Source organism: Cavia porcellus, unplaced genomic scaffold (genome assembly GCF_034190915.1).
Source record: "Cavia porcellus strain 051 isolate PalLab524CR breed Dunkin Hartley unplaced genomic scaffold, mCavPor4.1 scaffold_1, whole genome shotgun sequence".
In the NCBI taxonomy this organism is placed as follows: Eukaryota; Metazoa; Chordata; class Mammalia; order Rodentia; family Caviidae; genus Cavia; species Cavia porcellus.
The window spans coordinates 223,027,305-223,099,393 of record NW_026947484.1 but is presented as its reverse complement, the minus strand read 5'-3'; positions in this window follow the sequence as shown (position 1 = coordinate 223,099,393).

Genomic DNA, 72,089 nt, shown 5'->3' with positions numbered 1-72,089 from the left:
TGTACTTACAGTGATAACATTGGTGGTATTTACACCTTCTTATATACCACCACCCTAAGCAGAAATGAAGGCACTGACCTCTTCCAAGGCAGCAATGTGCAATCATGTTTAGTGTGACTTGTAGCTATTCAAAATGAAAACAAAGGGTCTTATATGTCTAATTCTTAGAATCATTCTGAGATACTGTCTTTCCTTACATTCACATTTGATTATATTTGAGTAGATTTTAGCAAGGAGCCTCTTTGCTTTGATTCACCATAAAATTACAATTGGTAATAAATTTGCTTGATTCCGTATTTATTATCTGTTGAATTTATTTTTCTATGAAGCTTAAAATATAGCAAGGGCAAATTTACTCCAAACCATATATAGGTTTAGATCTAAAATACCCTCCCCAAGTCTCTTATGTTTAAAGGCAGGACTCTTTGAAGCTGATTATATCATAGGGGATTAATTAATTCATAATTTTATGGCTTAATGTGCTGTTAGAGCCTGATTGGCACAGGTGGGTCTTTGGGGGTGTGACGAGGAAGGCTGCTAATCTTGCCCAAGACTTCTTTCTTCTCTTTCTACTTCTTGGCTACCCTGGGTGAGCAGCTTTCTTATGCCACACCCTCTCCCATTTTCCTTTGGTCATGAAATTAGCTAACCCTGGACTCAGCCCTCAGAAATCTAATCTTCCACTCATCAATCCAGAAAGGTCAATAGTGATACACAGCTCAGTGGAAGAGTGGCCAACCTAGCATTAGGTTTCATGAGCATGCACACTACACACACACACACACACACACACACACACACACACACACACACACACATATACACACACATGAATATATATATATATATATATATATATATATATATATATATATGGACTTCCTCTCATCATCGTCAAGAGCCATGAGATAAACTGTGACTGTCTTTCAGGTGCAACCCAGGATGGCACCGGTGTCACTCCCTTGGGTAAAGTCTCAGCTCTAGTGTGCTCTTCCAGGTCTTTCCCAGAATTTCTGCCTGCAAATTTACAAACAAACTTGGATACTTCCTTTCTCTATTCTAACCTGTTTTATCAAAGATAATGCTCCTGATTTAATCCTCCCAAACAGTTTCTAGAATTCAGTGGGACCAGAGCCAAAATCTTTAATGGCAATCAGAAATGCCTAGACACGTTGTTCTGTTTTTCTCTGCCCTTTCGTGAAATACTAGGGCTCTCACTACTAGATTTCATAGATGTATAATCTGTGAATTTCATAGATGTGACATTTTATATGTCTTTGATATTTCATAAAATTAAAGAGGCTATATGCAATTTGTAGTTAAATTTTGCACTGTAGAGTACTGTATGCATTTTGTTCATTTCTCCATTGCAACCTGTCACATTTCTGCCATGGGATATTTGCGGAGAAGCATGGAACAGAACGGTACAGCAACTGTGGAAAGAAGCCGCTTTTGTTTAGATAGATATTTGAATGTAAGAGGTAACAATTTAAAGTGGATGCTACAATTTAAAGTGGATAAAGGTTTGGAAAAGAGAAAATTTGTGTAATATTTAAATTCTCTTGTGTCACATCTTTAATAATTTGTTTAATTTGCTCATTTCTTGATAACAGCTCATTGATACAAGTATAACATATTTATCTGGACTTTACAATACAGAATACAAATCTCATTGATTAGAATTATGTGCTGATTTTGTTTTACTATATTAGTTTTATTAGTACCTAATTCATCATAATTAAACCATGTTCTCTATGGATCATAATGGATGAGTTATGCAGTATGTATTTTATTATAGACATAAATATATTATAACTGTGCAAATATGGTAATATTTAGAGGGTCGATACTTGAAAAAAACTAATAGAATCTTCCCCAGTGCATAAATCTCATGTGAAATGTCCCACCTCTTAGAGAAAATTTTATCCTAGACCTATTCTCCCATTAGTTAATGGTTCATCTATTTACATGTCACTTAATTTGAGGACCATATATTAATTCATGAATTATAATTTCTTCATTTTTTTATTTTATATGTTAACCTCCAACATTCAAACCATATAAACATAATCCATTAATGGAATATTTCTTTAGCTTTCTAATTGATCTTTATAGCATATTGCTGTATAATAATATTACTAAGAATTTTTTAACTCTTTGGAAATTAAAATGTACCTACATAGATAGATTCCAGAGTTCTATTCTTTAAAAACTCAATAAATGAAAATAAAATGTGTACACTTTAATGGGACACCATGTAATGATTCAATACATTTATACTTTGTGTACCATGTATGTCAGATTAAACATTCCTATCCCCTCAAGCATTTTTCAGTTGTTTGTAGTGAAAACATTCAACATTTTTTCTGTATTTTGAAATGCTCAACGCAATATTGTTTTTAATGCTACTCACGCTGTACTTTGCACAGAATAATAAATATTGGATGATTAATAGTATGTAAAGAACGTTTAAACTCAAAATAATGAAGAAGTACAAATAAATGTTGAAATAAATGGTCTTATGTCCCAGGTGTATATTTAGTAAAAAACTACAATGTCCAAGATTGGCAAGTGTGGAGTAAAAATGAGCTGACTAACTCATTGATGGATGGTTGTACTTGTTTGTGTTTGTTTTCTATGTATGAATGTTTTAAATTTCTACAACTGTTCTGAGAAACCCTCTTTTAGAAAATTGTTGTGATTTTCAAATGTTATGTTTCTAAAAATTTTCCATTAAAATGAAATAAGAGGTATATGTTGAATTTGTTTTATAATTATTTTAAAATATTGAAAAAAATGAAACTAATAAATATATACCAGTTGGAGTTTTGTTAATTGTATTGTGCTTATAAAAATATAACACATAACCATTAAAATTATTCTGTAGGAAAGAAAAATCACAGTAACTACCTTAACTACCACAAAAAGACATTAAGGAAGATAAAGGCCACCATGATAAAACTTATTTTTTAAAATATGGGAATGTAGAAATGCACAAGTGTGAAGATGAGGCAAGAGAATTTTACATTTCTCAGGAATTGGAGGCCAAGAGGGAAGTAATGGAGGTATAGGATAGAAAATAAATAAGAAATAGAAAAGTCCAATGAGGATCAGAGATATAGGCCAACAGGGTAAGCACTTGCCTAGCAAGTGCAAGGTTGTGAGTATGATCCCGGGTACAAAAGAAAATGTAGAGAAAAGTCCAATGAATAGATTTAGTAAAAAGTGTAATAAATGCAGATAATAAAAATGAAGTTGTGTGTAACACAATCTGAGACATACTGTCTTATAACTGAATGCAATGGATGGAATGAATTTCAGATACATCATTTAGAATATTTAAGTGCATCAAAGTTGTTTTTAATGTATTAACTTCTTTATTTCCTTAAGGTAAGTGGTCATATGACACCATCATAAAACTAAGTGAGAAAAGGATATTCCAATGAACACATAATGCTATTGGCTATTTACTCAGCATAAAATATGCTCAAAAATGTTCCACAATAACATTCTATGTAAAAGTTTATGGGAACAGTTAATAGAATGAGATTGATGTAACATTTCATGTATGAATGCATTTTACATATTCTAAGAAAATGTAAAGGCACTGATACACAGACCTAACTGACATTTTACAATGAAAATAATTGCTAAAGTTCCCCATGTTACCTTAAAACATGAGCAAAACAAATTACCTTTAATTGGCCATTCTATCATAATCATTAAAATTATTTAGGATTAATAAAATATTTTATTTTGGTATGCTTATGTAGTTATTAGAGTACTGCTATCATAAGGGGAAAAAAAACACCTGTTTCTTCTATTGACTATAAAATCTCTTAGCTCAGCAATTTGAAATGAGCTGATATTGCTTTTTCAGTAGCATTTGCAATTTTCTGGGTGACTTCTCAACAAATGCCCAAACTATGTCCTATATGGGAGTTGTACAAATTGAAAAGCAGGTTCTTTGGCTTTATTTTTTTGTCCATATGGGAAAATAAATCTGAATGTTAAATTTTTTGCTTCCAAAATTAGTAGTTTTCTCATTGTTATTGGTGTGGTTCATGTATATACCTAAAAAGCATTAAAAATAATTAAAATTTCCTGTAGAGTTTCAGTCTATTTACTTAATACTTATTAATAATATAAGAAAATTGATATCTTATAGAAGAATTTCTTATTTCTTCTCTGGTGTATTTACTATAAAAATATTTATTGCTTCTTGTTTTTGGTTATGTGTATCTACAGTTTCTTGTACTGCATGTCAAATTGAATTTAAATTATGCATCCCTATAGGACCAACAGTATCATTCCCACTATCACAAATTACAAATTTATGTGACCAATCCATATGAAATATTTTATACCAATGGACCTCTAGTGCTTATAAGTAATTTAATAGTATTATTTTGTTAAATATATATCCTTGATTAGAAAAATCAATTATTTATGTCTTGCAAAACGTAGTGAAAATAAGTGCCAAGGGCTAAGAAAATAACTGGTAAAGATAAGGTAATACACCAAAAGTTACACAATTAGTAAATAATAGCACACAAATTTCAATTTATATCATTTAGCATAGAGTTTAAAATTTTCCCTTATTTAATTTATATCTTTTTCCATTATTTTGTAGTTACATAAATATAGTAAAAAAGACATGTATTTTCTTTTATAACATGTAAAATATCCAATTTATTTACTCATGTAGACAACTAAGTATAATTTTCCATATCATAAAACTTTTAAAAAGATAAAACCTCTATGGAAATTGCTGAAAATTTTAAAGCCACAGTATAGCATCCAGTGTTGGTGGCGAAGCAGAAAAACTGATAATTCTCATGCTTTATCAGATATGCCCACTCTTGGGAACAGTTTAGGAATTTTTTATGAAACTAGCCACATACCATTTGATCTATCTGAATATCTTCTAAACATGAATGGTTCAGGAAATTTGGTATATCCATATTGTACAATATTATGAATGGCCAGTAGAAGTGAACTATTGCCACACACAACAACCCAATGCACTCACAAAAGAATAATGCTAAGTGAAATAAAACTAATCCTAAAATACTGGGAATGGATGGGCATGGGGGTGAACAAGAAGCATGAGGAAATCTCGGAGTAATAATGTACTCTGTATCTTGGTTGTGGTGTTGGTTACACAAATTTATTCTGGCTATATAACTGAATAGCTCACATCACACACATGTAATTTAGTGTGTGCAAAACTGGTGAGATTTAATTAAAAACTGTAGATTATTCTAATTTTAATTTCTTGGTTTTGATGTTATACTATAGGTATAAATCATATTTCTGTTGAGGAAAACTAGCCGAAGGATATTCAGGGCTTCTTCATGATGATTTTTAATCTTTTGTGAGTCCATAAATATTTAAAAGTAGCCAGCCATGGTACTGCATGCTTTTCCTTTCAACTCTTAGGAGGATCACAAATTTCAGCCAAGGGTGTAATACTATCTCCTTGAGGATACCCTATATTAAAATAAAAGTTAAAATTTAAAAAGAGCTGGATAAGTAGCTCAGTGTAAAGCCCTTGGGTTCACTCCCAGCATGAAAAGGGCAAAGTACAGTTTTTTAAACAGGTTTAGTAAAATTACAAAACTATTACACCCCCATGTGTGAGAAATGGTGGCGACTGTGGGGGTAGAAAAAGTACCTGATTGGTAACAACACTAGCTCCAAGAAGCCGTTATCTGTCATAGCTTCCTCACAATGAAAAGGTTGCTGTTCCATCCCTTAGTCATTCATTTTCCATACGACTGTACAGAGGTTTACTTTGATCTCCCTTCTTCAGTACTCACTTGTTCTCTAGGCATGAACTGTGGTATATATGGCAGCCACTAGTGAAACAATGACAGCTAGGAAGTTGAATTTCAGTTTCTTAACAATTTATTTGCTGTGGGTCATTCCTTAAACACCATAACCCACATTCTGTGCCCTCTTTCAAGCCAGGTTGGAAAGCATATATCACTATACTTTTCTCAAAAGTAATTATCAAGCAATTCTGAAATGTAATCTCAGGGAATATTGTAGGTGAGTGGAGAAATGTGACAGCAAATGAACAGGTCTATTTTCAGTGTGTTTTCATGAGCTAACCAGTGCTCTAGGAATCTGGGTCTCCATTGAATTCAGAGTTGTTAGAAGAGGACATTAAGCATTACTCAGATGTTTCCTTCTGAAGGTCAAAGAAGTGGAGGAATTTATCCACTAGGATCCATCATTGTTCACGAAGGCTGCTAATGAAGGTATTAGCCCTGACGCTGCCTTGCACATGATCTTCAATCAGTATCTTTGGGCAAATCCATATACACACTGGCAGAAGCAAGCCATAAATAGCTAAGTAAATGTAATAGCATGAGCACATAGATGCCACTGATAGTATCTGCTACACATGGCATTATAAAGTTTACATTTTTGTAGTCAGGGATTGTACACAGAGAACAACTAGGATTAGGACATGGAGTTTATAATATTTTTATAATGGTCACCAGAAGTTAACACAAGAAAATGTAGGAAATCTATCAGCAACATGAAAGAGATTATTTATTCAAGAGCCTAAACCCCACAGCAATGTCCCACATGAGTCCAAATAAAAACCCAGAGCTCAGGACAAGGCCTCCACAAGTCCAACTGGAAGTCCAGAGCCCACAAGAAGGACTCACGCCAGTCTCTTTTATGGATACGTGCCAGGAAGACCCAAGGGTCAGCGGTGGAGCCAGAAAGTCTATGCCAGCAGGATGAAGGAGCTGTGCTAGTGGGATGAGGGTTCTATGCTAGAGCCGAAAAGTCACACTCCACAACAAAGACCAGGGCTATCCTGAAAGACACCACAGCTGTCCTCAGCGACCCAGAGGCCCCAAGCTCCTCTGATGACAAGCACAGTTGGATGCGTGCCAGGAAGCAGCATGATGAGTTCATCCTAGAGACCGAGCAGCACATGTCTTCCCCTCCAGTGCTGGGAAGCAATGCTCAATGTGAGAACCAAAGCTTCTCCAGGAAAATCAACAGCTCAGACGGCAACTCGTAGGAGAACCCACAATGCCTCTTTAATGCCTCAACCCTCTCAATACCTCCCTTCTTCTCCACCTATTTATCCTGGCAACCCTCCTCAGGTGGAGCATCTCCACTCAATGCATGTTGATGTAATCCAGCTGGTGTTAAGTTGACCACCAGTTCTCAACCCATAACAAGAAGTGTGACAGCAAATGAACAGGTCTCTTCCAGGATGTTTGCATGAGCCAATTAGTGCCCTAGGAATCTGGATCTCCATTGAATTCAGAGTTATTAGAAGAGGACATTAAGCATTACTCAGAAGTTTCCTTCTGAAGGTCAAAGAAGTGGAGGAATTTATCCACTGGGATCCACCATTGTTCATGAAGGCTGCTAATGAAGGCATTAGCCCTGACGCTGCCTTGCACAAGATCTTCGACCAGTATATTTTGGCAGATCAGTATACACACTGGCAGCAGCAAGCCATAAATAGCTAAGGAAAGGTAATAGCATGGGGCACATAGATGCCACTGATAGTATCTGCTACACATGGCATTATCAAGTTTACATTTTTTTCCACTTTGAAAAACAAAGATAGAAACCATCTCTTTGTTGTAGTGATAAGATATAAATAGGAATCTGTGGCTCATTGTGAGGGAAGGATGTCATAGCTACACAAGGGTGCAGTGTGGCTTGTCTTAGTCTGAGCAGTCTCAAATTTGTAGAGTAAGAAGGTAAGAAATTTCAGTGAATGAATTTCGGCCAAAAATCCACTTTGCTTTCTTCTGTGAGCTATTTTTTTTTCTATTTTCTACTGTTCTCATCCTTTTACAGATAGAAATATCTTGCAAAACCCATGACGGCCCAGGTAAGTCACTTTTTGAGACACCTGGCATTTTAAAAAATGAATGACAAACCAAGGGTAAAAGAAACTGATATATTCATTACTGTCATACATTTTTAATATTAAGTTTCCTAGAATTGTATACATAGTATTTATGTATTTATTATTTGGTTCATTGTTTATGGATCCTGAAAACAATTGTAAAATTTCAGGCTCTTTCCTAGAACATTTAGAAGAGTAGATTATAAAATCAAATCATGTTTGGAGTTAGTAGATAGCTATGACAATGGCATTAGGATAATATTCTACAGAAGATAGAATCTTTCAGAAGTGAGCTGATTTCCCACTGTTGCTTTTATCTCAAGAGGTAAGAAGGTTACAACTACTGGTGAATAAATTAACTTTCCCCAAATATGACCAAAAAACTAACTTTATTTTGTCATTCCATAATTCTGTGCCATATCATTAGTATTAGGTCAAATATGTATGCATCACATCGAACTTATTTGTATCAAAATAGAGAAATAAAAACCATGATAGAATTCAAGGAGCTGTCTTTGGTGATGGGCTTACTACTCTCTCTTTTCTTACCCAAGGCAATATTCTAACTCATAGATTAGCATTTTTGTTTGAAGACACCACTAACCTATTATATTTTTCAATCAAAACTTTATACTGCTAGTTAGTATTCACTTCATTTTTGTGTAGTAATCTTCATTACATTTAGTTAACAGAAAGACTTGTAGTCAAGGCAACTTTGGGTGATACTTGCATGTTTCAGTCTTAATCTAATTCTCTGCTCCATTTCATTGAACTTTAATTGTACTCATAGTTTTTCTTAGGCTGGAGGCAGCCAGCACACCAAGCTCTTCAGTATTAACTTGCTTAATATGCCAAGTTTCTTTAAACACCTGTCCTTTTATAGAATTGGCATTATTCTATATCTACTAATTAAAATGAATACATTTGTCTTGCTAAATGCAATTTACTTTATGATCAATATTCTTCATGGTCAACATTAAAGGTGTAGTATCCACATCTATAAAAGCAAGATTTTAAGAGGTATAATTCCTTCTGATTCCTGTGATTTTTCTAATCATAGGAATTACCTAACATACAGACAACTTGGCTATGACCTGAATTTTTCTTCAGCTTATGACAAAAGGCTTGAGTTATGACCTGAATGCTGATCACTTGTCCTTACAGATGGTCTCAGATACAGATTTATTCCTTAAAGAGTTGTAGAAGGAACATTACAATTCCTTTTCTTGCATGAGGTTAAATGAAAAAACCTGGATGAGTCTTTCTAAGAACACTGAGATCTGCCTGTGTAGAGAAGAGTGGGTTTAGAGACTGTGTGGAGGACCCTGAGACTTCAGCCAACAATTGGAATTACCAAGAAACCTAATTCTTTCCAGCCTTCAGGAATGAATTGAGTTCACAGAAGTAGAAAAAAAAAACCAGAAATAAACAAACATACAGAAACAGAAGCATACTTAGAATTTTATAATTTAGTCATCTCAGAACTTGACTAAATACACTGGAGAAATTGAACTTGAAAACTGAGAAACAGGTCAATCTTAAAGCTGTGACTTTTGAGGGCTACACTTTTAACTTTATAAATATTGGGAGATACAATTCAGCACTGCTCTACATCATCATAATTAATGATTTTTAGGTACAAACAATCCAATATTTACCTTATTTGCTATTTGAAAGTGAGCTTCTGTTTTTAATATCTAGAGTGTTATTTTAGTTTTTTGTTAAATATGCTTATTCTGGATTTCATCATGTGATTCTTTTTCAGGGTGTGATTTTGATTGAAAATTCTCCACATATAGAAGTCTTGTGTGAGTTATTGGTGTAGATTCTTCTTAGCTTCTAATTATGCCCCCTTAGTTTCACTAGCAGAGTGTCAGTGTTTCTTTCTCAGTTTGAAATTCTCTGTAACAAGCATACAGTAAATTCACATGTCACATGTTTAAAGAGGTGCGTTTAAATCTGTCAGAAAACTATTTTATCCCATTTGTAAATGCCTAAGTAAGGCAAATCTTTCTTGCTGTCTTTCGTGGCTCCAGAGAAAAAGCTTTTCCAGCAATTTAAATGAACAACATGCTCTTACTGACATAAGGGAATAAAATTCCTGACCTACTGTATGTCCGGTCCCAGTTCATGTTCTCTAAAACCAAAGAATGAATTTTAGGAACAATGGAGGTTAAGAGCAGAAGTATTTATTGAGACAAAGAAACATTCCATCTGAGAGAAGCACAGCAGTCCCAAGTGGGTTGCCAAAGATTTTGTATTTCCAGGGGTTTTTCTACCATGATGTGAGGCAGGACTAAAGTATGGAAAATGGGAACTTGCAGGGTCGGTGGGCATATGCTGGGACACAGCTGTGCTCAACCAGTAAGTTTAATTGTCCAGGTAAAATTGACCAAATCAGACACAAATAGGGAAGCCAGTCATACAGCAAGCAAGTATCCTTATGGATTAGCGACTCATAGGGGGTTGGTGTGGTGACTGCTGGCTTCCTAGAGGTGCTCCATACCTATTTAGAACATCAATCCCTGACAGTTATGCCTAGGGTGTGGTTAAATTTGTTTTGCCTTTTTTCTTGAGATATCAACCACAGCAAGAGATGTATGTCCCCCCACCCCAGGTCACAAGAGATTTGGTCCTCTCTGTCTGACTGCCTATAATATTTCTAACTATCTCAGCTGCCTATAACATTATGAGCAGATGTGCATTCCAATTTCCTGGGAAGATAGTTCAGTATCTCTTACACTCTGCCCTAAGTACAGGAAATAATGCGAAGAGCATACAAAGTTAATTGGCCAAAATTGCATGAGGTTAATTTCTTTCAATATGCAACACACTTTGTGAAATATATTGCAATATATTTTTGTTATTTTGTTAGGCCTCATAAAACAAAACATTTTGAAAAACCTTAATGATGCCCTTTCTGCTCCATTAAAATACTTAGATATTCAAATCTTATTATGCTATTGATTTTTTATTAATAATGATGATGTTATAGAACCAGTGTTAGAAAATACATCAAATAAAAAATCAGTTCATTTCATGAAGTGATATAAACAAATAACTGTGTGATAGAGAATCCAGTGTGATATTCAATAGAAGAAATATTATTAAATAATACTTTTTTTTTCTTTAATTTTTCCCCAGTATTGCAATCTTGTTCTTTCAGTGAACTTTTATTTAGATACAGCTCATGAATTTCTCATATAATGCCCCATTTTCATTGAAACATCATGGTTAGTCATAGCTCAAGCGTTTGGGGAAATATTGTACATATGTATATCATAGAATGTTGAAATTGAAATCCAAACTCTAGGTTGTCACTCACTATTACCAGTGACCTTGACACAAATTGCTGAAACACCTTCATTTGGCCCATTTACAGGCATGGGATTTAATTAATGCTGAGAACCCTAAAAAGTACCAGACTGTGTGACAATTGTATTCAAAACATAAATTTAATTAAATGTCACAGTATCACAATTGAGTTTTAACCATATTGTGGCAGAGTTGTTGATTCAAATGTTTATTTTGTATGAAACTCATGTGTTTGTTTCTCAAGTACACTCTATTTGCAAAAACAATGTTAATGATTCCAATATAACAACAATTGAATTTGTTTATATAATATCTGTACAAAAGAAAAGGCTAAAATTTTTATTTTCCATATTGAAAAATAAACAATGAAAGACAATGGATTTCAATTTTTAAAGTGTGCATACATATAATACTAGTTTTAAAAAGATTCTTTGTATGAAAACTTGAATAGTATAATTCATATGTAGTAGAAACAGCTAATATGCTGATAAAGTTTGGTTCATTAAGGGCTGATTTATATATAGCAAAATTCACCTACTTTGTGTGCAGTGTATAAGTTATGAGAATGAATTCAAAACCAGCCTGGGCTATAAATTGAGCTCAAGTCCAGTCTAACTGCACAGTGAGACCCTGTTTCAAAATATTTCCCAACTTGTAACAACTTCCTTAAATCCTTTGGTAGCAGAATTTTAACAACTTACTGATGTGCATCCTATTTCAGAAGCTGTACATTTTCTAGAATGTTATTTATGTGAAATTGTATAGTATCTATTATTCAGCACCTGGATTTCACCTTAGTCTAATACTTTTGTGAATTGTTCATGTAGTGCATAAGCATTCCTTTATTATTACAGGACACTCTCCTATAATTCATACGTAAAACCTTTTCCCATTTCATGAGTTGAAACATATTTAGAGTGTTTTCAGTTTGGAGAAATAATGAATAAAACAAGTACAATCAGATGTGTATGCAGTATTTATAATATTAATCTCTTTTCAGACTCAGTTTTCATTCAGTATTCAGGAAGGATCTGTGAATACTAAAATCTGCCAATGCTCAAGTTTCTTATAAATGACGTAGAACATACATGTAAAGTGTGCATATGTGTACTTTAAGCTACCTCTTGATTAATTAAAATACTTGTTCCAATGTAAAACCTGTGGAAATAATTTTTTGCAATGTATCATTGAGAAATAATGGCAAGAAGAATCATACATGTTCAGCAGAGTATTTTTAAAAAGATATTTTCAATCTGTGCCTAGTTGAGTCCAGAAAAGTGGTACTCCGGATATCAGTGACTCTTTGTGGTTTGCAAATAATTTCTATCAACTGATGTTTTATATTTTAATTCTTCTATTTCCTTTGCCATGAAAAAGCTTTTTAATCTGATATAGCCCAACTTTTCTATTGTTTTTTTTTTTTTTTGTTTTTTTGTTTTTTTTTTTTTTTTTGCTTTTGTCATTTGTTCTTCTGGTGTCATACCACGATTCATTAACCTTATACATCTTTCCCATTTTTTTCATGTTTTATAGTTTCAAATATTACATTTAAGTCTTTAAACCACCCTGAGTGAATTTTTGTGTATAAGTTAAGATGGGAAAAACTAGATGAAGTGGAACCAGGTTGATTCATTTATCTGTTAAGTAGTCACCTATTTAACATCTATCTTTTCTTTATTATGTATTCTGAGCAACTTCATCAGGGGTCATTAGTTTGTTTGGATGATGATTTATTTTTGCGTTCTCCTTTCCATAGGTCTAAGTATAAGATTGTATGCCAGTTTCATACCATTTGGATTGCAGTAACTTTAGTATGCATTTTGATTCCAAGAAATATATCCTTTTAACTATGTTATTTCTTAAGTTTCTATTCAGGCTCCTTCCTGATTCTATATTTTTTTTATCTTTTTTTTCTATTTCTATAAAAACATGCTGTTGGATGTTGATTGATATTGTACAATGTCTGCAGATGTTTTGGGTATCTGATATTTTACAATAAAGTCTACCAGTCCAGTAAAATCAGAATGTTTTTCCCATTTATTTGTCTTTCATTTATTTTAACAAGAATTTATATTTTTATACATTTCACTTCCTTGGTTAAATTTATTGTGATATTCTGTTATTTTTAATATTTTAATATTGTTTGTAAAATTTTTAAAAATGTTTCTTGTAATTGTTTTTAGCATAGAAACATTCAATTCTTTTTGTATATTGAATTTTTATCTGCAACGCAACTGATCTTTTTATTGGCTACAACACATTTTCATGTGAATGAATGAAGGTTGTGTGTGTGTGTGTCTGTGTGTCTCTGTGTGTTTGGGTTTGATGTTCTTAGGTTTACTGCATATAAGATAATGATATCTATAACTAGAAATACTTTTACTTAATGCTTTCTCATTTAGATCCCTTTGTCTAATTGCTGTCTAGTTGCTTTGGCCAACGCTTCCAGTGTATGCAAAATGCATACAATAACAGTAAATGACCTTGCTTTGTTTTAGTGTATAGAGCGAAAAAATTCAGCTTTTCAAAATTGAGTACAATGTAAAGTGAGGATTATATATCACTTTTATTATGTTTAATTTCACTTGCACTTTTCTAAGAGTTTATATCATGAATAGGTTTTGAATTTTTCAATTGCCTTTTATGTATCCATTGAGATAATCGATTTTATTTTCTCAGTGCTAAGGATCCGAGTACACTGAACACAGTCGTACTTTACAACTGAAGTGTATCTCAAACTAAATGATATGATTTTTTTTTGGCAGATGAATGATAGATATAAAATTGAAACAATAACAAATGAGGAAATTGAAGCAATAATGGAAAATTTCCAATAAAAAGTGATTGGACTGGAATGCATCACTAGTGAATTTTACCAAACATTTTAAAATGAGCTAATACTAATCTGACTCAAATGCCTTCAAAAATTAAAGAATATAAAATATTTCCAATCATATCATTCCAAGAGATCAATTCTGACAATGAGACCAACCAATGACACTGTAAAAAATCTACTGGCCAGTAGCACTGAGAAACAGAAGGAAGAAATTCTCACAAAATAACAACAATCTGAATGCAACAGTACATTATAAGGTTTATATAGGATGGTCAAATGAGATTTATTCTGAGGATGTGAGAATTACCCAATACATGTAAAGTTACATGATATACCACATTAACAGAAGTTTAAATTTTGATGAAATCTAATGATTATGTTTTCTCTCTTGATGTTACAATTAAGAATGCTTTGCTTAATCCATTCACAAAAATTTGTGCTATACCATTTCATTTAATAAATTTTAATTTTATTTCTGGATTTACAATTTGAGTTAACTTTCAGATGTATTATAATGTACTTATCCCTATAGAAGGGTATCCAAATAGAGCAGAGGGATGGCCCAACGCAGTTAATAAGATGGGGTGGAGGGGATGCTGGTGTGTTAGCAGACAGTGCAGGATCATTATTGCTGCCCTCCTGGAATGTGTGGCCATACAGAGAGGCATCGCAGTCCTGTGGTACAACACTTTCCTGTCCAGCCCTCCAAGGCAAGCATTCCTGAGTGTGACTCTAGAGAAAAACCCAGCACTTTGAGAATTGAGATCCACATAGGTTACAAAATCCAGACATGGGGACAAGCAAAGAAGACAATTCAGGAGGCTCTCCTACTGGATTTGACAAGGCCTCCCACAAGTTCCTGAGAATGTTTTTGCTGCTACGATAGACATCATAGCCCGTCCACTGTTTTAAATGTTGCAGTTACAAAGACAAAAAGGGAAATTTGTTGGGGACCACAAATTCATGATGGCTAGTTTTACATATTTCCCTAAGGGATGAGCAGAGGCTTAGGATTCCTGGTATCACTCTTTTGCGATTTCCTACTATCCCATTAGGGGTACAACACCCTCTCCCACTTACTAAGACTAAGACTAAGATTACAATCCCTAAAACTGAGATTAAGACTACAACTACTAAAACTAAAGACTTTCCAGGGGAAGATCCTCATTAGTTTAAAATCACCACTGCTTTCTGATTCATCCAATAATCCTCTGGTCAATCAACAAATTCTGAGGCTCTGCTACCTAGTTGCCTTTTGTTCCCATGAACAACTGACCATCCTGGATCCCCACTGAGCCACCATTTTGTTTCTTTCCCCTTTTTTGTTTCTTTCCTCTGTAAGTTCTAACACCTGGTAGGAGATAGGAGCTCACCACAGGCGATTCCAATATATATGCTTAATTAATTTATTTAACTGATGGATTCATTTATTCACTTATTATGCATATTTAAATTGTCCCACAGAAATTAGGGCAAAGGCTATCATTATCTTTGCAATTTTAGTTAAAGGCAATTGCCCCTATACATGGACCATATAAGGATTTCTGTTTGCTCCATTGATTTGAGTGTTTATTGTTTCATCCATTTGCATGTTTGTTTGGCATATTTGCTTGTGATAGACATTTCTTTAATATTGTCAAGATATTACTAGCCCTACCATATATATTAGACAAGATTGTTTCCTACTGCCTTTACTAGCAGCTTGACTTTTGGAAGGAGCTGATACCTATCAAATGGGTGCTGATCAGGTAGGATGCCATGTGCCTGTATTCCCAGAAGTGTGGGAGGTAGAGGCAGGTAGATTGCAAATTTGAATCTAATCTAATTTGAGTCTCATTAACTTAGTGAGTTAATGAGATTTTAATGATATAAAAAAAAAAAAAAAAACTGAGCATATAGCCTTGTGTGAAAGCCCTGGGTGCAATCCGGGGTGAAAAAAAGAATAGAACATTGTGGTGGTTAATTAATTTATGATCAGCTTGAGTGGGAATGTCCTGCTGGGCTGAGTTAGCATGTTTCTGGGAAGAAGTATAAAAGGAGGAGAGGAGGGGTAGGATTTTAAGCTGATTTGCCTTGGGAAACCTTCTTTAGCTGTCCACTTTGTCTGAGCTCCAGTATTCCCTGAGGATGGCTACCGTTCTCTTGGGAGGAGCTCTGGTCCTTGCTTTACCTAGAGCCCGGACACTTAGGCCGGAAGCTCCCATCATGGCTTTTGCCTTGGGGATGGGGTCTTCTGGCTCTGGCTTTTCAGGCTTCAGGCAGCACAGACTTTCTGTCTGCTGGCACAAGCCCTTGGACTTTTCTACACAGACCCTTTGGTCTTCCAAGGTGGATTCCTTGACATCCTGATACAGACTTGCTTGGGGCATTGCTATGGGTTCTAGTCCTTTGACTGGACTCATGAGAAACATTACCAGTGGGACCCAGGCTCTGGACTGCTTTCTTCAGGTCTCTAAAAAGCACAAATCTCTTACACTCTTCTACACCTGGTATTGTGGGCAAATATTATAAGCCAGTCTTGTAAATTTCTGTGTCCTACATTGAATCTGTTCTCTTGAAACCACCGACTAAAATGAACATCAAAGAGGAAATAGTTTCAAGTCAATTGTTACTTCTACCATAAGTTTATGACCATAAAATTTATATTGATTCAAAAACAAGTCAAAAATTATTAATATTTTCTATTAAATGCTTTAAAATTCTCTTATTAATATACTATATTTTCTTTGAAAAATATAAAAGAGTGAGAGATAGGCAAAACTGATACATACTTGTCAATTGATGGTGGTGGTGATGGTGATGGTAGGAGGAATTTCCTTAGTTTAGAAATATAAATTTCAGCAAAAATAATGCAACTCCCAAAGGATAATTTTGAAATGAAATCATTGGGAAATTTATTTTAATTTAAATTGCTTAAAAATAATATAGGACTATGATATAACACCTCCAAATCATCCTAATAATATAAGGAAAAATATAATTCCCATTGATACACTGAATTGATGTTCTCTAAAATCAATAAATGAATTCTAGGAGCAACAGACATTAAAAGTAAGAAGTATGTATTGAGAGAAAGAAAGCTTCTGTCTAAGAAAGACAGAAGGGGGTCCCAAGTGGGTGGCCCCAGAGATCCTGCTTCTCCAGAAAGTTTTATAGAACAAAACCATAAGGTGAGGCAGGTATAAGGTGACACAAAACGATAAGCAAGTAGTAATATTACAAGTATAGTTGCTTAGGTAACATTGATCCAGTGGGAAATCACAAGGTGGGTATGAGGTGAGACAAAACTATGGTCAACCAATAAGATTATGAGTATAATCACCTAGGTAGTATTGATTAAATGGGGATCAAAGGGGGAAGCAAGTCACATAACAGGTTCACATGGGAGATAGACAAGAGCTTTCCTGGAAGGAATGGGCTAGGGAGGTTTCAGTCACCCGTGCAAAGTGATTGATGAATGTTAGAATATTCTTCCTCAGGGGAAGTATGTGGTATAATCATATCTCTGTCTGACTCCTGGCCTCCAACAAATGTGGCTCCAGACACAGTTGTCTTTTGCACTGACTTTTGAGGGCTTAGCTCTGTGTAACTAACTATAATATTGTAAGTATCTCAGATGTCCCTAATAATATCATCTACTATTCTTTTATTTTTTCTTCTTGCTTCCATTTTTTTTTTTTTTTTGAGATGAGGTCTTACATGATAGTGCAGTCTGACTCTGAACTCTGTGTAGTCCAGGCTAGCCTCCAACTCATAGCAATCCTTCTGCCTCAGCCTCCTGAGTGCTGGGATTATAGACGTGTGCTACCATGCTCAGCATTAATTCTTAATAGTGTATTATTTTTACATTTAGCACTGTAACTCTGAAATCATTAAGCCATTCTTTTCATAACATTTTGCAGCACCTTTTTGCCTATTACATTCTTAAACAATAACAGTAATAAATTTATTAGTGTTTGACTTATGCATGAGTTTTATATAAACCACTTAGCACAGTACGTTTCATATATTAAGTACTCACTGTTTTGTTATTTGCATTTGCTAATGTTTCAAATATGTTTCAGAATCTAGACTGTTTCTTACAGCAATCTTTGGATGTAGGAAATGCAACATTATTGTAATTTGTAGATAAAGTTACATACTACTTACATATTCTGATAAATGATAAATGACGGGTATTTGACGGGTATGAATATAAAGTATTTAAACTTTCACATGCAGTACATTCCAGACGCCTCTTACCTATTTCCTGTTCCTCCAAGGGGCTGCTGATTTCACACAGATTATAAGCCTCTGTTTTAGACATCAAAAGTAGTTTAAATTTAACAATTATATCAAACTGCCGGTTTCATTACTGTTGTTAACTGTAAAATTAGTAACAATGAAATTATTTGATTTCCATTTTGCATAAACTTTTCTTAAGTATTTTGAACTGGAGCTTTTCACAAAGAATTATATTTAGTAAAAATATGTAATAGATTTTCTTCCTTCAAAGATGGCTATTGTTTTGAAAGCCTGAAAAGTGTATAGAATAATAAACCCTGACGTAAAGGATTATAATTTCTTAAAATCATCTTTTAAAAAACTATTTATATGTAAAAAATTAGCTTCATTTTCATTATAAAAAGTTCTCATTTTTGAACACAAAATTGACCAACTTAATGCAAAGAAGTAAATTTTTATTTCTCGAGATAATGAATGCTTAATAAGCCAATGAATTTGATTAGGAATTGACTACTTGAGATAAGCTATCATATTTTAGGCAGCATTATATATATACACTTATATTTATAGATCTATGGAAAACTTAGGGTATATATTTATACATACATCCACGCACATGTATGTATGTGCTTGTGTATTGTTGTGGATTATGTATTGATTCACATAGATTTTTAAAAAATAAAAACAGAAATATAATTTAATATGGCATTTGTGGGCCTAAATGGTTATTGGGGATTGTTAACATGGAAATCGAAGATGATCTTTCAAAATTTGTAGGGAATATGCAATGTCTATGTGGATAAAACAGGCCATTGGACCTAACTCAAAAATCAGAATATCTCACAAGCCATACATCACAAACTATGATGGACTTTTGTAGTTTTATAGGCTTGAAGATGGTGCTGTCTTCTTGAGAATCACCTTTCTTTCTCATCTAGGTGACTACATAGATGTGCTGATGACAGACTGGGCATAAGGTGGTCCTAAAAGCACCTTAGCATCCTCTTTTCCTTACAGGCCCCCCAGTTGTTTGAATCAGCTCTTCCTGAGCACGTAATTCCCTAGTCCCATGTTTCAGAGGAGAGTAGCACAAGGGCTGCACTCAATCAAACCCCAGCTCACACCCATCTATCATGTAAGCTGTCTCTAGCAACTGCTGCCCCTCCTTAGCAGCGGCAGAAAATGCCCCCATGAGAAATGCAGCCTCTGTTCCTGATCTGAGTAGTTACTTCAGTTATAGATTTCTATACTTTCAGCTTTAAAGGAGAAACTAAAATTTTATACAGGTATTTTCACTTGATTATTGTCTGGAAATATGTCAATTATACTTTAAAATGTAGGTCAAATGTTGAAAACCTTCAAAATATATCATATTTTGTTTTCATCTCACTTATTGTATAGTTTTCTGATAGCTAACTTCCTTAAGAACTATTTTAAGCTTACTTAATAGTAAGGTTAGTAATAGTAAGAGTAATAGAAATAGAATAGTAATAGTAATAGAATGTTTAATTGTGTTGTTAATGTCTGAAATTATTTTATACATGTTTAAATAATACCTGTGAAATGTCTTCTGATCTACTGTACACTTAAGCTTCAACTCCAATAAAAAATAGAACAGTATACAAAATCTCAAACTAGATTATATCTCAGCCTTTATACTTTAGAATTAAATTCTTGACATTTAAGATAAAAATCATTTCCACCATTACTAGATATGTCTGAGAGCAACTTTCTTTAGAATTTTATTTTAAAGGGAAACAATATAAGTGAAGATATATCTCAAAACAAGATGATAGTATAACAATGGTTAATACATTGTATAATGTTATCTTCAAAGTTATTGCTCAGATTAGAAGATATGGGCATGAAAATTGATCAAACAGTATAAGAATAAACTTTTTAATAAGCTAAGAGAAATTTGTAGTATAACTACAAATTTGTAGTAATATATATATATATATATATATGTATATTACATATATATACATATATACATATATATATATATATATATATATATATATATATACACACACACACACATTTCCTTTTCCCTCCTTTTCATCCTTCCTCATTCCAGATTCTCTTTCATTTTCAAAAGTTTCTTTCCAGTGCACGATATGCATTGTACATTTTGAATCTTATATACACACTCAGCTTCTCACACTAGTAAGTCAATTTGATGTTTACACGTGGGAGTCTGATTAATTTCAATTATGAGTGTGGTCTCAAGTTGCAATCATTTACCTCTATTAGTGTCAAGTTTTCCATTTTTATTTCTGAGTAGCACTATATCGTATAAAAATGCCACATCTTTTTATCCGTTCTTCAGTTGATGGGCAACCGTGTTGTTTCTAAGATTTAGGTATTACAAAATATGTTGCTATAAACATGGGTGCACATTTATCACTGATGTACGTTTCTAATTCTTCTGGGAAGATACCCAGAAGAGGTAAAGCTGGGTCAAATGGTACTTCCAAGTCTAGTTTTTTGAGAAATCATCACACTGATTTCCACACTGATTCTCAGATCCATTTTTTTCCTAATACAATATTAATTTTATCACAGTGCTTTCGTAGTATAATTTCAACTCAGGAATTGTGATGCTCCCTGATTTGTCATTTTTGACCAAAATTCTTTTGCTATTCTAGGCCTCTTTTGGGACCACATAAATTTTAGAATAGTTTTTCTAATTCTGTGAGGTATTTCAATGTATTTTGCTTGTAATGGCATTATATCTGTATAGTGATTTGGGGAGAAAAACCATTTTCAGTACTTTGGCTCTTTATATCCATGAATAAGGGATACCTTTTTATTTTCAGATATTCTCTTTGATCTCTTTTTACAAGTTAGTGTTATTTTCAATGTATACTCTTTTACTTCCTTTGTTAGATTGATTCTTAAGTATTTCACTTTTTTGGATGCTATTGTGAAGGGTGTAGCTTCCTTAAACTGTCTCTGTAGTTTGCTTCATATGTACAGGAATGCTATTGATTTTTTAGTGCTGTCTTTGTATCCAGCCATGCTACTGAATCTGCTAATTAAAACTGATGTCTTTTGGTGGAGTTCTTAGGACTTCTGTAGAGAGAATCATGTCATCTACAAATAACAATAATTTAAATTTTATCTTTCCTATTCCTATTCCATTTGTTTCTCTTTTATAGTTGTTATAGCTAATCTCTTTAGAAACTATTGAATATGAGTAGTGATAATGGTCATCTTTGTCTTGTTCCTGATTTTATAGTGAAATCATTCCATTTTTTATCACATAGCATGATGTTAGCTACATGGGAGGTTTGTCATAGACGGCTTTAATCAGATTGACATAAAGACCATCTATCCCAATTTTTCATAGTTTTTTTTTTTCTAAAGTCACGAATGGGTGCAAGACTTTGCCAAATACTTTTTATATATCTATTAAGATGAACATGTGATGATTTTTATCTTTGTCTCTCTTAATATAGTGTATTGCATTTATTGATTTGCATATGTTGCATATTCCTGCATCTTTGGGATGAATACTGCTTGGTCATGGTGTATAATCTTTGTGATGATTTTGCATTTTGTTTGCCAATATCTTTTGGAGGATTTTGCATCTGTGCTCTTTAGGGAGATTGGTCTGTAGTTTTCTTTTCTGGTTGAGAACTCTAGTTTAGGTGTCAGAAAAATAATTGCTTCTAGGAATGATGTCTATAGTATTGCTTCCCTTCCAATTTCAATAAAGTTTTCACATTAGTCTCATTAGGCTTTTGTAAATTTCTTGTAGAATTCAACATTAAATCCATCTGGCACTATATTTTTGTTCGTATGGTAGGTTTTTTATTACATTTCACTTTCACTGATTGGTATAGGGTTATTTAGGATATTTATATTTTCTTGCTTTAGTTTTGGTAATTTGTTTTGTTCAGGAATTTGTCCAATTCCTGTTTCCCATCTTCTTACAGTATAGGTTCTTGAAATAAATGTTGATTATCTTCTAGATTACTACTTTTCATGCTTCATTGATTGAATGTGAGTCTTCTCTCTCTTCACTTTGATAAGGTTTGCTAAAAGTTTGTCTATTTAATTTAATATTTCAAAGAACCAGCTGTTTAATTCATTAATTCTTTGTTTTAATTTCTGCTCTGATCTTTACAATGTCCTCTCTCATTTGAGTTTGAGTTTCATATTATTCCTTTTCTAGGAGTTTGAGGTTCAATATCCATTTTTTTTTTATTGGAGCTCACTATATTTTCCTAAAGTGAATCTACAGCTATAAATTTCCCTCATCTGACTGCTTTCATTGAGTCACTTATATTCTAGGATGTTGTATCAACATTTGCATTTAACTGTAGACACTGTTTAATTTCTCTTTTAATTTTGTGCATTAATTGGGACCCATTAGTTATTCAAGGGGTCATTGATTAATATTAATGCATTTATGTAGTTTTTAGATTTATTTTGCCATTCATTTCCCATTTCACTACACTGTGATTAATAATATGTATGATACAAATTCAATTTCTTTGCATTAACTTAATCAAGTTCTTTGGGCTAATATGTGATTTGTTTTTGGAGATTGTCCAATGTGCAGCTGAGAAAAATGTATATTCTCATGCCATGGGATGGAATATCTTGTAGACACACACTAGGTCCATTTGTTCACAGCCTTGTTTTAACTCTGCTCTTTCTTTTTTGATTTTTTTGTCTGATTAATCTATCTAACCATGTGAGTTGGGTGTTAAGGTCTCCCATTATAACTGTTTTAGTGCTTATTTGATTTTTCATGTCCATTAGTATTTGTTTAAAGTTTGTTTTATGGCCATTAATATTTGTTTTACGTAGTTTGGTGTCCTAGAGTTTGGTGCATATAGATTTATGATTATTTCTTCTCCTTGCAGTTTCCCCTTAACAAGTATGTAGTGACCCTCTTTATGTCTTTGAATTAGTCATGGTTGGAAGCTCACATTGTCTGCAAATAGAAGAGCTACTCTGCTTTTTTATGGAATTCCATCCCTTGGAGTATTGGTTTCCATCCTTTGCCTGTCAGTCTGTGATTTTAAAGTTTTGTGCTAAAGGTGCTTCTTGAATGCAACATAGTGTTGAACCTTGCTTCTTGTTCATTCTGCCACTCTGTTTCTTTTGATTGATGAGTTGAGTCTGTTCACCTTGCTGATTAAAATGATATGTATTTACTTAATTTTTCCATGCTATTTTCCTGTTACTGGTTTCATATTTACCCCTGTTTGATCACTTAACCTGCTTGGTGACTTTTTTCTATTGGTGTTATTGTGGTTTTATTCTTCATTTTTTTCTTTCTAATATACGCTGCAGAGAATTCGAAGAGTTGGTTTGGTGATCATGAATTTCTTTAATTATTGTTTTTCATGGAAGCATCTTGTTTTTTCCATTAATATTGAAAGATGGTTTTGCAGAGTACATATTCTAGATTGAAAGATGTTTTATTTTTGGATTTGAAATACCTTATTACAAGTTATTGAATGGAGATTTCATTTTGAGAAGTCTGTTGGTGATTCTGATGGACTTTCTTTTATCCATGCTTTGTTCATTTTTTTCTAACTGCTTGTGGTATTTTATTCTCTTGCTAAATTTCTGGAGTCTTGATTATTATATGTCTTGAGGTAGTTTTATTTTGGTCATGGCTGTTTTGAGTTCTGTATGTTTCCTTTGTTTGTACATCAAATCCTTATACATGTTTAAAAATTTTTCTGCCATTATTACCATGAAGAATTTCATTATGGCATTTGTGCTGTCTCTATCTTTCTTATTTGACCCCATTTAATCTTATATTACTCTTCTTTGCTTCATCTGGTAACTTTTGGATTGATTTATTTCATGTTCTCTTGCTGTTTTTAAGATTCCTGGTTTCCTGATTACTAGTCAAAATTTAGTCTTAAAGATCTGACCCTCTCCATTGTTCAGTCTGTTTCATATACTTTCAATTGAGATTTCAATTTGTTGGATTTCTATTTGGATGATTCATAGATATTATTTCTTTCCTATTTTGAACAATTTTGGTTTCCATCATTTACCTAAGCTCATGTATTCTTTTATCTTTGCCTACAATAATATCTTTGCTTTTAAGCATTATTTCTTTTTGTACTTGAGAGATTATTTTCTCTATAGTCATCACTGCTTGTTTCTTCATTTCTTTTGCTAACATTTCAGAAATTTCCAGTGCTTGACTTCCTTTTACTCCATCTCATTGTGCTCTGAGCTTGCCCTGGGTGGGCTGGGGTATGGGGTTATATTTTACTTCTCAATCTTGTCTTTTTCTATTTTCTATTTTTTGTTTTATTTTCTACGTTGATTCTTGCTGATTTCTTATGGTAAGTATGGTAGCTTTATCACTAGTATGAAGGCTTTCCTAGGAGATATCTGTTTTTCAGGGAAGTTTTTTAGAAATAAATGGGTTTTTTTATAGCTATCCCAAAACCTACCTCCCCAGTGTGTAAAGGATACAAAATTAATATTTGGTTCATCCCCCAATCCTTTGGTCCTGGACTGTGGTGCTGATTTTGTCCCCATGTAATCAGAGTGTTATAATGCAAGGAAGAAAAAATTGATTATAACATTTATAACATCCTAGTTGAAGTAGTACAGTTAAGTAATGACAGTAATTGTAAATAGAAGTTAGTTACTCGCAAAGTATGGTAACTTATACCTTTAACCACAGGAGACATTGTTATATAATGAAATAAAACATATAGCAAGTACTTGTATGCAGTGATTCTTTCCCTTAGTGGAGTGATTTTATCCTGTTTGTGGTTGGAGGGGTTCAAGATAGGTAGATGGCAAGATAAAGTGCTGAATGAGATAAAATATAATGAATCAAGGCTCGAGGTCAAAGGATGATAACCCAAGTTTTGGGAAACTGGATATACAGGAGGGGGAGAATGAAACAAATCAAAGGAGTAATCAAAAATGGAAGAGACAATGTTTACTGGATTGAAAGTATAAATTAAACAACTAGTTGAGAAAAGAGAGAAAAAAATCAGTAGATGAAGACATGAATGTAAGGAACTTGTAAAGTATTTAGAAATAAAGAACAAGTTAAAATGAAAACCTTATTAAAAGAAGGTGCTAGCTTGACATACTGAATATCATCAAGAAAAGAAAAAATATAACAGGAAGTTTTATATTTTTATAGTAAATACAATTTAAAATATTTCCCAGAATAAAATTGCATATATCTTTCTAATAATTTTAATAATACTTGTTCATCTGGCAGCCATTGTCGAAGATCCCTGCCAGTAACTATCGGGGATCTGGCCTAGATCCCCAATCTCCCAAATGAGGCTTAAATAAATGAGAGAAGTGTTATGACTTTAGGGCTCCAGAGGATAGAAATCTTCTGCCATGTTTGAGATGCTGAAGGTAGGGAGTGTCTCTAGTAGCCTGTAATTTTTTTTCAAATAATACGGGAAATTGAACGGAACTTGGGAGTGGATCAAAGACTTTGGCTAGTATCAAATCATGTTTAATTTAGAAGAACTATTTTATGTTAATTTCAGAGAAGTATCTTAAGAGAAGATCATCATGTTGCATCCCACTGCAGGAGTGAAATGATTGTAGACACAGTGTTTAGTTAATCACAGTGAGAGCCAAGTTTCCTTATCTTGCCCTCTGAGACATCTCTTTTCTCAAGGAACCCATGCCCTGGCAATGCCACAGGCCTGCACATGTGTTCAATTTCCAGTTTCAATGTCTCCTAACAAATAACCAGCTAGGTATCTACCGACAGTCCTGCCCCCATGTGCATGTCACCAGCCATTTGTGAGACAAGCAAGCTGTAGTAGCAGCAGATAGCCTTGCACCAAGATACTCAATGGCCGCCATCAGATACCTAGAGCCAATACTGACTAGAAGAACCAAATGGCTTTGCTTTAGAGAAATCATAGGCAATGCAGGAAGTGCCTGGGACTCCAATACTCACTTGTTCAGAAGAACCAGGAATATGTCAATACAAAGAAGCAAAAGATAGACTTTGACCTCCAACCAAAGCAGAGGTGGTCCAGGAGATATAAACACAGAAAAGATCAGGAGTCAAACAACTGAAATTTCTGAGGTGATGGCAATTGAAATAAAAAAAAATTCATGAAGTTATAAAAGAAAATAGAATAGAAATACTATCTCAAGTAAAAAAAGAAATGAAAAACAATTAAAAATTGCTAAATATCTCCAAAGAAAGCACAGATGGAAGAATAGATGTGCATACAAAAATGAGGGAAACCTTGAATTAACAATATAAAAAAAGATTTGCAATACATAGAACAGATTCAAATAGATATCCAGAAAATTAAAGTCTCAAGCAAAAAATAGCAAAGTCACTTGAAAGAAAGTGAAGATAGACTTTCAAACCTTAAAGACAGGTTTGCAGCTTGTGATCATGAAAGGAAAGATATCTTCAAAATAACAAGGAACCAAGAAATAACAATTCAACAGCTACAAGAAAACCCACAGAAACATAATTTAAGACTAATAAGTGTGAGTGAAAAGCAGGGGTCAAAACACAGGACATTAAATGTCTTTTACAGAAATAATGTCAGAAAACTTCCTAAGCATGGGCAAAGGAAGTGACATTCATATAAGTGAGGCATGTAGAACTCCAGTTAGCCATAACCAAAACAAATCTAATCCAGGGATATAATAATCAACATCCCAGAAATTGAACACAAGAACAGAATATTAAAAGCTTAAACAGATTATCTATAAAGGAAAACACATTGGAATCATGACACACTTCTCAGCACAAACCATCAAATCAAGAAGAGTTTTGAATGAAGTATTTCAAACCCTGAAAGTAAACAACTTCCAACCGAGATTGATGTACCTGCAAAATTATCTTTCAAAATTAGTGTAGAAACAAGATACTTCCTTGACAAAGAACAACTGAAGGAATTCGTGAACATGAAGCCAACCCTACAAAGAATACTGAAGGACATCTTAGAGAGAGATTAAAAAAAAAGACCATGGTTCTAGAAACAGCTGCAAAGGGGGATCACTGAAAAAAGCTGAAAATGTAATGAAGGGGAAAATTAGACAATCAATGGCTGGAACATAGCATAGCGGAAATGAGGCAGAATGTGTTGGCCATAACCACTAACATACATGGCCTCAATTTAGCAATAAAAAGAAACACAGATCAGGAGACAGGATCCATCAATATGCTTTATACAAGACACACATTTAACCTGAAAGGGGGCTCATAGACTGAAAGTAAAAAGAGGGAACAATGCGCTACGTGATAGAGAACTAGAAAGAAGTGGAGGTAGCTTGTCCATCAGCTGCAGAGTAGATAAGGAAGGCATGGCACCTTTATACAATGCAGAGCTACTCAGTCATAAAGAAAGATAACCTTGAGGTTCTTGTAAGTAAATGGATACAACTTGAGATCATGCTCATGGGTGAAATGGTTCAGGGTCACGTGGGTGAATATTGTGCTGGACATCACATAAAAACTAAAGGAATTAGTTGGATACAAAATGCACAATACATACTGTGAAAGTAAAAAGGGAGGAAGTGTGAAAAGCTAAGGCCTTTGTTAATCTATATTATTAACCCATATTGTTTTCATGGTTCAGTTTGGTTTTATTCTGTTTCAATGTGTCTAATTTGATGGTATGCACAAGCTCTTCAAAGATATACAAAATATGTTATGGTAGCCCTTATTTATTTCCTATTATCTTGTTTTGAAGCCCTGCATTGCTTTCATTGTTTTGTTTTGATTGATGTTATTATATTTTGTTTTGTTTGATTATATTATGTCTGATGGTGAAGGCAATTACTTTGAAGATAACAAGAGGCATTATGGTAGCCACTCTTGTACAATTTTCTTGTTTTGAAGCCTGTACTACTTCCATTGTTTTGTTTTTATTGGTTTTATTCTGCACTATTTTGTTTCTTTTTATTATTCCTGATGGTATCTAATTCTTCTGAAGATAACAAGAGACATTATGGTAGCCAATGATGGCTTCCTTGCATATGGCTTTAAAGTCATATCCCATGTTCATTGTATAGTTTTGATGGACTCTATTCTGTTTTATTTCCTTTCATTTTGCTCTCTTTAAAATAAATAAAGAAAACAAGTAATACTTGTTCAAAATTATTAAACTATATCAGGGAATATTAGAAAATGACATCCATGTTCAACAAATTCATTCCACTTTAAACTCACAAACTGCTTGAAATACATGCTTGAATATATTGTCAGCTTTTGTCAACTTGCTTTCCATACAGCATTTAAAGTTTTGTTATTTTACTTACATTTGTGTTATTGAACTTCCCCTTGAAAAGTTAAAATTCTCATTTAATATTTTATATACCTACATTTTATTTTATAATATGAATTTTACCAAATATCTACTTATAAGAAAAACTTAAATATACAAATAAAATGAAACTTAAGCTATGATGATGTTATCTAGGAAGTCAAAAATGATTTTCAGTATAGTTTTGAATAAACTACAATTTAATTAATGTTATTTATTTGACAATATATAATTACCTTTAAAAAAGTGGTATTCCATATTTGAATAAAGTCCTTCATATTAACAATTGATAATTGAATGTATGCAATAATTTTAAATAACAGCATAATTTCAAATATTACTTAATTTGGTATGATTAGTTATATGTTAACATATATCAAAAGTGCAATCAGAATTAACAACTACATGTAAATATAACTATTAGATAAACTATTAAACTATTAGATAACTATTAAAGATGCACATGTATATGTATAGTCACATGTATCCATATATCTGTATATATTTTCTATACGTATGTTTTTTGTATGCTTTGCTTCTTGTGGCTTATACATATATATTCAAATATATGACTGTGAGTATATATTTATGTTTTTACCTTACTGTCTGACAATTTGGGGACTTATTAGACTCCATTATTGTGTGTCAGCTACTTATAATGTCTTTTTTCTGTACATACATGCATACATTCTTTAGTTATATTTCTTTGGACAACTCTGACAAATACAGAAAGTAATCAGTGATAATTTAGGGATATTTATTAGAGTTTTATTTCATATATCACTGTTCAAAAAACTATATCTATATCTACATATAAAATCTTTTTCCATTATGTTTAACAATGAAACGTGAAATATATAAACAATAGAAATATTTATCTCTCATTCTCCAGAAGAATCCACATGAATTCCCTATTATCTTATCTCTGCAAAAATGTGTTTCACAATCTGCTTTATATTTTAGTATCAAAATGATTACCCCTAAGGGAAACACTTCCCTTGAAGTTAACCTATTACCTTTTTCTTTCTTTCTTTCTTTTTCTTTCTTTGTTTCTTTCTTTGTTTCTTTCTTTGTTTCTTTGTTTCTTTCTTTCTTTGTTTCTTTCTTCCTTTCTTTCTTTCTTCCTTTCTTCCTTTCTTCCTTTCTTTCTCTTTTTGATTTTTTGTGTTGCGTTGTGTTGTTTTACTTTGCTTTGCCTTATTTCTTTGAGGCAGTATCACATTTATGTTCAGGCTGGGCTTGAACTCACTATGTAACCCAGGCTGGCCTCAAACTCATGGAAATCGCCCTGCTTCAGCCTCTTGCATCACCTTGCCTGGCTAATCTTTCAAAATCTTATCGGATATTTTATGCATTTTTTATTTCTCCTTAATTCACAGAAATTTAGGCAGTGAGTTTATTTCTCATAAAACATTGGTAAGTGAATACTTTTCTCTGGGAAGATTTCGGTTTATTTTCCAGCAGAGGTGAAAAAGGAAGTAGAAAGCTATTATATAAAGATGTACTTATCTTAAGATACAAGTTTCTGGCAGGACCATGTTTCTGGTATAGTGTTTGATAGAGTAAGTATAACTTATCTGATAAAACCCACCATTGGACTTGGGTCTTGAAAGCTCACTGAGTAGATGGAACCAACCATTATAATAGCAGCCTTGGAGCATGTTTAAACTCCTTGTGGTCTAGGTAACTTTATCATATAGTATATTTCTTGGGAGATGGAATATGGCTTCCATCATAATCTCAAAAGGAGTTGAGAACCATCATGATGGTCATATGGTAATTTCCATAGGTGCAAACAGTGCTATTTATTTCATACAATTGTTAAATATTCCACCACAATTACCAATAGAGTATTAGAGTAGGATTGATAATTGGTGATGGCGAAAAGTGTCAATTATGTGGATGTAAAAATTCCTTTCTGATTTTTGTGTCTTAAGTGCCAATTACAGGCACTGTTAAAATAGCTGTGTTGGAGAAGTGATCACAGTGCATCTGATGTGCTCCTGTGAAATGTGTTTTTAAGTAAGTGAGGTCATTACAAGTTTTGTTTGGATGTAGAAATTCATAAGGAATGTAAAAGTACATAATTTCATATCAATTATACTGTTTCTTGGCTCACAGAGTTGAAAAAAAAGTAAACAAATGCATTTAACTACTAAATAATCTCTGTTACCTGATATATGTCATGTGGCTTCCCAGAGTGCCACTTTTCTTTCAAAACAATATTAGCACAAAAAAATTGCACCAGTAACTGAAAATTTCTAACCCATCTACTTTGCTGTCTGAATTATCAAAATACTGTTAAATGCACAAGTATGTCAAAGATTTCTGGAAAAAATAAAACATTAAGGTTCTTGTGTTTTCTTAAATGTTTCTGCCCAGTGAATCTTTTTACACATAAAGAATAAAGTACAATTAATTTTGAAGATATAAAAATATTAACATTTCCTGCATTCATTATTTCTATTTATGTCTGTGTACACAAAACATATGAATAGCTGCACACCGTTCAGGACACAGGAACAGCTAATGTGAATTTGAGCCCAAAGGCAGAGAAAGTATTATTTGACTTAAACTGAAAGCAGAGAAAATTATTTTCTTGTTACCCTGGAGAGGCAGTTTTGTGTTCTTTTCAGGACTTTGGCTACTTATATGAGACTTGCCTGTACTGGGGAAGACAATTGCTTTACTGTAACAACTCAAAGGTTACACACACACACACACACACACACACACACCAAATAATGTTTAACCAGGTACCTTGGTGTCCTAAGTTCCACTTATATTCACACATAATATTCACACAGATAGTTATTTAAAATCTCATTGCGTACTTTTCCATGATATATTTTTCGTATTTGGAGCAAAAATGTAACTTTTTGAAAAGACTCTATGTTACAACAGTGTATACATGCTTTTGTAAGTTAATTATTTTAGAGTTGTATTTGTTTCATATATATTGATGCCTGATATTTAATTAATTTTTACTGTGCTACAGCATTAACATGCCATTTTTCAGGTAATAATTCTGCTAGTTTTGAGATGGGACATTCATGAATCAACCTCCATCACCATCTTTGTATACTGTTTTCCTTTCACATGGAACTATTATGTTTTGGAAAGGAAGGACTTTCTGCATTGACATTATTTTAGCTATTCTTTAAGTGACATTTCCATATTCATTCGATGATATACATCTTGTTTGAATTTTAATTGAAATTTCATTGAACATGTGGTTTAGTTTGGATAAAATTGATACTTATAGTGTCAGAGCATGCCATCTATACTTAAGACCTTTCGATGGATTTATGTTTCTTATAAGACTTCTATGCAAGAGCTGAGACTGTGTCACTTAGCTTGAGTCAGGCATGAAACTGGCACAGAAAAAACAAAAGGGGGAAATCTTATTTCAAGTATTTAAAGGCTTATTTCTTGGAAAATCATTATGCTGTGCTGTCATATATTGTATAGTGATATTTTGTACTTGTGATGCTCAATAATGTTTAGATGACAAATTTATGTTTTTATTTTTATGAAAAATATTTGAGAGACAATTTTTACTCTTTTTATTGATTCTTAAGATTTTTTATGTACTCCACTAATTATTTACATGTATAAGTGCTTATGCTTTTTTCTTTTGATGCTTTAGATAATTTTTTTTTGTACTTCACTGTCTAGGTCTCTAGTTATAATACTGAAGAGCTGTAATATTAGGATACTTATTATCTTCAACATTTCAAAAGAAATCTCCTGCATTTATGTGAAAAGGGACATTTGATAAAGCTATTATAAAACACTTATAAGTTGCTGATCTTGGAGATGGATTTTTCTGACATAATAATGACTAATTATCTGGGAATGTGTTCTTCCATTTTATAGCTTACTGCTTGTATAGAACCAACTTTGATACAATTTATATATTGTTACTTACTTTAAATCAGCTAGAATTGGTTTTCCTTGTTTTTTACCATCTATTGTGGCTGATTTCTTATGACTTCCAATCATGTCACCCTACCGATAGTCATACTCACACACTGCTACTACAATCAATAATTCCATTTTTTCATGAATCCAGACCAGCTAGCACCTTGCTCTTATGCTTCATATGACTATCACACTCATCTCTTCATAGCATATGTACTGTCCCATTAGAGTGTTTCCTTTTTTCACTTGTTTATTTATTTTTCAAATTCATTATATTCAAGGATTTAAGAAAAGAAAAAAGAAGAAGAAAAAAAAATTCAAAACCTGACCATTGGGGGCAACAATGGTACATACATTTTGCATTGTCATCCCCAGATCATTCAACCAGAGCACAAAACGTCTGCTTGCAGTTGTCCAAAGAATACCAGCAGAAATCTTTCTCTCCAGTGAAATAAGTCAGTAGTATTTCTATCTTAACTATTTTATAGACATTACATGGTTTTTATTTCAGCTTCTGAGACTAATGCAATAATACAATGTTTATACATGTGTGTCTTATTTATTTCACTACACTAATGAGTGTGCCCTCAAGTTGCATCTAGTTACCTATAACAGTGACCAGTTGATACTTCCTTATGGCTGAGTAGTGCTCCATTGTATAAAAATATCACTCTTTTATCTATTCCTCAATCAATGAGCATTTACATTGTTTCTAAGATCGGGCTATTACAAACTGAGCTGCTATAAACATGACTGCACATATATCACTGTGGTATGATGCTTTTAATTGTTCGGGGAAGATATCCAGAAGGGGAATAGCTGGCTAGAATGGAGCCTCTGCTCCTAGCTTTTAAAGAAATTTTCATACTGATTTCCATAGCAGTTGTATCAGTAAAAATTCTTACCAAGAATGGAAAAGGGTTCCTTTCCCCTCAAAGTCCTTCTGGCATTTGTTATTGGCTAATGTCTTCATAGTAGCCATTCTTTCTGGCATGAGGTGCACTCTCAGGGTTGTATAAATTTGCATCTCTCAAATGACCAGGGATGTTGGACATTTTTTCACATATTTACTTGCTGCTTATATTCCTTCATCTGAGAAGTGTGTATTAATCTCAGATGCTCATTTTTGACTGGATCTTTAATCTGGGAAGACTGACTTTTTCAAGTTCTTTACATGTTTTGATAGTAATCCTCTGTCTGAGGAACAGCTGGCAAACATTTTCTGCTGTGTTGTGTGTTGTTTCTTCACTCAGTTGGTGGTTTCTTTTGCTGTATAAAAGCTTTTCAGCAGGGCAAGATTCCGGTTGTTGATTCTATCAAGGGTTGATAGTTCCTGTGCAGTCGGGGTTTTGTCTGTAAAGTCTTTGCTTATACTAGTATCTTCAAGTGTTTTACCTGCTGTATCTTCCAGCAGATTTAATGTTTCTGTCTTAATATTAAGATCTATAATCCATTATGATTTTAGCTAAGTACACAGTGAAAGTTATGTTTCCAGTTTTAAAATCTGACACGTGTAGAGTCACCATTTATTAAACAGTGAATGTGTTTGGCCTTTTGGTCAAAGATGGTTTAGTGTGTCTGGAGTTGTTTCTGTACCATCTAATCTGTTCTGTTGATCTTTCGGCTGATGTTTTTTTCTTTTTCCAGAACCATGCTTTTTGTTGTTGTTGTTGTTGTTGTTGTTGTTGTTGTTGTTGTTAAATCACAGTAGCTTTATAATATACTTTCAAGTCAGTAATTGTGATGCCCTGTCTTGTCTTTGTTGCTAGGATTGCTTTTGCTATTCTAGGTCTCTTCTCTTTCCAGATGTCTTTTAGGGTTGTTTTATCTAATTCTTTGAGAGACGCTTTTGAGGACTTTTTTTTTTTTTTTTTTTTTTTTTTTTTTTTTGGTAACTGGTATTGAACCCACAATTGCACACTTCTAAGGCAGACATTTATGCTGCTCAGCTAAATTCCCAGCCCCTGCTTTTGGAATTTTGATTGGGATTGCATAGAATCTGTATAACAATTTAGGAAATATGGTCATTTTCACTGTACTGATCCTTCATGCCTAAAACCACAGGATATGTCTCCATTTTCTAACATCTTCTTCCATCTCCTTTTCCTGATTACTGCACTTTTAAATGTATAGGTCTTTTACCTCCTTTGCTTGATTGATTCCCAGGTATTTCATCTTTTGGATGTTATTGTAAAAGGTATTGATTCCCTGATTTCTTTCTCAGTGAGTTTCTTATTCATGCTAGGAAGGCTATTGATTTTTGTGTGTTAACTATATAACCAGCTACAGCACCTAATTTGTTTATTAAATCTAGAAGTCTTTTGGTAGCGTTTTTGGTGTCTTCTAGATGAGTGTCATGTCATCAGCAAACAATGATACCTTAACTTCTTCCTTTCCTATCTTTATTCTTTTCATTTCTTTCTCTTGTCTAACTACTTCAGCTAAAGTTTACAAATCTATGTTGAATAAGAGTGGAGACAGTGGACATCCTTGTCATGCTCCGGACTTTAGAGAGAAAGCTTTCAGTTTTAGTCAACTTAGTATGATGTTGGTTGTTGGTTTGAAATAGATGGCTTTTATCAGATTGAGATAAATCATCTATCCCAATGTTCTGCAAGGTTTTTGTCATGAGTGCGTGCTGGACTTTGTCAAGAGGTTTTTCTGTATCCATTGAGATGATCATATGTTTTTTGTCCTTTGCTCTGTTGACGTGTTGTATTAATTTATGGATTTACATATGTTGAACCATTCCTGCATCCTTCAGATGAATCCCATATAAGTATACAATCTTCTTGACAATTGGCTGTAGCGTGTTTGCCAGTATTTTTCTGAACATTTTTGAATCAATATTAATTTGGAAGACTGGCCTGTATTTCTCTTTCTTAGTAGGTCCTTCTCTGATTTTGAAATCAGATTAATTCTTGCTTCCAGGAATGAATTTGAAAGTAATGCTTCCCTTTCAATTTCATTAAATACCTTGAGAAGTAGTGGTATTGAGTCTTCACTAAATTTCTTGTAGAGTTCAGCAGTGAATTCACCAGCACCTAGACTTTTCTTTGTTGATAGGTTTTTAATTTTATCTTAAATTTCATTGACTGAAATAGGGTTACTTAAGGTGTTTATATCTTTTTAATTCAGCTTTGATAATTCATATGTAGCTAGGAACCTGTCCAATTCTTCTATTTTGCATCTTATTAGAATACAAGTTTTCAAAATAGGTATGGATGATTTTCTGGGTTTCTGCAGAGTCTGCTGTTATTTCATCCTTTTCATTACTAATTGCATGGAACTGAATCTTTTATGTTCTTTTTTTTTGGATAAGTTCCCTAAGAGTTTGTCAAATTTATTTAATCTTTTAAGAACCAGCTCTTTGATTCATTGGTTCTTTGTAATGTTTTTTGAGTCTCCAGTGTGTTTGTTTCTGATCTGATTGTTATAATTTTCTCCCTTGTATGAACTTTGGTTTAGCCTACTCTTCTCTTTCTAGAATTTTGAGGTTAAACGTTAAGTTGTTTATTCGTGCTTGTTGTGTTTTCCAGAAATGGGTATTTACTGCTTTACATTTCTCTGTTAAAACTGTTTTCATTGTGTTCCATGGGTTCCAGTATATTGTATTGTCATTGACATTCAACTGTAAAAACAGTCTAATTTCATCTGTGATGTCCCTTTAGATTAAAAACATGTTTTAAAAAATATTACCTCTGGCCACTATATACCCAGCCAGCTACTTTCCCAGTTCTCAGTTTGTCCTCATCATAGGGCATTTCAAAGTTTATCACTGTCAAAAAACAGAACAATTCAGCACATTTCCCAGCAACACAAATGCAGTCTTTGTTATGTCACACTTTATTACTAATTTAAATCTGCTCGGGGGACGCCTGCTGTTTTAGTTACCACTTCTATCCCTTTTCCCCTCCTGCACTGTGCAGTTTTCCCATTAGCAGATTTGGTAAGCCCGCAAGCAAATGCTAACCAAAATGAGCAAAAACCAAATAGCACTGGAGAGCTTCTTTGAAAAAAGGGTGAAAGACACAGTAATTAAAAATAGAAGACTCTAAGACCGCCAACAAAAATATATTTAAAGCAAAATACTGTGTCCCACTTAAATTATGGGTTCATTGCAATAGGTGATTCTCTTTTCTAGGCACACTTTGTTTAGTTCACATCAACTAAATTAAAAAAAAAAAAAAACTAGCAATCTAGCAAACCAAGAAACACTCAAAATTGCTTTGTCACATGGAGACTAAGCATCCTGCACTAAAAGATAACCTTAGGAGTTTTCAAAACAAAAAAGTAGGCATGAAGCATAAAAATAATTACTGAAGTCCACAATTTCATCAAGACTGTCAGCACTGAGAGCATCATTCTTAGTGCAAACCACAACCCTAAAGCTAAGAACTTCTTTACTGGTTGTGAACAGTTGATCCTGTCTGCTGTAAAGAACATGTTGTGAACTTTCAGGAGAGTCTACAGTTTCCCAGGTGGTACATGTTGCTTTTTTGACTAGCACATAAGTTCTATAAATTGAAGAAATAGCACTGAATATAGAGGTACAATTTTTAGAGTGAATTAATGAGTCGCTGTAGTATGAAAGACAGGTTGATAAATCTACGTATCTTGAAAATGAAGCAACAATGCTTGTTTTTGTGTGATACATTTTTCAGAGGTTGTGTCTGAGTATATGTTATGCACCTTTATTACCAGCAAGCATCACAGTTTCAAGTCCATGCAAGCCTTTGAATGATTACATACCAGGAAGACTGAAGTGGTCACTTTGTGCTGTCATATGCACAGGCAGAGTGACTGCCACAACTGGATGGCATTCTGTTTTAGATATTCTTGTCAAAGAGTTTGTTTCCAAATTTGAATCTGCACACTGTGCCATCTACAGAAAAATGCTGATGAATCAAAAAATTTTTACCAGCATTTAACAACTTTTTTCAGAATATGACTGAAATTATCAACCACATTATAGTACATGCTTTTAATATATCTATTTGTGGAGCTTTGTGAGGAGCTGGAAAAACTATGTACTATTCTATTATGTACAGAAATGAGATAGCTTTTTAATGGTAGAACACTGTCCAAAGTTTTCGAGTTTTAGAAACTACTCCAGGGTTTTCTTTTTAAAAAATCCCAAGGGTATAGTTTAGTAGCACAATCCCTTCTTGACAAGTGAAAGGTCCTGAGTTCGATTCTCATAGATGAAAACAAAACAAACAACAATAACAAAAAAGCAGTCACCAGTGGCAGCACAGTTTATTGACATAAAATGAATTGCAAAACAAGCTTACTCTTGAAACAGGTTCAGGCTGTTCAACGCATTCAATCTGTCACAGTTAGGCAGAATGATAACTGTGTTCAAGTCAGCAGAGAAGGTAGATGTATTCAAAATCTGTGTGGAATTATAATGAAAATGAGTGAGGCTTGGAATTTTGACAAATGTTAAACATTATCAGAGCTTTTGAAAGAGAATGGCATAAGGCCTTACTTTTAGCTGGTACATTAGCACCTATCTCAACTTTCAAGAGTTTGAGCACTAATTTCCAATCAAAAAATGTTCCCAAACTGGGAATGAATGAATGAATGAATGAATGAATGAATGATGAGCCATTTGAACAACTTTCTCATAGCAGAAAGAGGTCAACTGTTTGAGATCACAAATTGCAATTCTTTGAAATGTTTGAGATACTGTCAAATCTACAAATATTCTGGGGTAAGGTCCTGAGACTGCTTCAAAGTCTTGAAAAGACTGTTGCCTTTTCTAACATCCTATTTTTGGAAACCAGGGAATTCTGTGGTAACAGCAACCAAAATATGATTACAGAACTAGTGGGGCATAAACAACACACTCTGGGTGTCACCATCTCCCATTATCCCTAAAAAGGTCCATTTAGTTGAAGGAAAATGAGCTCAGGGTTCTCAACAATTCTGCATTATGGTGAACTGTATAATAATTTCATTTTATGATAATGTAAGAAAGTACACAATGCATGTAATACACTTGAATTATACAGTAACCATAACTACCATGACTGCTGTACATAGTAAAGTTATCAACAAAACCAGTCCTGAGAGCAAAAAGATTGGGGACAGCTGAGTTACAGTGAATTATGAGATGCAAATTTAATGTGTCAGTGATTCTTAAGTCAGGTCAGGTGTTCCCAATTGAGAAACTGCAATCGCCACACTGATTAGTCCCAACTGCTGAGCTCCAGGTATCTCTATAACAATTAAGCCATATAATCCAAAAGCATACAGTGACTTGAAAAACAAGCCATTTTCAACGTTTTCCAATTTTTGCATGCTCTGCCATTCTATTGAACAATTAGTTGTATTTACCCCTTCATTTTACCTTTCCTGATAAATTACAGTATCCTAGTGTCTCTAATGTACTCAGAATTCTGAAATTAACACCTATTTGTGGATTAATGTCATTCATGTGTGAAGCAGGAAGAGAACCAAATAGGGGCAGGCTGAAGATTATTTTTATCCTATTCTTTCTCAAACTCTTCCAGCGGGAGTCCTTTGAATACTCTGACATGTGCATCATTTTCTCTCTCATGATAATTGGTTTTATAATATGTAGAAATTATACAGCTGTATTTTATCCCCGGTTACATCGTAATAACCTAGTTAAATTTTAGTGTGAAGTAGAAGGATTTGAGAATCAGTGTGAGGGGATGAATTTGGTTTGCATTCAGCTTGTTGAGAAAAGCTCTCCTAGGATGCCAAAAAGTATTCAGATAGCAAACCAAATATAATAGGACAAAAAGGAAAACATAATATTTGAGCTGCCTTATAAAGCTGAATTTATAATTTTTTGAATTGGGTGTTGAGAAAGTGAATATATATGTGAATACATATATATTTATATATGAAAATTATATATATATATATATATATATATATATATATATATATATATAAATGAGTCCCTAGCATGTACCTTGCTTCTTTTTCCCTATTAACTTTTATACTATTTTCTAATATTGCTCTGGTTTTTCTGGCCAGTTATCAAGATTTTTACGTGATAAGTCATTTTAATGTCAGTTAGTTTCTTACCAAACCTTTATTACAATTGTTTTTTTTTTCCTCCTTGCTATTTTTTCTTTTCTTGAGCAAACATGACACGAAGCATTTCCACAGACCCTGTTCTCAGAGAAATTAAGTTCAACAAAAGGCCAGTCAAGTGGTGAGGGTTTTAGAAAGAAGGATAAATGATGCATTTCATAGCTGTGCCAGCACAATCCAATTGCACTCTCCTTTAAAAAAAAAAAAAAAAAAACATTTACAAACTATTAGAAAGATGTAATGCTTATCGGTAATATGAAGAAAAATATTATTTAACCTAAAACTCTGGTTATTTTAGAGTATCATGTATTTATAAATAGATTTAACCTGTTGGTTCTTTTTTTTCTATTCTTACAAACAGAAATATTATATAGCAATTTGAATAATACCATATAAAATATATATTATATTTTATTAATTGAAAGGTAGTATTTGAACAAAAATAAAATACTAAAAATAGATCTATACAGAAAAAGACGACCACACGATTATGCCTCATAAATGGTTTTCCCATAACCAATGTCATCATCACTTTATAGTCACTCAAACGTGAAACCTAAAATCTCCTTAACTCAGCTATATTTTACATGATCTGGTTAGTGCCTATAATAAGATATCTTTTCCCATCTGGGCCTCTTTTATGTTACTGAAGACACAACTCAAATTCAGAGTGAATCATTTCTAAGAGAGAGCTTCATCATTATTGGAAGACTCATATTTTTCCATATATATATATATTTTAACAAAAAGTGCATTGATAAGTTTATTTTATACCCTGAGCATAGTAGAAGATTATTACTAGGATTGTTGGGAGACTAATACTTTTCCACATATATTTTTTTAACAAATAAGGTGTTGATAAATTTATTATATATGTCATTAATAAAGTAAACTTATCAATGCCTTTTTTGTTAAAAATACAAAATAAAGTTAATATTTCTAGTAAAAGCAGAGTACCCTACCGATATGTTTAGAAACTTTCTAAAAACTTTTAATATTACAGTCATTTTCAAATAAAATTTTTCATAATTTGAACTTTATAGCCAAGATGCATCAAACAGAAGTACTGTTTATAATTATTAGATATCTAATTAATTTTGATGAACCCTGTATATATGAGTGAATGTGTTGGGGAATTTCAAAAAATAAAAAGAATAATATGGTCGAAAATTCTTCAGTTTAAACAAAACTGAAGGAAAATCTAAATGTGCTTTCAGGTAAAGTATGATTTAAACACTTTGGGGTTGTACAAATTCACAAAGATTTTAGCACATAATCTTAAAAGATTTAAATAATTGAGCAGCAGTATTACATCAAAATTGCCATCATTTTGATCTTTTTGTTTGTCATTATTAATCTTTATAGAACTTCAAATACAAAATCAAGAAAAAAATTACATTGATGCTGAATGGTATAATTATATCAATATATTTATTCTTTTTATGATATAAATATGCAAATACATGTTTAATCCTTTGTGTTTCATAATTAACAAAATTTCACAAAGATATTATTGATCAGCTCTATTTTAAATGGAATTGTACCAACATAGTAGAAAGAGTTCATCTCGGAACTTTAGTGTCATCAAAACCCAAACTATTTACAATTATGGAAAATTTACTTGTCAATCAAATATTTATATTTAAATTTAAATATGATGTGAGGCTTCTAAAATGGGCAAATGGACAAGCTGACCAGATAAGGATGGTAGCCGAAATACAGAGATGCGATACGGGAAGCTGTGTTTGGTGAATGAAGATGCAGTGCTTCAAAATGAGTAACTTCCACATGTTTGCACTACAGCACAGTCTTTACAGTGAACAGCAAGTTATAAAGATTCCTGAAGCAGCACACTTCACTGTCAGTGTTTCTACCACAATGAAGTGGTAAACCAGTAACAAACACCAGCAAACATTTAGAGCTGACTGATACTCTTGTTACCTTGATTATGGCAGTAATCACATGAGTGCACATATGCAGACCTCCAGACTTGTACAGAGTGATCATGTGCTGTTTTCCATACCCGTCTTAGTAAATCAAACAAACACTGTTGTCTATTTTATTGTAACATGTATTAATATATATATATATATATATATTAATTTTGTATATATATTATATTGTATATATATATATATTAATATTTATTGTAACATGTATTAATATATATATATATATATATATATATATATATCTTATATACTTAGAAGTCACTCAATTCATGTTTCCCTATTATGCTCTGCTACTACAGTGAATTTGTAAGTTAATGCTAGTCATGAGTTTTCCTTTAACTTTTGTTATTTTCTCTGATGATGAAACATATGTACACAATATTGTTAAATTAGAACAAATGTCAACTTTTTTCTAAGAATAAAATACAACTTATTTCTATCTACTCTGAAGAGGTAAAAACTGAAAATAGATCTAAATTTCTTTTTAAAAGCAACTCAAACTCATATTTTTGCCAGTGGTAGGTAGATTTTAAATGATAATCAAGTCCAGCAAATATTTCCTTACTTTTAGCAAATTTTGCTCTAAAACTACAAGGAGATTGAAAAATCAAGTGTGAAACAAGAAATATTGGTTTAATCCTGATTCTACCACTTACTTAAATTTCCTTAAAAATTTACAGTTCATTTTCTTTTGCCTGAACTACAAAATGAGAATCATTATACTGAATTGATCAGATGTCTCATAGGCTACAATGCAAACTAGGACTGCATTGACATTAAGGATTTCTTGTTTTTATAGAGTAGACAAGAACAGAAAGAACACTGAGCATCTTTGGAAATGTTCTTTTTCTAAAGTAGGAAGTTGAGAAATAAATATGTTGAAAATCCATTTAATAAATAGAGTTGGGGAAGAATGCTTACCCATTTATTCCAGCTTTTACAAAAGCAGTGCACTGGAGTATACAGGACAGAGTAGCAGAATTATGGGTGTCCTCACACTTGATACATGACATACCTGATATAGCCAGTGCATTTGACATTAAGGCTGATGATTGCTAAATGAGCAGAACTGCCAGGCTTCCATCCATTCTGGCAGCCTCTATTAAACACTGAAGTCAACACAGGACCAACTCTTCATGACTCTGTGTCAAGTTCTAGTCAAAAACATGTCAACCCCAAAGACCCATCATTTAGACACTTGTAATCATTTTGGCTAATTGCGGTTAGAGTTGACATCCTATTTTCATTTCCCCAATTGGCTCATTACCAAGCAAGCTCAATCAATCTCAAAATCATCACAGCAGGGAAACAGGAAGATTTGCTCCTGCATATTCAGATATTATTTTCTGACTTCTCAGTGACAAACTAGTACTATTGCCTATACATTTTTTAGCAATATTATCTTTCAAAAGTCAAGCAATTGCATAATTCGCATGTCAAAAAAGTCAGAAACTAAACTTAACAACTTGGATATTATTATTCATATTCAATTTAAGATCTTTTATCTTCTTCACACACATCCCAGTAGAATTTTTCCAACAGGGAACAAAAATTAAGTTTCAAGGAACTATATTTAAGCTTGGCTCAATATCCAATTCAATATAAATACCAATGTCAAATAGTTTTGAAATACTATTTCCATCAGTGATCATTATCCTTGTGGCTGAAAATTGGAACCCATTAGAGTACTTCATATTTGAAAGAGGAGAAATACCAAGACAGAAGGTGAAAAGAGAAAAATCACTGATCATTTTTCATCTTTATGGCTGTCAATAGTATGCTTCTCTTCTGAAGACCATTTGTGGGGAGACTGAACGTTATAGAGTGGAATTTTCAAGAAAGATATCAATGCATTATATTGGAAAAGCACAAACTTGTAATAGCTGAGAGCACTCTTTCCATCACTCATATGTGGTTGTGTATTTAAGCACTATTTTTGTGTCTGTTTGAATGTTTATTGTCATTTTAACTAAAGTATTCCACAGTATGCCATGTGAGGCAAGATGAATATCAAATTTCCCTAGAGGTAATGCTTTATATGATTGAAGATTCAGTGGATGGAAAACAGACTTTGTATCAAGTGAAAGGTAAACACTGATTTTGCCTGGTAATGCAAATACCTTCTATGTTCTATTATAGACATATTTATTTGAATTAAAATGAAAGCTGATTCACTATTACTAGAGAACAGCTGATAATGTGTTGAGCTAAACACAAATCCATTAAGTAACTGCCTGATACTAATAGAAGCATCTGTCTTTAGTACAACCTGACACTTACTTTAGAAGTCACAATGATGGATACATCAACAGGGAAAGTAATATGGCACAAAAAGGCCTTGGGAATTCAGGCTGAACCTGTTTATCCAGGAGGAAGACCAGCAAGCAATCTCACCTGAATACAAGCTCTTTCTGCAGAATTTCAGCAAATGCACACGTATTTGTTGCAGTGCAGCTGCTTTTATTAATGCATGTGAAGGTTATTATTTTACTGTCTTTATTAGAATTTTATCTAATCATGTAAATAATGTTCTCTGATCTTTAGTAGGCAAGATGGGTAGGCAAATTTTTAAATGTCAAGTATCAATATTTTGCTATTTATTCATTCATATATTTTTCCATATTTATTCACATTTAAATTTCTTATTAAGAAACTGACACTGAATTTTCATTTGTAACTAATGAAGGAGTAAAACTCAACCAGGAGGCAAGCCTGGTTTGAAAGAAAGCAGAAAAGAGGTTGAGTGCACACAGCTTCTTAAGCCTGCAGGCTGTCAGGATTAAGGCTCGATCATATTTTTGCCAGGCATGTTCATGTATCGCTGTTTGGTACATCTCAGCCTAGTTCTCAATATATTAGAGGCCCAAGACAAATAGCTTTAGTGCTTTCTGTGCATCCCTGTAGCTAGCCTCCTATCACAGAAAAAAGGCATTTTCTCAGATGCTTCGTGGAGATTCCTTAGCAGTCTCTGATGACAAAGAAGCCTCTTAGGGTCGGGCATATGGGGAAAAAAGAAGTGAAATTCTGTAAGTCCTTGGAGAGAGAATTTTGAATTCTTCTTGCACCAAAAGAGGGGACCAGGATCCTTCTATATTAGCCTCTCATAGTAAAAGTCATTCTTGGTCAGATAAGGAAATGTAGTTTTAGAAGAAAGAAGCTAAAGTATATGCGTTTTGTAGAAAAAAAAATCTGTCTTAGATGTAAACTAAATCTATATAAACGCTGATGTAGATATTAAAGAAGAAAGGATAATATACTACATGTTATAATTGTCATATTATATGGAAAGATGTGAAATATAAAATTACTCTCTAATTTGCATTGTGTAATAGCATGTGTGGATTCACCATTGAAGCACATTTAACATTGTGGAAAACAAAGAAGAAACAGTGAAGTCTAACCACTCTGTTTCAAGAAGTTTTATTGATTTTGTTATTACTATGTTTACCCTGGGAATGGAGGCAGCAGTTTCTCAAGCTTGTTTCAAATGATTAAATCTAACTAAGATTTATATAAGGAATATCTCCATGTCCTTTTGTGACCGTATGATGGGCTCTGTTCCAGTTTCATCTTCCTCTCATTTCCCCATTAGAGACATTATTGGGTGGGCACTTGATTGTGGATCAGTGATTGAACACAAAGTCCTGAGTTCAATCCCCAGTATCTCAGATTAAATTCAATTAGAAAAGAGAAAGGTACAAAAGAAACCTGGGTAAAGCTAGAAGAAATATTAGAAAGCATTTGAACAAATAAAATGTAGTACTCGTCCTTTGCAACCTTGACTACAAAACTGAAAAAGAGTTCCTTTTTGATTTTTATTTTATTTTTTTGTACTGGGGATCAAATTCACAAGCCCACAATTGCCAGGCAAGCACTTCAGCTGCTGAGATAAATCCTTGGTCCTATTTTTATTTTTTACATTTATTTTTTTAAAATATATTTTGAAAACCATTTTAATCAAAACATAAAAGGAAGAAAGAGAAGGAGAAGAAAACTACAACAAAATTTAAAGCACACCAGTCAGGGAGTATCAATATTACACACATTGTGCATTGTCATCTTCACATCATTCACCCAGAGCACAAGAGGTCTGCCTTCAAGTATCTGAACAATACCAGCACAAATCGTTCTCTTCTGAAAACTCAGAGAAATCAGTATTTTATCTATCTTATTATTTTTATATGCATATACAAACACATATACATGTTTTTTCTTTCAGCTTCTCAAACTAAAATAACTCCTTTGATTAAAGCTTTAGGTAGAAATTGATCATTTGGGGAGAAGGAAAAGGTCAGTATCACACAATATAATAATTTAAAATTTTTCTGAGACAATCAAGTATTCTTGCTCTTTCAGCAGCAAAGCTGATATTTGAGATATTTTTATGCCCCATATCAGAGGACATGAATATCAACATTACATTTAAAATAAGGGAAACTATTGAGTGGAAACTTATTGTTACAACAGAAGGGAATATATGTTCTCTGACCCAGAATACCTATCAATGTTATCTCATTCTTGTTCCACTGACATTACAGACATGGAAAATATGTTTCTTGAGTTTCCTGGCATAGCTGATTAAAGTAATTTTGATGACAAAATGTGCTGTTGTTTACCCACTCACCTTGAGATGAGATTCTGAACTTTGAATTGATTCTGTAATAGTCAGAATTTTGCAGGTCTTGGCATGGGTTGACAGACTTTGGATGTGTGAAGATAGGGATTTTTGGTAGTTGTAGGATAGACTATGAAAGTCAGAATTATGGCACTGGATGGTGTCTGTGTCACAATTCCTGAATTCTCAAAAAGAAATACTATTTTTTGTCTTATAAATGTGGGGATGTGTTACTTACTTGACAGGAGACATTTTGTAACTGTGATTAGTGTAAAGACCATAAGTTGGAGAGACTGTCCTGCATTAGCTTTGGTCTTTGTCTATAACATGTCATTAAAATCAGACAGTCTCTCCTGGATGGAGTAAGAGGCTATGTGATTAGAGAAGGGAGGTCAGAGAGATGCAGTGCTGCCGGCCTTGAAGAGCCAAGGAGAGTGAAAGGCCTTTGCAAGCTAGAAAAGTCAGGGCCGTGGATTGCCACACAGAGCCCCAGAGAGGAATGGTGCCCTACTGACTCACTGACAATGTGTCACTGATCTAACATGCAGGTCTGTGAGAACATACTTTAAAGACCACTACTGTGCTTTGAAATCACAAAACTTGAGTAATCTGTTACAACAGGAACTGAAAAATCACACAAATTATTACAATATTAGCCAGTTCCAGTGACTGGATGTATAATATATGTAAAGAATTTGCCATGCACAGAAATTTTGCTGGCTTGCTTTTGGCTTTTGATAGTCTTAAATTATTAATGTCACCCATTACCCCAACATATATGTATCTTGTTCTTGAGTACCTGAAGTTTCATAATCATTCCTGTTGGGTATTTCTAGACTTATTTTCTGTGTATAAAATAATTTCTCAAAGGTAATATACTGCTCGTATTTTCACATTGTATGCAGTTATCAGATACTTCAACTGTCATGGTGAGAAAATCAACATTGCTAGATATGTATACTTGAATTTTTCTCCTGTTGCTGTTACCTGGTTACTATTGATTTATTCCAAATGTTGAGGCTCTGAAGAAGGTTAATATCACCTGGACACTGAGGCAACCAGGCTATGGAACCGCCAGGACTCAGAACAAAGACTTTAAAGGTAGCATGAAAACTCTGGGCCTTACATGTTAACTCTCCCTCATAGGCCTAACCCAGCAACTCTGAAATTGTGTCCCTTTCTATCAACTATATGCAAGAGAGGAGCAGTCCATGCAAGGATTCCTCCTTCCTGAAAAGAATCTGAATCCCGTATTCACCCACACCCTCACCAATTCACCAAAGATAAGTGCCACACATCTAAAATACCACGAGTGCTTCAGTGGAGGAGGGAAATAAGTATAAAAACCTCTGTTCTGGTGATGTTCACATTCTAGCATGTGTGTTGCTGAAGTGAACATAAAGTTTACATTCTAATGTAGGTAAGAAACAAGGCAAATATATCTATATAAAATAATAATCATTGGTAAAATTGAAAGAGAAACAGACATGGAAAGAGGTATCACAGGTACCATTTTTTAAACAATGTGGCTAAATAGTAAATTGTTTAGTGGAGTCTTCTATTAGTTTTACTAATCTAATTAGCACAACACTTTTCCCCTATCTGAATGTATAGTTTACAATTTAAACAATAAAACTTATATATAGAAACTGGAGAGATATCTAGGATTTATTTTCTGCTGTGAGCTGCTTATCTTACATTACTCAATCAATTTAAGGGCATAAAGTCACACAGTACTATTGAACCATAAGTCCAAAAACTGAATTTTAATTTATGTTTTCTATGCTAGTTGAAATAAACTGAATGTATTACTCAGCTTCACTTGATTTCAGATCGTTCATCTTTAAAGTTCTTAAGTTATAATTTATTTCATTCTATTGTGTCAAACGAAGAAGCAGGTAGTAGCTTTCAGGCTATATAACAGATTATAGTGTTTGTTGAAACAACATTGGCAAATGAGCTTTAGAGTGTCAAGGGTCAAATCTTAGACAATATTTCTAGGTTTGCGTGGGTAGAGGAATGAATAGGTAAATACAAAATTTTGACATGCATTTACTATGAAAAGTTTTAAAGTACAATTTCTCATGTCATCTTATTTGATGATTTTTTCTTCAAAATAAACTGAAAAATTTTTATTTTGAAGTTGACTGGCTTCTGAATTCTGAAAACTTTTATGTGTATAATATTTTGAGATTGAACTGGGGACGGAGAAACTCAGCTGGCGGCTGGGGTGAGTGCACTCCCCATCCCGAGCCCCTGGATGCTGTATTGAGATCGTTGCTCCCAGAGCTCAAGGACAGGCCCAGAGCCCAGCTACACTAGGCTGTGCTCACCCAGCAGGTTTTAGGCCTGCCCAAGACATGCCAAGTGGCCTTCTCTGGAACCTGAACTGGGAAGCTGGGAAACTCAGCTGGCGGCTGAGGTGAGTCTGTGCACCATCCCAAACCCAGGACACTGTGTTTAAGATCATTACTCCCAGAGTTCAAGGACGCACCCAGAGGCAAGCCACACTAGACTAGCCATGGGAGGTTTTGCAGCCTGAGTAGATTATCCCCAGTGACCTTCTTCAATTATGGGAATTGAGAGCAAGTGAAGTAAGTTCCAGGGCATTGGTCTTTGCCCTGGGAGAGCTTTAACCCATCATCCACTGTGGTTAGGTGCCTGATCAGCTGCCTGGAATAATGAAGGTGGCGCCAGAGGCCCTGACTGGACCACACTCAGCAAATTCCATTCAGTCCCAGGAGCCTAGGGATAAGAGACAATTTCCAAAACATCAAGGGGAAGACTTAGAAAAACACTTAAAACAAAAAAAAAAAAAAAAAAAAATAGGAAAATGACAAAATGAAACACCAAAATGCAATCTCAAACATCCAGGCCATCCCAAGAAACCCTAAGAGCCATGTACATAGAAGAAAATATATGCCATAAACCTGTAATAATAGCAACTAAAATAAACAAGCAACTCCAGGAAACTTTAACAGAATTCAAACTAGAAGCACTCTCCCAGGTAAAAGAAGAAATGATCAAAGTAATGAAAGAGAAGCTGAACACATCTAAAAAAGACACAGTTAAAAAATTACAGAAACAAAACAAAAGGATAGAATCCCTGGATGAACAATTTAAGAAAAAATCAGAAGACATGAAGCAGATTCAAAGAGATATACAGGAAATCAAAAATTCCATCCAAATTTGTCAAAACTGACTCAATGAAAGTGAAGATATTATTTCAGACCTCAAAGACAAGAACACAGATAGTGAACAGAAAAGGAAAGATCTTTAAAAAAAAAAAAAAAAAAAAAACAACCAATCAGGAAATAACAGTTCAACAGCTGCAAGATGATGAAAAGGAAAACAACATAATATTAATAGGGATAAATGAAAAAGAAGGGAACAGCACAAATGATATCAACAAGCTATTCACAGAAGTCATAGGTGAAAATTTCCCAAACATGAGAATGAAAACTAACATTAGGATTAGTGAAGCATATAGAACTCCAAATAACCATAACCAAAATAAATGGGTATTATATACCCAGGCATAAAATAATCACCATTCCAGAAATTCAGCATAACAATAGAGCATTAAAAGCTGTCAGAGATAAAAGACAAATCATCTATAAAGGAAAGCCTATCAGAATCACAGCAGACTTCTCAACACAAACAAGGAAGTCAAGAAGATCATGGAGTGAAGTTTTTAGATACTAAAGGAAAGTGATTTTCAACCGAGACTGAGGTATCCTGAAAAATTGTCCTTCAAAATGGATGGAGAAGGATCTGAGGATTTAGTTCAGCAGCATAAGCGCCTGCCTTGCAAGCAGGCAGTCGTGAGTTCGATCCCCGGTACCGATAAAAAGGAAAAAAAAAAAAAAAGATGGAGAAATAAGATTCTTCCATGACAAAGAACAGCTGAAGAATAGCATAAACACCAAGTCAACCCTCCGAAGAAAACTGAAAGATAGTCTAAATACACACAGGAAAAAAACACTAAGCAAGGCACACAACTAAACAGAATGGAAAGATAAAGATGCAACAGCAGAAAGACAACATGTCAACAATAACCAATATATAACAGTTATAACCATTAATGTAAATGGTTTGAATTCACCAATGAAACAAAAGAGACTGGCAGAATGGATCAGGAAACAACATCCAACCATATGCTGTCTGTAAGAGACCTCTCTAAACCGAAAGGAAACTCACAGACTGAAAGTCGAAGGATGGAAAACAATACTTCATGCAACAGAAACTGAAAAAAAAAGTGGGGTAGCTATTTTGTTTGCAGATAATGTGAACTTCAAACCAAGAATGATCCCAAGAGATAAAGAAGGTCACTACATATTGGTTAGGGTAAAACTTAAAGAGGAAGAGATAGCTATCTTAAATATATATACACCAAATTTCAGAGCATGCAGCTATACAAAGCAAGTATTAATAGAAATGAAAAATCATATTTGCAATAACACAATTATAACAGGAGAACTTAACACACCATTGACACCAAGAGACAGATCAACCAGACAGAATATCAGCCAAGTAATAACAGAACTAAATCACAACTGTGAACAAATGGACTTGATAGTCATATACAGAGTGTTCCATCCAAAAACATCAGCATATACATTCTTCTCAGAAGCACATAGGACATTCTCTAAAACAGAACATATACTAGCTTACAGAACATATTTAAATCAATGCAAAAAAATTGAAATTATCCCATGCATGTTATCAGATCACAGTGCCATGAAACTAGAAATTAATGATAAAAGACACTGCAAAAAATGCTGCAAAAACATGGAAGTTGAATAATAAAATCCTGTGCAATCAGTGGGTCACAGGAGAAATTAAGGAAGATTTTAAATAATACCTACAAGCAAATAGAAATACAAATACAACTTACCAGAATCTGTGGGATACAATGAAAGCAGTCCTCAGAAGAAAATTTATTGCACTGAGTTCCCACATCAGGAAAACAGAATGAATACAAATAAACAACCTCTTGTACACCTCAAACATCTAGAAAATGAAGAGCAACTCAAGCCCAAAGCCAAAAGAATGGAGGAAATTATAAAAATCAGAGCAGGAATTAATACAATAGAGACTAAGAAAGCAATCCAAAAAAAATCAGTGAATCAAAGAGTTGGTTCTTTGAAAGAATAAGTAAAATTGAGAAGCCCCTAGTCAAGCTTATATTATAAAGGAAAGAAACAGCTCAAATTCATGCAATAAGGAATGAAAAAGGTGAAATCACCACAGACTCTGTGGAAATGGAGAAGATCCTCAAGACATATTTGAAAAACCTCTACTCTCATAGGTTTGAAAACACAGAAGAAATAGACAGATTCCTATAAAGATATGAAGTACCAATTCTGGGACAAGAAGAAGTTTTTGATAAGGTCCAACACTCATTCATGATAAGAACCTTATAGAAAACTGGAATAGATGGTCTTTACTTCAATATGATAAAAGCCATCTATGACGAACCAACAGCCAGCATCATATTAAATGGCCAAAAACTAGAGGCCTTTACCTTAAAACCAGGCACAAGACAAGGATGTCCCTTATCACCACTCCTATTTAACATAGTACTGGAAATACTAGCCAAAGCAATAAGACAAAAGAGAGAAATAAAAGGGGTAAAGATAGGAAAAGAAGTTGTTAAATTATCAATATTTGTGGATGACATGATACTCTACATAGAAGACCCACAAAATTCCATTGAAAGACTCCTACATATAATGAATAAAATCAGCAATGTAGCTGGATACAAAATCAATACTCAAAAATGAATAGCATTTCTATAAACTAAGAAAAAAATCACGGAGAAAGAAATAAAAGAAGCCACACTCTTCACACTAACATCCAAAAAAAAATGAAATACTTAAGAATTAATCTCACAAAAGTAGTTAAAGATCTCTACAGGGAAAATTATAATACCCTGAAAAAAGAAACTGAAGAGGATCTCAAAAAATGGAAAGACATCCTTTCCTCGTGGATAGGTAGAATAAATAATGTAAAAATGAACATTCTGCCAAAACTGTTATACAGATTCAATACAATCCCAATGAAAATACCATCAACATACCTCATAGATTTTGGAGACATCAATCCGTAAATTCATCTGGAACCAGAAGAGACCTAGAATAGCAAAAGCAATCCTAAGCAGCAAAGGCAGGCAGGAGGCATCACAATCCCAGACTTGAAGTTATACTACAAAGCAACTGTAATAAAGTCTACATGGTACTGTAATAAAAACAGAGCTGAAGACCAATGGAATAGATTAGAAGATACAACTCCAAACACACTCAACCACCTTTTCTTCGATAAAGGGGCGAAACATGTTCACTGGAAGAACAACAGTGTCTTTAATAAATGGTGTTGGAAAAACTGGCTCTCCATATACAGAAAACTAAAACAAGAACCAGGCCTATCACCATATACTAAACTAAAATCTAAATGTTTCAAACATCCGATTATTAAAATAGAAAAACTAAATCTGTTGAAAGATAAATTAGGTAAAATTTTGAAGACATAGGGGTAGGTAGTGAATTCATGAACAGGAATCAAACTGCATGGAATATACTTTCCAGAATCAATAACTGGAATCACATCTTATTAAAAAGTTTGCATGTCAAAAAAAAAAAAAAAATTCCAGCATAGTGAAAATGAAAACCACAAACTGGGAAAAAAATCTTAGTGAACTGTCCCTCAGACAAAGAACTTCTATCTAACACATATAAAGTATTTAAAAAAAAAATCAGTCCCCCGAAATTCAAAGTCCCAGGTCAAAAATGGGCATCTGAAATGAATACACAATTCTCAGAGGAAGAAATCCAAATGGCAAGTAAATACTTGAAAAAAATGTTCATCATTATTACTCATTAAAGAAATGCAAATTAAAAGCACACAGAGATTCCATCTCACTCCTGAAAAATGGCCAGGATAACACAAACTAGCAACAACAAATGATGGAGAGGCTGTGGGGAAAAAGGAGCTCTCCTGCACTGTTGGTGGGACCCTGGACTGCAGCAGGCATTGTGGAGGTCGGTCTGGAGGTTTTTTAAAAAGCTGGGATTGGAATTAACATTTGTTCCAGCTATTCCACTTCCAGGCATATTCCCAGAAGAACTGAAAACATTATACCACCGTGATATATGTGCACTCAAGTTCGTAGCAGCACAATTTGTAATAGCCAGATCTTGGAAACAATCTAAGTGTCCATGAACTGAGCAATGGATTAAAAAAAAGCTGTGCTATTTTTATACAATGGAGTACTACTCAGCTATTAAGAATGATCACATTGAGATATTTATAAATAAATGGACACAACTTGAAACCATATTCATTAGCGAAATAAATCAAACTCACATGTACAAATACCGAATAGTCTCCCTAGTGTAAAAATGGTAAGAGTACAAAAGAGTTTATAGTAATCATGATTCTCCATTACATTTCTCTGAAGCCTTATAATGTCTGCATTCATTAGTTTTAATGGTTTTATCCTAGTTTGTTTGATTTTATTATCTGTGATAGTATAAACAGATATTTTAAAGAAGACGTTAGAATAGTCAGAGCTGATTTAGTGTCATCTTACTCTGAAGTCCTATTATGCTTTTGTTTTTCTGTTGCCTTTGGTTCTATCCTGTTATATCTTATTGGATATTATTATGTGGGATAGCACCAACAATTTTCTATGGAAAATGAGATAATATAGTAGCCATTGTTCGTTCTCTGCTATTTGGTTCTGAAAGCCCTGTAATGCTTTCACTCTCTTGAGTGATTTTATACTATTTTGGTATGCATGATACTACCGTATATGAAGCTATCCTCAACTATTTCAAAGAAAGAGACACTATGGTAGTTACTGTTAATTATGTGTTGTCTTATGATAAAATGCATTGTTCTGATCTGATCTGCTTTGTTGTGTCCTCTTTTGTCTTAATCTCTTTAAAATAAAAAAAAATATTTTGAAATCATCAATATTTGCTGAGTGCTAGAATTATTATTAGGAATGACAAGAAAATTGGAATATACTCATGCAATACAGAAGAAATTTACAAATATGAATGAAAGATCAAAATGCCAGAAAATTAAAATCATAAAATCCATAAAATTTAGTCAACTATGATCGTCTGGTTCAAAAATAAATTGAAATCATACTCGAAATTCTATTAAGTAAATGAGTCATTTTAAGCATTTTTTCATGTAAAGTACAGTACCAGCTATGATTTCATAGTAAGAATTCCGAGGTCTCAATTTCCATGTAATGAATGACTTTTTTTTTTCTAATTTGGCCTTTTCCTTCATATTTAATTTGGACCAATTTTCGGTGCTTACTCGGTTTTGTAACGTAGATTTCATTGTATTGATTAGTCAAGAGTCAACGGTAAGATTCACAGGGTTTGTCACTTTAGAACTGCATTTTCTGCCTGCTAAGACTTCCAACAGTTCATGCTGGTGCTTTTTTATGATGGGTGTAAGAATTTCCACGAAAAGGACAGCATGTCAAGGGAAAGATTATTGTGAGTTAATCTAGATATCACTATAAACAGTTAACAAGGAAACTAGAGTAGAAATAAACGCTGCCCCTTTGTAGATCTATAAGCATCTATTTCCATGGAAGACAATAATATCAACCAAGCCTATGGCACTTTTTATCAGAAACTAACTGAAGTACTGACACAATGATCAGTTTTTTGTTTGTTTGTTTGTTTGTTTTATCTTTTTCCTTTTTATCTGTACCGGGGATCGAACTCACGACTGCCTGCTTGCAAGGCAGGTGCTTATGCCACTGAGCTAAATTCACAGCCCCACAATGATCAGTTTTGATAAACAAAAAGCTCCTATTTTAATTCTTCAGATGGAATTGTAGAAACATGTTTAATATAATTTCCAGTGATTCACTACCATCTCACCCAAATAAAATTATTAATTGTGTTAACCTTGTATTCAGCAACAATCTTAAATTCACTTACTCTCTGCATAACTTGTTTGTAAGCATGTTGTAAGTAAGAGCGTGCCTTGTACTTTTTAATAGGTATGCATTCATTTCGTTTTATCTTTTTGCCTGCTATATTGGCTGGGATCCAAAAGTGAAATGAGCAAATACTTTTGCTATTTTCCCAATCTCCTGATAGTTTCATGACTGACTAGTGTGATAGCTATAGATATTTACAGGTTCCCTTATAAAATTGAATGTAAGGAAGAAAGATTCCTTTAAACTCTATAAGAACTATTTCTCTAGTAAGTGTCAGATTTTGTTGAATAGTTGATTTCCATCCACTGATGTGGATATTCAGTCACATATTGCATACTGCATTTCCTTGGTTACTAATGATGTTGAATAATATCATGTCGTTAGTAACCATTCATGAATGTTCTTTGTGAAGGGTTTGTTCAAGTTGTTTGTTGTATGATTGATTTTTTTCATTTGGTAGCATTGAGTATTAAATGTTCATTATATAATCTACAAGATGTAGATTTGTAAGATGTATCCTTCATAAAAGTTTCTCCTTACTGTGGCTCCTTATATTTACATTTGATTATCTGAGTGTTTTGAAAACAAGTTTTTAACTTTTGTTGAAGGTAACATTTTACTAATAATTATTAGGAAGACTTTTCCCACATTTTTGCAAAATATAATAATCTCAACTATTAGAATTTAAAATTATTTTAATGATTTAACTACTACTAGAGATATATCTGTGATTTGAGTTTTTTTTTAATTAACATGTAGTCTTGAGAAACAAATTGAGATCTCATTCTTCTCCCTACACAAGGATATTCAGTTGGCTCAGAACCATTTGTTGAAAAGAGGTCTTTTATCTGTTGAATTACAATTAATTGACCATGCAGATTTATATCAATTTCTCTAATCTGTTTTCTTTCATTTTTCAATAACATTGCTTTTCTTTATTAGATTGTCTTGATTATACTTTTAGAAGTATCTTTTAAAATGTTTTTTTTTACAAAAACCTTTTCAATTTCTACATGAATCGCTATTATTTCAATTTTAACATCACCTTGTCATTTTTTTTTTCCAAAAAGCTAATTAGAACTTGAAGAAGTCTGAATTCCTGGTAATGATCAATTTGGAAAGAATTATCATTTTAAATGGAATTTAATCTTTCAATGCCTGAACATGATGATGTATCTGGCCCATTATTTTTATTTCTTTAAAATATTTTGGTTTTCTAGATACCATTACTTTGATTTGAAACATTTTATTTCTCCATATACCAAACTTATACACTATGAGGTTAAATATATTCTCAGGTATAACATTTTGATTATATTAATATTCTATTTTTGTCACTAAAGTTAAGTAAATCTTCATTTGGGGTAGGGGTGGCTGCTAGGAATTAAAGCCAGGCAGTACAGAGATACATCCTCAGACTCTTTTTCTGTTGTTGTTATTATTTACATGTTTTGAGACATGACCTCAGAAAGTTTTACAGACTGACCTTGAGCTTGTCACACTCCTGCCTCAGACATCCATGTAGCTGGGCATATAGACATAGATCACCATGTCTGACTAAAATATTGGTTTTGAATATTAATTTCTTACTGAAATGTTTGTTCCTTATTGGATCTGGTAAGCTGTTTTGCAGATTTTTATTTGTGATTTTTACATAACTAATGACTTCTGTAAAACAATTTTGATTATCTGTAAGAATATTCTTTTTGCCTTCATTCATTTCAGTCTATAAATTACAATTAAATGATGGAAAATGAAAAGAACAAATATCTCTCCCTATTTTCAGTATCTCAATTTTGAGCTTTAGGTATGCTTCTATATTTTTCTTTTATTCCTGTAGATGTAATTTATCTATTGATAAATTCAAATTTATTTTATTTTAACTGAAACATAAATAGGGGCATATTAATGGTTACCAATTAATGTTAAATAAATATATATTTTGCATAAGTTTAAATTAAGTAAAACATATCTAGCTCCTCAAGCACTTATTATTTGTAGATGGTGAAACTTTCAAAATCTTTTCTTCTAGTTTTTGAAGTACACAGCATGCAGTTTTTATCTGTATTCACTATCATGCAATAGGACACCAAAGCTTTTTACTCTGATTTAGCTTTAACTTCTTATTCTATGAGCAACATTCCCCTACTCACCTGCACTCCCCTTGCCTTCTAATAATAACCACCATTCTTTCAGCTTTCTTTCTTTTTTTTTTTTTTAACTTGGAAAGAATAAAACCAAATGAGGAAAAAATGGAGTAATTCAAAACAAAGGATGGAGATAGTACATGATTTAAAACTGCAATACACAATGATCTACAATGGTTACCAGGATGTTTCTTGTTATTGTTAATAGAATTGCCCATTCATCATGTACTATAAAATTGAACATAAAAGTATGGAACAAAATCAATAAAAACAAAACATTGGAGACATTATAGGACTTCAAAAAAGGATAATAGTTAAACGAGAATATGTATCATAATGAATCTTATTGTAGTAGTTGCATATACTCTCAGACTTGATTTTATCAAACATAACAGATTCAAATAAAATCAGTCAAGACAAGGCAGTGAAAGCAATACAGTGGTTCACATTAAGTTAATAAGAAATTAAAAATGGTTACGTTAGTGTATCCTGCTATCTTTGGAATTGCTGTCTCTGTCCTCAAATCTAGTACAAATAGACAAACTGGAATAGAATATAACCAAACTAAACAGAGTGAGGAGAGCAATATGGGTTTCAAATCATGACACAAAATTACCATGTCCTCTGCTTTCCCTATTTAGACAATTCCTCCCCTTTCACTTTCCCAGGTTACACTTCACATTTTGTATCACACTAACTCCTTTAGTTTTTAGATTAGGGAGGCAACCCACTATTTACCTAAGTGATTCTGAAGCTTCTTACCCTTGAGCTTGGTCTCAAGTTGTATCTATTTACCTGCAAGAGCTTCAAGGTTTTCCTTCCTTTTAGCTGAGTTGTTCTCCATTGTATAAATAAATGTGTTATGTCTTTCCAATCAATCTGCAGCTGATGAGTGAGTTACCCTCAATTTTTTTCTGATTTCTGGTCACACAGAGCATTTTTTTCTCATTTTTGACTTTCAGTCCATAAAGCATCTTTCAGGTTAAATATATTACTTATATAGAGCATCATGATGGATCCTATCTCTTAATCCACTGTACCTGTAGTTCTTTTTATTGGTGAATTGAGGCTATCTATATTATTGATTACCCCCCTTCTCTTCCTCATCTCTGCCATGCTATTTTTCTGCTGTTGCTTGTCTACTTTTCCCCCTTTATCCCACTGTCTTCCCCATACAGTGAGCCCCTCAGTCACCGTTCTTGAAACCATGGTTTTGTTTTTCTCTCTCTCTGTAGAATGTCCTTCAGTATTTTTGGTAGGGTTGAATTGGTGATCATGAACTCAGCAACTTCCTCTTTGTCACGGAAGCATCTTCTTTCTCCATAATTTTGAGAGATAGTTTTTAAGGGTATGTCGATCTAGGTTGGAAATTATTTTCCTTCAGGATTTGAAATAGTTTGATCCTAGCTCTTTTTGATTTGATGGTTTGTGTCAACAAGCCTGTCATGATTCTGATAGGTTTTCCTTTATAGATGATCTGTTTCTTCTCTCTGATAGCTTTTAATATTCTGTTTTTGTGTTGGACTTCTGGGATCTTAACTATTATATGACTGGCTATAGATCTATTTTGGTTGTAGCTAGCTGAAGTTCTGTGTACCTCAGCTATCTGAATATCATTTCCTTTTCCTATGCTTGGGAAGTTTTCTTTAATTATTTCTGTAAGTAGCCTTTGTATTTCATTTGTGTTTACCCCTGCATTTTCACTCACATTTTTTACTCTTAAGTTATAGATTCTTGCCATCTTCTAGCCTTTTTATTGTTACCTCCTTCTTCCTTGCTGTTCTTAAGAGATCTTTCCTTTCATGATCACATATTGCAAACCTATCTTCAAGGTGTGATAGTCTATCTTTAGTTTCTTTTAAACAGTTTTGCCAGCTTTTGATGGAGATTTAATTTCCTGGTAATCTCTTTGAATCTATTTCATGTATTCTAGAATTTTTATATTCTTCACCGAAGGCTTCTCTCCTTTTTCTATGATCCTCCATTCTTCCATCCATCTATGTCTTCTTGAGAGGTACTTAGCATTTCTTTTATTATTATTCTTATATCTTCCTTTACTTACATTAGAATTTCTGTTTTGAGTTCTTTTATAATATTATGGATATAATTCTTTATGTCAGATGCTGCTTTTTCAGATATTGTAGATGTGCAACCCCTGGTCTCTTCTGTGTTTACCTCTCCTGGGTCAGTACTGTTTGGGTTGGGGGCTGGAGCCTTTCTTTTGTTTCTTCTTCTTATGTTCTGATTTCTTCTAGGAAAGACAATAATGGGGTTCCTGATACTTCCTGTATTGGATACAATTACTATGAAGTGCTGGCTACATACTGCTACCCTCTCCCATCTACTGATGACCACTGAAGTACAAGCAGGGCCAGGGCATGATGAACTGAACTTCTGAACTGGTTTAGCACTGGGAGTCTTCATTACATTGGTGTACGCGTGGTTGGGGCTGGTTAGGGATAGCTTCAGAGAGACCTTGTCCTTGAATATTGGATCGCACACATGGCCGGACTCAGTCCAATCAGTTCTCACTAATCTGCTCTGTGCTAGGAGTGACTGACTGAAGCTGCTGCAGTTCTGCTTCTGGGCTTATCCTGCCTGACTACAAAATTTCGCCTGGCCAATTGCTGACTCCTGTAGAAGGACTGAGCTCTCTGCACTCACCATGAGCCAGTGCTGTTCTCCACTCTGCAGCACCCCTCTGTGATCACTTCCTTCTACCAAGGCCCTTGAGTCTTCCAACCCCAATTTCACTGCAACTGTGTGTCTTCAGATTCCAGCAGGGTTTAGTACACAATAGGACTGGCTCTGGTAAGAACGTGTCTGGCTACAGCCTTCCATCCATGTTTTTTTTCTCTTTTTACTTTTTTTTTTTTTTCTCTTTAGTTTCTTCCATCTGGCCTTCATTAGGATGTTTTATTCCAGCATCTCAGCTGTTTTTCGCAGAAAGGCTTTTTTTTTTTTTTTTTTTTTTTTTTACTTTGCTGCTTATTGATCTACATTTTCTTAGCTTCTTCCTCTCAGCTTTCTTGAAGTCAACTTTTTAAAATTGCATGTATGAGTAAAATCATTCTGAATATTTGACTTTCTGTGCCTGACTTCACTTACATCAATACTCCTCATTTTCTTCCTTGTTGCAGTAAATCATTGGGTTTCCTTCTTTTTGACATTTTAACATTATTCCATTAAGTATCTGTACCGAATTTTTCTTTATTTATTTGTCAGGTGAGGGAAATATTCATCATTTCCATTTCTTGGCAAGTTCTCTTTAATGTCTAATTTGCTAAGAGATTTTACTTTTTGGGTGAATTTATTTTGAAATATGCCTAATTGCTTAGCTCTATTCAGATATCAGTTTATTAATATAACCAAATATGGTGATTTTTTAATGTTAATGTGAAGTTTTGAATAGCAATATTATATGTGGTCTTGGTGCATTATTCTTCTGTAATTGAAATTTGCTCAGTAGGATTTTATCAAGGCTTTTTAAAAATTGATATTTTATTGATATAGTTGTCTTTACTTTTGATTCCTGTTTTTTGTAGATTTGTTGCTTTGGTTTTGGTTTTTGGTTTTTCATTTCATTGAGACCAGCTGCCTTGAATTTGCTATTGAGATCAAGCTGGTATTGAAATCTTGGTGATCTTCCTGCTTCAGTCCCCGAGTGATGGGATTCCAGGTGTGTCATACCATGATTAGTTTTATTCCTCTGAATGACCCTGACATATCATTAGTCTATTCACTCACCTAATAAAAATGAATTGAGAAATGTACCATGTAAATCTATTTTAGAAAAAAATTTTGAGTCTAACATTATTTATTCATTACATCACTGAGAAAATAACATGGAATAGTTTGAGATTTTCTGTTTTGTACTTCCTTTAATGACTTTTAAGATCAAATTCACTTATTTAAATAGTACAGGGCTACTGAGATATATACTATCTATCTTTTTCTGAACTTTTCTGGTATTGTATAATCAAGAATTTTTCTGTTTGATGTAACTTACAAATTTTGGAACATTATTCTTCATATTCTTTTAATAACATTCAACATTTGACATGATCAGTACTTCCTGTAGGATGCCATGATATTCACTTGCTTTTCTGAAGTTTGTCTTTCAGCTATTTTTAATTAGCTCAATCAGAGACAAATTATTTTTATTGACCTTGAAAATTTTTCTGATATTTTCTATTTATTTGTTTTTATTTTCATTATTTATATCTCTTATTCACCTTGGTTTTAATTTTTTCTTGTTATTTAAGGTAGGAATTTGTGTCATTAAAATTTTAATTTTAAGGTTTTCTTTCTTTTATAATGTATAATCTAACATTGTAAATTTATCCTTTTCCAATGATTTTTATTTTTGTTATAAAATATTTCTAAATGCTTGAGATATCTTGTTTCTCCAATGTCTTTTTCAGAATCATGTAATAATTTTCAAATAATTGAGTTTTTCCTAGTTTCTCTATGACTACTGATTTCTAATTTAATTCCCTTGTGCTATAAGAACACAGTATTTTTAAGCTTATTTTTTTATGGGCCATGGTATCATTTATCCTGTGTACACCCAGAAAATATCCTGCACAGATTCAAAAACGTTTTTCAATTCATACTTTAAAAATAAAAATTGGATCAATAAGTAAGAAGAGTTGATGACAAAGAAATTTTGGATAAGAACAACTGCAAATAAATTTAGCACAACTTCAAATAAATATGTAAATATATAATCATACAACCATTTATAATCAAGAAAAGGTAATTTTTGCTTACCAGCAAAATACATTATTATATTTATTATGTTGTACATAACTTGTGGTCTTTGAATAATGTGAAACCATTATAAATACTCATGCCATGCTGATGGAAGTGGTACTTGATTCAATGATAGTTTCACCATGCATGTAGTCTACATCTTGTTATTTGCCCTGTAAAATATGTATGTATATATTATGTGAAAGCCTTCCCTTTTTACAGACAAATATATGAAAGGTGATTCAAAATCAACATTTCTACCTCAGACAATGAATTGAAAACAATTATCAGCTACAAAAACATTTAAAAAGAAATATAAAGATTCACTCAATAAGATATGCTCAAATGAAAATAAAAATGAACCATTATACATCAGCATAGATAAAACTGAGAAATAAAATTATGTTAATGAGATAAGATGAGGAAAATAGATATTGAATTATATTAATAATTCAAGAGAAAATAAGAAATTAAATAGTTCTTAGAAATTACTGTATATGGAGTACATATCATTAAAAAAAAGTAACATAATGATAAACAAGTTCAGTGTGTTGGCACAAGTCTGTAGTATCAGCACACAAGAGGCCGAGACAGGAAGATCAGAGTGAGTTCAAGACCACTATGAGCTACATAGTGAATTCAAAGCTAGCCTGAACTACATAGTGAGACCTGTCTCAAAAAAAAAAAAAAAGTAAAGGTAAAATTCAACTTAGACATCACCTCCAGACTACAACAAAACAAAGATGAAAAAATTTTTCAAAGGTGTCTTTACAGGTCTTAGTAATATTGTTTCCTAGAGTTCATAGTTACTATATCTACTACTATTTAAATTTTTATACTCTATGTTATTTTTTACATTTTAAATACTACATAATGAAATAAAACATGCTCTGACTCACTGCTAAAAAAGAACAGCTGGAATATAAAACCAGATATCAACTGCCAAAACAACCTTATTTCCTTTGTTCTAGTTTATCACAATAAAAACAAGATTTCAAAATTATATAAGTAATTTTATTGAACTGAGAATTATGCTGAATAGTTTCTCAATCAAATATTTACCTATATTTTGAGTATTTGAAAATATTTGAGAAGTCAATAAAGCAGCAAATATTAAATTTCATATAAACCACAATTTGAATCAACATAAAGCCATATTAAAGAAAAAGAGCACTATATTTGAAATTAACTATTATTTCTAGACTTACACAGCCGTAGCTTCCCCGTTCTCCTCTTGTCTTTGAGATAACTATGAAAAATATTATAAAAAGAAATAGATACTTTAGATGTAATGGCTTCAATACTGTTGCTGATTTCATAATATCATCAATTGCCTAATTTAATAGTTTGCAAATTATCTCATATTGTATTACTTCCCTAATTCCAAATAGTAAATCAAGATCTGAAATTAAAATTCTAGAATTATTATTACAAACAGTAAATTTTTTTAAATTCAAGGCAAATTACAAAAGTGTTCAATTTTTTATAATATCAGTTATTATTTTGCTACCTCTTATCTCAAAGTTCATTCCTTCACCATTACTACAATTGGACAATTTAAGCATCTCTTCTTTTTTGTATCATTTCTTCTTTACAGTTAAAAAATATTAAGTTTTCTCAGTAAAGAACCCTACAGGGGTATTTCAGGAAAAGTGCGTTTTCCTCCTTATTCTGGCTCCCTCACTGTTTATTTTAATTCTTACCATCTTCATGTTCATTTAGGTAGCTGTATGAAGACATACAGTGGGGTTTGCCTTGGTTGTATAAAGAATGTTACTAGTTACCATATGCTTGGGTCTGGTCACTACAGCTCCCTTTTTGTGTTTATGGGACATAAACACCAGGTACTCCAGTCTTCATGGGTACATTGACTCTCTAAGTCCCTCTACATGAGTCCTCACTAGGATATGTTGACTGCACCCACATGTACCTCTTAGTTTTACTGAAAAACCTACCACAGATAAATTGTATTCTGCTATGTCCCTAGAGGGATGAAGCCACAGCATATGCAACTACCTCTGAACCACAGCCTGGAGGAGGGTGCTTCTTTTCATGTTTGATCTTCCTTGGACATTTCTTTGGTTCTAGAAACTTGCTTGAAATTCTCTTTGTAGATTTGTAGGTATTATATCAATTCTTAATAGTCATTTTGCAATTTCTTTGTTTTAATTACAGTGTGATTTCTAGCTAGAGATTGAGCAGAGACTAAGATTTTTTAATTAAATAATTTTTTAATGAATAAGGGAAAGGTTGAGATAAAACGGGGCTAACAACATAACAATACAGGTTAAAGCATGACACTTTCAGCAACCTACTGCTTCACCAGCAAATAACCGATTTTAATAGTAGTTACCATAGTGTCTTTTTCCTTGAAATATTTGAATATAACTTCATATGCTATAGCATCAAACATATCAAGACAGTGTAACACCATTCAAGTGGATAAAAGCATTGTAGAATATTTAAACCAGCTAACAGAAAAACGGACAATGGTTTCTATATTGTCTCTTTGCCTATAACAATTTCTGTTTATACTACCACATACAATAAAATCCAGCAAGATACAACATGACAAAATCAATGGAGACAGAAGAGCCATAGTTTGGTGTGGCTTCAAAACACGATGGTATTAAATCAGCAGTAGCTATTATGGTGTCTTGTTTTCTTCAAAATAGCTATTCATTTCATCACAGGCAATAATATCAAATTCCCCAAAATACAGCCATTCCAATTAATGAGTGAAAACTTTATAAGGCTTCAAGGCCACATAATGGGGAATCATGGTTACCACATACTTTTATATATTTGAATCATTTCCTACACTAGGGAAACTATTCGGTGTTCACACATGCGAGTTTGATATATTTCACATATGAGTATGGTTTCCAGCTGTGCCCATTTATTGATAAATACCTCAATGTGATCCTTCTTTATAGCTGAGTAATATTCCATTGTATAGAAATACCACAACTTTTTTATCCATTCCTCAGTTGATGGACATTTGGATTTTTTCAAAGATCCGGTGATTACAAATTGTGCTGCTATAAACATAGGTGCACATATATCACCGTGATATGATGTTTTCGGTTCTTCTGGGAATATGCCTAGAAGTGGAATAGCTGAAACAAATGGGACTTCCAATCCCAGCTTTTTGAGAAATCTCCAGACTGACTCCACAAAGGTTGTACCAGTCTGCACTCCCACCAACAGTGTAGGAGAGTTCCTTTTTCCCCACAGTCTCTCAGCACTTGTTGTTGTTGGTTTTCTTGATCCTAACCATTCTTTCAGGAGTGAGATGGAATCTCAGTGTGTTTTTAATTTGCATTTCCCTAATAACCAATGATGATGAACATTTTTTCATGTATTTATTTGCCATTTGTATTTATTCCTCTCAGAAGTATGTATTCATCTCATATGCCCATTTTGGATTGGATCTTTAAATTTGGGGGTCTGAGTTTATTTAATTCTATATATGTTTTAGACAAAACTTCCTTTTCTGAGGGGCAGTTCACTAAGATCTTTTCCAAGTTTGTGGGTTTTCTTTTCACTATGCTGGAGATTTTTTTGACTTACAGAAAATTTTAATAACAGGTGGTCCCAGTTATTGATTCTGGTAAGTATTTCCCGTGCAGTGTGAGTCCTGTTCATGAATTCTCTACCTACCCCTAGAGTCTTTCAAGGTTTCTACCTAATTTATCTTCCAATAGATTTAGTGTTTCTGTTTTAATATTCAGATCTTTGATCCATTTAGATTTTAATTTAGTACATGGTGGTAGTCTTGGGTCGAGTTTTAGTTTTCAGCAAATGGAGAGCCAGTTTTTCCAACACCATTTATTAAAAAGACTGTCATTTTTCCAGTGAACCTGCTTGGCTCCTTTATCAAAGATAAGGTGGTTGAGTGTGTTTGTAGTTGTGATTGTATCTTCTAATCTATTCCATTGATCCTCTGCTCTGTTTTGATTCCAGTACCATGTTGATTTTACTACTGTTGCTTTGTAGCATAACTTCAAGTCAGGGATTGTTATGCCTCCTGTCTTGCCTTTGCTGCTTAGAATTGCCTTTGATATTCTAGATTTCTTCTGGTTCCAGATGAATTTTAGGAGTGATTTCTCCAGATCTATAAGGTATGTTGATGGTATTTTTATTGAGATTGCATTGAATCTGTATAACAGTTTTGGGAGAATGGCTATTTTCACAATGTTTATTTTTCCTATCCAAGAACATGGGATGTCTTTCCATTTTCTGAGATCATCTTCAATTCCTTCTCTCAGTGTATTATAATTTTCCCTGTATAGGTCTTTCATAATAGTAATTCCTAATTTTTTTTTTTTTTGCTTTCTAGTGTGAAGAGTGTGGTTTTTCTTATTTCTCTCTGTGATTTTGTTGTTAGTGTATAGTTTGTTAGTGTATAGTGTATAGTTTCTGAGTATTGATTTTGTATCCAGCTACATTACTGAATTTATTTATTATATCTAAGAGTCATTCAATGGAGTTTAGAGGTTCTGCTATGTAGAATATCACGTGATCTGCAAACAATGACATTTTAACTTCTTCTTTTCCTATCTTTACCCCTTTTATTTTTCTCTCTTGTCTAATTGCTCTGGCTAGTACTTCTAGTTCTATATTAAATAAAAGAGGTGATAAAGGACATCCTTGTCTTGTGCCTGATTTTAAATGCTTTCAATTTTTGGCCATTTAGTATGATACTGGCTGTTGGTTTGTCATAGATGGCCTTTATTATATTGAGGAAAGACCATCTATTCCAGTTTTCTGTAAAATTCTTATCATGAATGAATGTTGGACCTTATTGAAGGCTTTTTCTGCATCTATGGAAATGATCATGTGATTCTTACTTTTGTCTTTTTGATATGGTGGATTACATTTATTGATTTACGTATGTTGAACCATCCCTGCATGCCTGGGATGAATCCCACTTGGTCATGGTGTATAATCTTCTTAATGATTTGCTGCATCCTATTTGCCAATGTTTTATTGAGGATTTTTGCATCTGTGTTCATTAGGGAGATTGGTCTGTAGTTCTCTTTTTCAGTTGGGTCTTTCTCAGATTTTGGTACTAGGGTAGTATTTGCTTCCAGGAATGACTTGGGAAGGATTGCTTCTCTTTCAATTTCATTGAAGAGTTTGAGCAGTGTCGGTATTAGGTCTTCTTTGTATTTCTTGTAGAATTCTGCAGGCTTGGTCGAATTCCCAGCCACTGCTGCTACAGTCTCTGATCTGGCCTGGTCCCCGGTCCTGTTAGGGAACCAGCCTGGTCCCCAGGTCAGGGAGAAAGTTCCCGCAGTTTGGGCAGAACTCCTAGCCACCCCTGCTGCCAAGACTAAGATATTTAGCAATGGAATTATGTCCATCTCATTTCAGTTTCAAAACACTTTCCATATTTGCACAGCATACATTTCCTTTGCTTAATCTCATTCAGTTGCTACTTAGTAATTCACAACAAAAATCCTATGAGTTAGAATACAGTATATAGCAACTGCTATACACTGAGGATAAAGGCTAAATTTCACTACTTGGGATTGGTGGTTTTTAAAAAATGACCTCATAAAATATTTGGAACACATCAACAATCCTCTTAAGACTATGTCAGCAAAATAAATGATTCCAAATATTTTGGGGCAAAGGAAACTATTTACCTATTTATCATATGTATCTATAAAATTTCTAATATTATAAAATTGTCAAGTGGGAAAGAGAATAATAACTCAAGGTGATATCAGTGCATAAGGAAGGGCTGTGTGAAGGACATTAAGACACTGGAATGTCCATAGGAGGCCCTTTTCAGGCTCACCACCATAGACAAATGCCTTTTATTTGCATAAATATATAAGATAATTTCTTTGAAAATATTCCAAGAAGACCTGGATTTAAAATTTACACTTTGCTACTGTAAGTACAATTATAGCAGCAAGCTGTTAAAATTTTCTTATATGGTTATCTTTATTACACATGAAGCCCTAAACCTGGAAAATTAAGATATTTTCTACCACTTGAAAACCAATTAAAAATTCCTGCATATTTTCCTCCACAAGGCATTTGCAGAGGACACTGTGTTTTATAGGAATTTGGAGCAGACTACCTTTTATCTAAAAACATAAATTCTCTGAAAGATCAAATATATCCCCAGGAAAAATTCAGTGCTAAACTTCCTTTAAAATCGCTGCAGTTGACTAGAAATAGCATTTAAACTAAAGTCCCAGAGAGATTTGACAGTGCTCTCTCCAAAGCATTGTGATACGAACTCCTTTAGTTCTATGACTTCCATAAGAACAGCACATTTTCCTGAGACTGACAGATAGATTCTGTTATTACTAAAATGTAAAGGCATGTCCCGTTACCTAAAAATGAGAAGCCTAGCCATTAGTGGTAGGTTCTTTTTTTTTTTTTCTTTTTCCATCTGTCTTAAAATACAAACTCTCAAGGTAAATATGCCTAGAATGCAAACAATTTTTTTTCCATAACAAATGTTACATATATTGGATGCAATATCAGCAATTCACCTAGTTCATTTCCAAATGCTTAACCTATTCTGTAAATCAGTTTTCCCAGTACTACTCTAGTTTCAAATGAAATAACACTAAAACTATTCAGAACTCATCATATTTTTCATGTGCTGCTGCAGTTAATAACCTTTAACATGCCTTATAGTTCAGAAAGATGGAATTCACCAAGCATGAGAATGAAAAAAATGACTAGGAACATGTACTATACTCGGAATATCTAAAGTGTGAATCTCAATGTTCAAAACAGTTTTTTATTTAGCAATGTGGATTTTCCCCATTCAGAATGACTAGAACAATTTTCTGTTAATTAATAACAGTAATCAGGAAGATACCTTTGTTTGTTTGTTTGTTTGTTTTGCTAGAAAGGTATCCGGAGTAAAAATACATACTGCAGATAATAAAACAACAGGAGTTGTCCTCACTTTGAGATTGTTTATTTGATGCTTAAATATTGCTTTTTGTAGATTTAATTTTTATGTTACATACAAGCACCATTTTTCTATTTGAGTGTTTAAAAGTTTAAATCAAACATATTTATAGCATCTACTTTTGTAAGTGACAGAATTTATTTGTTTTCATGTTTTCCATTTTATATTGTTTAAGATGAATTTGCATTTTTTCTTATGAATTATACAAAACCAATTTTTCCTCTTCATTTGTTAAACAGTTCAGGATGTGATAAATGTAGACATGTGATTAATTAAAAGTAATTTATAGATATTATATTCAAGAAGACCTATAAATCAATAACTAAATTCTAGAATTTTACAGTCAGTGGGTATAAAACTTTATTTTACATGTTCCTACTAAAGATAAAGTTATCTCATTGGTCAGTAATATTGGGAAACTTTATGGGGGATTTTTAAATATTTCTTACTGTTGGAGTAGGTGACAAATGTCTGTAATCCCAGAACTCAGGAGGCTGAAGCAAGAGGATGGCCATAAGTTTGAGGCCAGCCTGGGCTACAAAAGCGACTTCAAAGGCCAGCCTACACTATAGAGTGAGACCCTGTCTCCAAAACTCAAGTATTTTTTTACAAATAAATACTATCATGACACAAACTTGCAAAAACTAAAACAGCATTTTCTGTTAATAGGCTAATATCACTTAGTTCTCAATTTTTAAAAATAAACCTAAGATTTCTAATTGTACTGATCTTCAATAACCATGCATATGAACTTGGTAATATAATTAAAGATATATATTCAGAAATAAAATTAAAATTATAACTTTAATAGAACAATGTGAAAAATCAAAGCCCAGGCTCTAAACTAGTTATTAATATCTATTTTGTCAATTTATAGAATGCAGTAGCTGAGATATAACCCAAAAAACTTCATTCAGTTCCCTATTACAGAACTAGTGGCATGTACTTACAAAGCGGAAAATTCATCTTTGATAGCATTTTTTTTTCAAATAGGAAACTGATAAAATATACAAGGCTTAAAGCCATAATAAAACTGATGGTAGTATTATATTTTTCATGCTTCAATTCTATGTATCTTCTTACACATACTTTAAAAATGTATTTATTATTTCTTTCACTTAATAACTTCTAGGTTCTCATCATTTTGTTTGCCACTATTTGACCTGGAAAATGCATGATAAAGAAATAAAAATTCACTTGTTAAAAACTTTTTGTGAAATTCAAATAAGGCATACCCCTAGATTTCGGGAGTAGTTTTTAATGTGTACGAATGAGCATCAAACTTGGATGGACCATCATTTCGAGCCAGGTAAAATCTACTCTATGTCTCAGAATAGTGAAATATGTTAAGCCCTCTGTGAGTTTTGCAGCTTCTTGAGTTTCTAGATGAGTACCATTCAATAAGCAGATCTCTTCCAAACCTTTTTATTCTGCCTCTTTAACCACACGAATGTATACATTATGTCTTTCCTTCCTATAAAAATGTCTTTTAATGTACCTCAGATACTGCCCTAGTATTTGTACTCTATTTCTCTGCCTTGATATAGTGCTCTAAAGAAAGTTCTATATGGAAAGAATCAATTTTCATATATGTTTTATACATATATTTTGTATTCTGTATTTTATATTATGTGTTTTCTACTCATGAGCACTAACTGATGCAATCCTATTATTAGGAGGGTCATGACCAATTATTTAAGTGCTGAGAGAAGTGTGCTTCCTCAAATACTTTATATATATTTCAATTTTATTGTGTTTAGGAATAAGAGTCTTTAAAAATGAGTGGTGGGCTGAGTCCATAGATTGGTATCCAGATAAGACCAAGATATCTACCTTTCTGTGGAAGAAAAATCCATATGAGAACAGAACAAGAACAATCCTGCTGATCCACCTAAGGGAGTGATCTCACCAGAATCCAATTCTGGTGGGCAGTTTATCTTAGACCTCTAGCTTCAGAGACAGTGAAAAATGGACCAGATAGACTGTGGGCTTTTGTTACAGTAGTTCCAACTGATCAATACAGCATAGTACCCAGTACTACTCAGCACATATTTTTAGACTTGTGAATGGTCCCAGGAGAATATTCTGGAAGTGCTGTTTCCAGACACCTCTTTGTTTCACTATTGCAGATTGGCAGGGAGGGAAATGTGCATCACTAAGCTTGTAAAGACTCTTATTTGGCATTGCAAATGGAAACCACTAAGTCAAAACAATGAACAGAATGAAATCACATTCATGAGGTAAACTTTGACAATGGGTAAATAGAGAAACCATTACAGGACATAAACATGGAATGGCATCCTCTCTATGCTGCGTGAGGACAAAAGTTTTCCCTGACCTCTTTATAATCTTAAATTTTTTCTCTAACCTTACCATCATGACTCATGACATTTCCTCACCTTAAACAAATATGCATTTTCTTGAACTCATTTTGATCTATAGTATAACTCTCTCTTCTTTTTGTAGTGAAACTTCTGGGATAGCAAAGATCCTATATTTACTGTGTATAAATCAATATGTATTGGGAGCCACCGAAGCTGTAATTAACCATCCATGTGGGGCTGGGGCATGGCCATCCCAAGAATAAAGAGCAAGCCACGTGAAGATACTGCTTCAGTCAGAGGACACTGTTAAGTCTGAGAACAAGGGAGAGGAGGGGAAGAGGGGAAAGAGGTCCGTGGAAGGAGTGGAGTGGACGGCCAAGAAAGTAGTGGGCGGCGGTGGCTTTATTTTGGGAATGCGGGGAGAGGCCCCCCCACTGGCCCGGGACGCAGCCTCTCTGCTGCACCCGGGGCCGTGGTTATTCTGGGAACACGGGGAGAGGAGACTGGCACACTGGCCTCTGGAATCTGGCGATCTCTCTTGGACACGTGGCGTGGGGGAATATAAATAACCTAAGCTTAGGGCAGTGCCCTAAGGCCATTAGAGAGGTACAGGTATTTCATTGGTGCACAGGTTCTTAGGGATGGGGGTATAGGGTTACAGTCAAGTCTATAGGGGGCGGGGGAGGCAGGAGTTTTCTAACTTGGCTGTAGCTTTTCCTGGTTAAAGGGTCCGGTCTGGGCCAGCAACTCTTTCATATCCCGTCTTATGATTATTAGGAAAAGGGGCGAAGATTTCTCTCTGTAACTACTTCCTGCTGGCTGAGGGCATTGT